The 72,089-nt window shown below is 47.9% G+C and overlaps 1 protein-coding gene, 3 long non-coding RNA genes and 1 pseudogene across 4 annotated transcripts; 2 read left to right on the top strand and 3 right to left on the bottom strand.

Annotated features, from left to right (window-relative positions):
• Positions 1-1,975: 1,975 nt before the first annotated feature.
• Positions 1,976-7,488, bottom strand: LOC141042283 (uncharacterized). The gene is made up of 3 exons (XR_012204345.1): positions 7,127-7,488; positions 5,537-5,611; positions 1,976-2,293 (listed from the first exon to the last, which is right to left on the bottom strand). It is a non-coding gene; the product is annotated as an uncharacterized lncRNA (long non-coding RNA).
• Positions 7,489-22,191: 14,703 nt separating this feature from the next.
• On the bottom strand, positions 22,192-24,440 carry LOC141042733 (protein FAR-RED IMPAIRED RESPONSE 1-like). Its single transcript, XM_073511613.1, has 5 exons — positions 24,372-24,440; positions 23,820-23,934; positions 23,278-23,738; positions 23,094-23,183; positions 22,192-22,812 (listed from the first exon to the last, which is right to left on the bottom strand). The coding sequence occupies exons 1-5, from the start codon at positions 24,438-24,440 to the stop codon at positions 22,192-22,194; spliced, it is 1,356 nt and encodes a 451-aa protein (XP_073367714.1).
• Positions 24,441-25,902: 1,462 nt separating this feature from the next.
• On the bottom strand, positions 25,903-26,924 carry LOC120975373 (uncharacterized). Its single transcript, XR_012180928.1, has 3 exons — positions 26,420-26,924; positions 26,256-26,331; positions 25,903-26,166 (listed from the first exon to the last, which is right to left on the bottom strand). It is a non-coding gene; the product is annotated as an uncharacterized lncRNA (long non-coding RNA).
• Positions 26,925-30,310: 3,386 nt separating this feature from the next.
• On the top strand, positions 30,311-31,609 carry LOC141020934 (uncharacterized). Its single transcript, XR_012180927.1, has 2 exons — positions 30,311-31,011; positions 31,089-31,609. It is a non-coding gene; the product is annotated as an uncharacterized lncRNA (long non-coding RNA).
• Positions 31,610-32,105: 496 nt separating this feature from the next.
• LOC109757133 (UDP-glycosyltransferase 73C4-like) lies at positions 32,106-71,375 on the top strand (annotated as a pseudogene).
• Positions 71,376-72,089: the final 714 nt, after the last annotated feature.

Here is a 72,089-nt window from a genome sequence, read left to right as displayed (position 1 = left end):
TTTTTTTCATAGGGTGAACATTTTTTGAAATACACAGTGAACAAAATGTAATATATTATGAATTTTTGTATGGTGAACTTTTTTTAATATACACAGTAAACCTTTTACGAATACACACTGAACAATTTTAAATTGCATGCGGAACATTTCTAAAATAAAAAAACTAGTAAAAAACCAGAAAAAAAATCATGTATTCAAAAAATGTACAGGGTTTTAATAATGTTCGTGATTTCAAAAAAATGTTTGCAAATTCAAAAAATGTTCACAAAAGTCAAAATAAATGTTTATGTATTCATGCTCTTCGACGAACAAAACGCACAAGCCCACCGTTGATTCACAAGCAAAGATGAGTTGCGAGTTGAGGATGGACTTGCAACTGGCGCAACTACAATTACAAGCCCAGTTGCGAGCCGATTACGGAATTGCAGTTGGAACAAATACAAACTACAAAAAGCTCAGTTGCTAGTCGAGGGTAGACTTGCAACTGGGGCTATTACAAAATACAAAAAATTCCAGTTACGAGTCGAGGTTGGAGTTACAACTGTGGAAACTACAACTACAAAAAAAGCGCCCTAGTTGCGAGTCGAGGTTGGACTTGCATTTGTGCCAACGACAACTAAAAGAAAAGCCCCCGGTTGCCAGCCGAGCATGGACCTGAAATTGGAACAACTACAACTACAAAACAACAATTGTGGGCCGAGGTTGGGTTTGCAACCGACACAAAATTATTGGACCCCCAATTTCGAAGTGGGGGGGTGGACTCGCAACTTGGATAAGAACACAAGCGCCCTTAGTTGCGATTAAATGGTAGGCTTGCAACTGGGCCCCTGAGAAACACACCCTTAGTTGTGAGTTGATGGTTGAGTTGCAACTAGGGACCACGACAAGAACACACACGCCCTTAGTTGCGAGTTGATGGGTGACTTGCAACTGGGGACCACGGTGAAAGAACACACACGCCCTTAGTTGCGGGTTGATGGTTGACATGCAACTAGGGACCACAACAACCAAAACACGCCCTTAGTTGCAAGTCGATGGTTGATATGCAACTGGGGCCGTACAACAAACACACACACCCTTAGTTGCGAGTCGATGTCTGACCTGCAACTCGGGCCCGTACAACAAACACACATGCCCTTAGTTGTGAATCGATGGATGACTCACAACTGGGGACCACGACAAAGAACACACACACACCCTTAGTTGTGAGTTGATAGTTGACATGCAACTGGGAGCCCCAACAAACATGCCCTTAGTTGTGAGTCGATAGTTGAGTTGCAACTGGGGACCACAACAAGAAAACACATGCCCATAGTTGCAAGTTGATGGTTGACATGCAACTAGGGACCACAACAACCAAAACACGCCCTTAGTTGCGAGTCGATGGTTGATATGCAACTGGGGCCTGTACAACAAACAAACACACCCTAATTTGCGAGTAGATGGATGACTTGCAACTCGGGCCCGTACAACAAACACACACGCCCTTAGTTACAAGTCGATGGATGACTTGCAACTGGGGACCACGACAAAGAACACACACACCCTTAGTTGCGAGTTGATGGTTGACATGCATCTGGGAGCCCCGACAAACACGCCCTTAGTTGCGACTCGATAGTTGTGTTGCAACGAGGGACCACGACAAGAAAACACATGCCCTTAGTTGCGAGTTGATGGTTGACATGCAACTGGGGACCATGACAAAACAAAACACGGCCTTAGTTGCGAGTTGATGGGTGGCTTGCAACTGGGGGCCCTGACAAAACAACACACCCTTAGTTGCGAGTAGATGGTTGACAAACAAACATGCCCCGACAAACACTCTTCCCTCCCCCTAGTTGTGCGTCGATGGTTGGCATGCAACCGGTATCGGACCCGACAAACACTCTCCCCGCCCCCTGTGACGCCCCCGATTCAATCGTACACTAATCATACATGCCAATGTGTACGATCAAGATCAAGGACTCACGGGAAGATATCACAACACAACTCTAGACACAAATTAAAATAATACAAGCTTTATATTACAAGCCAGGGGCCTCGAGGGCTCGAATACATAAGCTCGAATACACAAGAGTAAGCGGAAGTAACAATATCTGAGTACAGACATAGGTTAGACAAGTCTGCCTTAAGAAGGCTAGCACAAAAGCAACATCGATCGAAAAGGCAAGGCCTCCTTCATGGGAGCCTCCTAACTACTCGTCGTCGTTGGCGGCCTCCACGTAGTAGTAGGCACCCTCAGTGTAGTAGCAGTCGTCGTCGAAGGTGGCGTCTGGATCCCGGGCTCCACCGTCTGGTTGCGACATCCGAGAAGAAAGGAAAAGGGGGAAAAAGGGATAGCAAAGCAAGCGTGAGTACTCATCCAAAGTACTCGCAAGCAAGGGTCTACACTACATATGCATCGGTGTCAATGAAATGGGTAGTATATGTGGACTGAACTGCAGAATGCCAGAAGAGAAGGGGAAAGCCTAGCCTATCGAAGACTAGCATCTTCAAGCAGCTCCAAGCATCTTGCAGCATCAGAAGAGATAAGAGTAGCATAAAGTAAACACTACTGGAATCAGGGATTTTGCCGTCTGCCAGTTCTTTGCCGTCTACTAGCAGATGGCAAAGAAGGTCTTTGCCATCAACCATCAAAAAGCAGACGGCAAACAACTGACAGACGGCAAAATCGGTCTTTGCCATCTGTCAGTTCTTTGCCGTCAGCTGGCTGACGGCAAAGAGAGAGGTGGCCTCCAGTAACGAGCTGATTAGAAAAACTTAACGCCCCCCTCTTTGCCGTCTGCTAGCAGACGACAAAGATAAAGAAAAGCGGACGACAAAGCCTCGGCGGACGGCAAAGAAGAAGCACACCACGCGGATAGACCACACGGATCGATGACTTGGCGAAATCCTAGACGCACGTCCCACCCACTCACAGCCGTCGGACGCATGCCCCCACTGACCCATGATGCACGCGCGCCCACGCACAGCCCCATCGACGCATAGCCCCACCCACGATTCCCCTCTCCTTCTGCCAGAGTAGTAGCACACCGCCGGTCATCGCTCTCCTCTCTCCTGCTAGTCCCACCTCTCTCCTACTCCCCCGAGCAGCCGCATGCCGCGGGCCAACGCACGCCGCGCGCGCCTGCCTGTCCGGCGCTCCCGAGCAGCCGCAGGTTCAGCCCAACGCACGCTCGTCCCCGAGCAGCCGCACGGGGCGGCCACCGCCCGCGTGCCTGTCCATCCGTCGCCGCGTCAGCGCCCTCCCGCCCCTCCGTCCGGCCGACGCTGCGCCCCTCGACCGCCTGTCCATCGTGGCCAACAGCCTCGCCGTGTGCATCTCCGTCGTCGTCGCCGCGTGAAGCTCTGCCACCTCGCCAGTGCCACGTGAAGTTCTGCCACCTTGCCAGCGCCACGTGAAGCTCACCTGAGCCCGTCCGCACCGCGAGCTCCATGCGCACTCGAGCTCCTCACCCGCCGGCCGTGCGCCCCGCCTCGCGAGCTCCGCCGGTCGCGCACCTCCCATCCCCGACCTCCCTCGCGTGCACCCCCTCGCCCCCGCGCCGGAGCAAGTCAGCTCCCGAGCGCGGCTGAGCAGGGTCAGACAGTGGCGCAGCGAGAAGCGCCGGGCGGCGGCGCAGCCATAGTCGGGCTGGACGACGGGGCGGGCAGAGCACTGCAGTGGAGAGCAAGGACTCGATTGCCTTTCAGTTTTAATTTTTAGGGCCTTTTGTGTTAATTTCCAGGACTATGTTGTAACTTTAGTTTTCTCGGGGTCCTGTTTGAACTTTGTACTCCACTAATGTTGAACAAAAGGCACTAAGGCACGGCCTGTCCTTTCCCTGTTAAAAAGAAAGATAGAGAAGTGCACTTGCATGCGTTGACCGCAGCACTCGGGAGCATTGTTGTTGTGTTTTTTAAATATTATCCCTTTTGTTTGCTGTCTGTGACTCACGAGGCGGACGGCAAAGGCTACGCTGTTAGTCCGTTCGTCTGCTTTCTTTGCCGTCTGCTGCTGATGGCAAAGGTCCCTTTGCCGTCAGCCGCCAAAAGCAGACGGCAAAGTAGCTGTTTACCGTAGCCTACTTTGCCGGAGCCTTTTGCCGTCCACGGCTGACGGCAAAGGCCTTTGCCGTCCGCCGTTCATGCCTTTGCCGTCCGCCGTGGCAGACGGCAAAATAGCTGATTTCTGTAGTGAAAGTAGTAGTAGTGTTATCAACCTCGGACAGAGATCCTTTCTCGACTCCGTGCGAGAAAGTAATCCCAGGGCCATACTATCTAGTTATCACCTCAAGTATCCAATTCTAGTTGTATCGATCGGGATACAACTCCAAGTGTCCGTTACCGTAGGACAGGCTATGGATAGATGTTTTCTTCCCTGCAGGGGTGCACCAACTTACCCACCATGCTCGATTAACTCTGACCGGACACACTTTCCCGGGTCATGCCCGGCCTCGGCCAAACGATACGCCGCAACCCGACCTAGGCTTAATAGAGAGGTCAGCACGCCGGACTAAACCTATGCCCCCGGGGGTCATGGGCCATCGCCTCGGGAACTCCTGCACGTTGCGTACGCGGCCGGTGAGCAGGCCTAGCTACCTCCTTAAAAAAGGCAGGTGCTTACCAGTCCAACCCGGCGCGCGCCGCTCAGTCGCATGACGTCTATTAAGCTTCGGCTAATGCATACGACGCAGAACGCCCATACTATGCCCACGTGATGGTTAGTGCTATCAAGCCAGAGGCCTCTCGGATCAAATATCCAAATCGTAGTGGATTAGGAGCACGCGGTAACGAGTAGAGACTCACGATCGATGTGACCCCCTCGCCCCATCTCTAGGACTTGCGGCAAGGGCTAAGAATGCCCGGCCACGCCTCATAAGTATCTCGCGGGCACCTTCCAGGTCAACCCGACTCCACATCACTCGCAATCAAGCTCGCGCGGGTACCCCTCAGGGCCGACCCGTCTTTAGTAACATGGTTCAGTGTAAAGTCATAGTAACCATAGTAACTGTGTGTCTAACACCAAGGGGAACCCTGAGGAACCACCCTCGGTGGATTCCACTCGATGTAATCATCAAGGTGAACGTAAGAGGAACCACCCTCGAGGTTCACACTTGAGGGGTTGCACGACAGAGTCGTATCGGAAGTGGTTAAGGAGGAAATCACCCTCGATGACCACGACCGAATAGCTACACTACAAAGATCCCATCAGGAGTGATGTATGAGGTTCCACCCTCGGCACTCGATGGTAACTCTGTAGAGTCGAGCAACAAAAGGGGCGTGATGTGATGTGAGGTGTCGGGCTCTGGTCGTCGATCACGTTGATCGAGTCGTCGATGATGAAGCAGGGGCAACAAGGACAAGGTGGGGTCACTGATGGATCACTAACCAACATATACTAAGCAGTTTAGGATAAGCATGTAAGGTAACAATAAGCAGGTTACAAAAGCAGGCTATGCATCAGAATAGGAGCAAACAATAACAGTAGCAAAATCTAATGCAAGCATGAGAAAATGGAATGGGCGATATCGGGATGATCAAAGGGGGGGCTTGCCTGGAAGCTCTGCCGAAAAGGAAGAAGTGTCGTTGTCCACGTAGTCGATCACAGGGGCGGCATCGGTCTCGGGGTCTACCGAAGAAAAGAGGGGGAAGAAACAATAAATATAAAGAAAACATAGCATCACAAAGCAAGACATGGCAATTCGCGGTGCTAGGGGTGACCTAACGCAGTACTACACGTTGCAGACAGAGAGGGAAAACATCCGGAGGGGTTTTCCACGGCGTTCGGCGTTTTTCGGACAAATGAAAAGAGGGGGACGGTTCCATGTTCAGCATGCTAGAGGCATGTGACAGATATGCGGATAGCATATTCGGATTCGTTCGATTTTTCTGAGCAACTTATATATAAAAATTATTTTCATCTGAGCTACGGTTTATTTTATATGATTTATCAAACTTTTTAGTAATTTTCTAGAATATCATTATTTCGAAAATAAATGAATAAATTGCTACGGGTACACTGAAGTGTACCCAGCTGTTTGCATCAGGGGCTGACAGGTGGGGTCCTGTTGACTGCCAGCCAGCAGTCAACTGAGACTGTTTGACTAGTCAAAGGGACCAGGGGACCCGCATGTCATTGACTGGGTTATCCCAGTCAGCAGTTTGACTGGTCAATGGGGCCAGTGGGACCCATGTGTCATAGGTACACATTTTAACAGGGTTTTATTACTTTAGTTAACTAGATGGGGTCCACCACCCAGTGTCTAACAGTTAAAATATCTAGGTAATTATATTAATAGACCTATCAAATTAACAGGGGGGTTAGGGGGACTAACTAAAATGCTAGTGGCCGGGCCCCAGCGGCAGAGGCACCAGCCAGCCACGGCTGGGCTCGCGCACACCGTCCCTTCAGAGGAGCGCCGGCGACGGCCAGGCCGTAGCCCGCCTGGGGGGGAGCAGGGCGCGGCCCTGGTTGCGGCGGCCCTAGCGGCGCGGCGAGAGGGCGGCAGCGCAGCGCGGCCGTAGCAGCAGCAGCTCGGCAGCGGGAGGGTTGTGCGGGCGGCGAGCGGTCTGGGAGGCAGCGGGCGAGCTGGGCGCTGGCGGCGGGCGGCGCGCAGAGAGAGGCAGAGGCGGGGCGATGCGGGAGTGGGTCACGCGCAGGGCGCGGGGGCAGGGGCTGCAGCGAGCGGAGGCGAGGCGGCCGACAGTGGGATGCGGCAGCAGTAGAGCAACGCAGGCGGCGCGAGGAACAACAGGAGGAGGCGCGGGCACAAGCGATGGAAGGGGAGCGCGGGTTAGGTTCAGCATGCGCGTGCACAACCCCGAGCAGCAGAAACTGCAGACCGAGCAGTGGTAGGCACGCAGGGCACGGCCGGAGTTTAGACGTACGCATGCGTCGACGACGAGCTTCAGGAGCGGCGGCGATGCACGGGAAGGTATCTACGGGGTCCAGTTCGAGCAACGGCTCGAACCATTCGAACGAGGGCACCCCACCGCGTTCGTAGGTGGCACGGGCGCGAGCTAGAACGGCGGGAAGTGACCGAGACGACGACGTCCAACGGCGGTGGCGGCTCAACCGCGACGGAAACGAGCCAACGAGGCACGAGGAGGAACGAGAGGGGGTCGAGGAGGACCATGAGCTCACCTAGGGTCGCATGGGGTCCCGTTGGCAGCTTAGTAGCAGCAGACGTAAGTGGATTCGGGAGGGAACTCCGACGACCGAAGCGGGAAGAAGCGGTCGATCCCGGCGCTGTGGCGATCTCCTGCTCGAGCTACTCCTCGGAGTCGATGAAGACGAAGCAGACGCAGTGCCAGGCGAGGGCCTGAACCGATGAGGTCGACGATGGCCACACGGACGGAGGAGGCCATGGCAACGATGACACGGGTGGGTGCGCGAGAGAGCGAAGCGGCGCGAAGGGAGGGGAAGTGGGGAGGCGCTAGGGTTTGTAGGGGTCTGGCTAGGCCTTATCCGGTAGGGGGGCCGTGGGATGGCCGGCACGCGTCCATCCGCGGCCATGGCGGCCGAATGCGCGCCACGGCCTCCTGTGAACAAGAAGGAAGGATAAGGCACTGCTGGGCTGGGCCGATTGTGCACTGTGCACATAGAGCCCAGTCCAACAGGTAAGTTTGTCCATTTTCATTTCTCTTTTTTTAATCATTTTGTCTCAGTTTTCTATTTAGTTCACATAGCAAATGAATTTTTCTTGGACTCAAAAATTGCAAATAATTACCATGCAATATTCTGGAGCGTCCCACAAAGTTTGGGGACATTTGGAATTGTATAAGTATTTGTTTATTTTGAAAAGGCTGTTTTCATATACTGCTGGACCACCTTATAATTTCCTAGGGGTTAATTGGTGAGTCAAATGATGTTGATTTCAACATGAGAAATGATCAGGAGACTTTTTAGAATAATGTAAACATTTTTGTTTTACTGCTCAAAGAAATAATTTATTCAACTTATTTTAAATTTGAAAAGGATTTGATTTTTTGGACAAGTGGCAAGCTGCATAGTAATCACGATGACATGGCCACCATTAGGGGGAGATTACTGTAGCATGATCCTCGGGGTGTTACACCCCCCTAGTTGTGAGTCGATGGCTAACTTGCAACTCGGGCCTGTACAACAAACACACACGCCCTTAATTGTGAGTCAATGTTGATATGCAACTAGGGGCTCCGACAAGAACACACACACACACACCCTGAGTTGCGAGTCAATGGATGACTTGCAACTGGGGGCCCTGACAAGCACGCGCTTAGTTGTGAATCGATGGTTGACATGGAACTGGGGACCACGATAAGAACACACACGCCCTTAGTTGCGAGTCTATGGTAGGCTTGCAACTAGGGGCCTTGACAAACACACCCTTAGTTGCGAGTTGATGGTTGAGTTGCAACTCAGGACCATGACAAGAACACACACACCCTTAGTTGCGAGTTGATGGTGGACATGCAACTGGGGAGCACGACAAACAAAACACACCCTTAGTTGCGAGTTGATGGTTCGCTTGCAACTAGGGGCCCCGACAAAACAAACACACCCTTAGTTGCGAGTCGATGGTCGACAAACAAACACGCCCCAACAAACACTCTCACCTTCCCCTAGTTGTGCGTCGATGGTTGGCATGCAACCGGGGTCGGCCTCGACAGACACTCTCCCTCCCCCCAAGTTGTGAGTCGATGGTTGACATGCAACTGGGCCCCGTACAAGCACACTCCCCCCTTAGTTGCAAGTTGATGGTTGACATGCAATTGGGGTACCCGACAAACACACTTCCCTCCCCCTAGTTGCGAGCCGATGGTCTACTTGCAACCGGGGTCGGGCCCCGACAAACACTCTTGCCATCCCTAGTTGCGAGTCGATGGTTGACTTGCAACCGGGGGCGGCCCCGACAAACACTGTCGCATCCCCTAGTTGCGAGTTGATGATTAACTTGCAACCGACGTCGGCCCCGACAAACACTCCCCCTAGTTGCAAGTCGATTGTTGACTTGCAACCGGGTCAGCCTCGATAAACACTCTCCCCTCCCCCTAGTTGTGTGTCGATGGTTGACATGCAACTGGGGGCTCGACAAACACACAGACCCCCTCCTCCCCAGTTGCGAGTTGGTGGTTTACTTGCAACTGGTTCCTTTACAAACATGCTTCGCTCCCCTAGTTGCGAGTCGATGGTTGACATGCAGCTCGGAGTCGTACAAAGATACACTTGTCCCTCCCCCCGTAGTTGCGAGTTGCTGGTTGACTTGTGACTTGGATAAGATCAAGGGCCCAGCTATGCATCGATGGTTTTCTTCCAAACTGTGATAAAAAAAAGTGTGGGCCGAGTTATGAATCGATCCTTGACTTGCAACTGGGACAAAATAATGCCAGCCCCTAATTGTCGGTGGATGGTGTACTTGTAACTAACGCAAAAAGTCGGGTCGTTGCAAGTTGAGGATGGACTTGCAACTAATGAAAAAAAAAGAATTGGGCCCAGTTATGATGCAAAAAAATACCGAGCCTAGTTAAAAATCGAGGGTGAACTTGCAACTGGGATGAAAGCAAACTATGAGCTCAATAGCGAGTCAAGGTTTGGCTTGTAACTGCAATACAAAAAAATAGATGCTCCGATGGCGAGTCGAGGGTGGGCTTGTAACTCGGACAACTACGAGCCCAGTTTGCAAATCAAGGGTACGGTGAACTTTCAACTAGAACAACTATGAAACTACGAGCCCCGTTGCAAGTCAAGGGTTATAAGAACAATAAGGAGTTCTGACATTTCTCCCCATTGATCTGAATTCTACACATTTATACCCTTTATCTAGACAAAAAAACTTGCAATTGCTCCCTTATATAAAACAGGCTCTCGTCTGGGAATCGGGATGGACTCTACAAATTCTTTACCAGGCTATAAAACATGCACAACGAAAACAAACAAAAACAAACGCACCCCCCATGACTATATATATGGGGCCATGTGAAAAGAAACGCGAGAACAGACGACACAAAAACAATCATGACAAAGAGGACGCGCAACAAAGTAGAACAAGCTGACACAAGCGTGAATGAACAAGTTTGTACAAACATTAAAGTAAACAAATCAGAAGGTTACAGACTTAGATGAGACATCACTAACTCTTATCCCGAGGAGATTTAGCAAATCCAAAACAAAAAAAATCTAGTCATGATGTCCTCTAGCTACACAGTCGAACAAAAATAACCACAAACAGGAAATAAAAAGACGCGTGGCCGTCCACAAAAAATCTACAATGCACAAAATAAACCCCAATACACAAAGGGCGATGCTAGGCGCCGGTGCACCGGCCGGACGCTTCGGCCGGTCCAGCCCTAGCCGTCAGATCGGCTCATTCCGATCCGTTGGATCCTTATCCAACCAAGGCGTCGTCTTCCTCTCGCGAGCGCGGACGGGGAAAGGAACCCCGTCTCGCCGCCCGTCTTCGCCGGCCGCCCCACGCTCCGGCACTCAGCTCGCCCCACCCGCTCGCCGCCCCGGCCGCCGGTTGGAGCTGACCGCTCGCCGCCTCGGCCGCCCATCGGAGCGCCATGGATGCAGCTCCGCGACTCAACTCGTCCAAGTCCGCTCGCCGCCCCGGCCGCCCGTCGGGGCCGCCCCGCGCTCCGGGACTCAGCTCGCCCCGACCGTTCGCTGCCCCCGCTGCTCGTCGGAGTGCCATGGATGCAGCTCCGCCTCACCGATAATTGGTTCCAGCAAAAAACAGAGATGCCCCGTGGTAGCATTTTCCCGTGTCAGTCGTAGCAAATGAAGACAACGGTTGCAGCAAAAAAAATCCATCAGCGTCGCCATTGTAGCAAACATGTTAATCGGATGTAGCAAAACACATCGCCAATGGTAGCAAAAAACGAGGTTGTTGCAACAAAAAATGTTCGTCCTCGTCGTCGCCGGTCACACCTCAGTCGCAAAAAAGTACCATGGCCGCATGAATGGATGTACCAAAACACACAGACGGTAGTAGCAAAAAATTGACACGATTGTAGCTTTTCTCCTCTACGGTGGAAGCTTTTCTGTAAACGATTGAAACTTTTTTCGTTTTGAGCAGCGCCTGGGTGAAAAATTCATCTCTCGTTTGGTTGAAGCTTTTTTCATCGAAGGTTGTAGCATTTTCTGTAGACGGTTGTAGCTTTCCTCGATGGCACTGAACGCTTGCAACTTTCTGTATATCCGATGTAGCAAAACTCGGCGCCGGTTGTAGCTGAGTGGTGTGCCGGTTGTAGCAAAATGTGATACAGGTTGTAGCATGTAACAAAAAAGCGCGATGTCTAGTGTTTGCTCGCGATGACGATGAAGCCGTTTTGCTGCAACAGTAGTAGATTTTTGCTACCACCGGCGATTGAATTTGCTACAACCGGTTCTAACAAAAAATCATCGTGGGGTGTAGTCTGCCATGGCTGGGGAGGCTCGAGCGCTGCAAGGTCTGGCGAGGGGCGGCCGGGGCGGATTCCAGGGAGAGGCAGAGGGGCGGATTCTGGGAAGAGGCAGAGGGGTAGTAGTCCGGCGAGGGGCGGCCGCAGGCGGACGAGATCCGGCGAGGGGCGGCCGCACGCGAACGACATCCGGTAAGGGGTGGCCGCACGCGGACGACAAGGCGCTCTTCTCTGGCGGCAGCGGTCGAAGGAGCCCGCTGGTCGTCTGGCCCGCGCGTGGTGCCTGCCGGCTCTGGTGCCCTCCTGTACGTGCGCTGCGCGAGGAAGAGGGAGACCGGCCGAATCGTTCCGCCGGTGCCCCGGCCCCAAACGTTTCCCATACACAAAATATTAAAGCAGCTCACTAAGGAAAGTCCTATCGGGCCTCAATGCTTCACGAGGGACAACAAAAGACGCACGGGCGAATGGGCTGACAAGTAGATACCAAACGCACGGGTCTCGCTCGAAAAAACGACAAGATCAATTTTTTGACGACATTTAAAGTGAACAGATGGCAGAATGAAAAAAGGTTCTTGAATTTAGGAAAGACAAGTAAAAAAAAAGGGAAAGTCAAACAAAAAATGAAAAGAAATGAAATAAATGGAAAATAGAAAATATAAATAAATAACATCCTTCACTAGAACATGAAAAACAAATAAGCAAACGCCCCCCAACTGTTCGGCTCTCCAATTTATACAATGCAGGCCAAAATAAGAATAAACAAATTTAAACGGCTAATCATGCAGCGAAAATTGCCCAACGAAAGATGCATGCACGAAAGGGCAGACGCGCATGACAAAACAACCCACAATTAAGATTTGTACAACATTTAAGACAAACATATCGAACGATCGGAAACTTATATAAGATATTGCCAAATGTCATGTCGATGAGAATTAGCAAATCCCATTAAATAAAGTCCATGAATTTAAAAAAAATTAGTAAAGAAGGAAAAACAAAAAACAAAAATCTAATCGAGAAAAGTATATTTTTCCTCGCGAGAACAAACTCCAATTCACGAGCAAAAAAAAAGTCCGATTCTAAAGTGCAGTGGCTTGAAATGAAAAAGGGGAATCGTAGTCCATAGCCCACATGACCCACACCAGCGAGCGCTCGACACGGAGTCAACGGGCACAACGCGAACGGGATGCAAAGGCACACCAGCACGCGTGCGAGACACAACAACGACAAAAAAAAACAGATTTGCATGAATCTTGCAGCCTCTAATCATGTGGTGGACAACTTAGATGTGACATAGCTAAAAAACATCTAGATATGAATTAGTCAATCTGAATTTTGAAATCCGTCTATGTTACATCTAGACGTGAGATAATATCTCACATCTAAGTATGATGTCATGTATTTTGTAATCCTCCCTGCTGGACTTTCTTGTTGTTTGTTTGTTTTTTAGCCTTTTTTGCTTTTGTTTGCTGTCACATTGAACACACGCGGGCTGCCTGGCCAGCGCTAGCTAGCTCGGCTCCCTCGCTGGCCTTGACTTGATTGATACTGTACAAGTCTGCATGCAATGAGAAGCAGCCCTATTGTTGATAATGCCCGTATCCTTCAGGTTTTTTGCAAACTGCCCTCTAGCTTGTCCGTAGGTTGACGTCTTTTAGGTCAATTTACCCCATCCGCAAAACATGAAAAAAGTTTGTGATTTTTTTTAAGAATTTGAAATAAAAATAGTGGTAGCTTAAAAAGTGTTCATCAATTCAAAAAATGTTCATCAATTCAAAAAAGGTCACAAATTAGAAATATATATTCGCGATATAAAAGATGTTCAAGAATTTGAAAAATGTTCGCTAACTTCAAAAGTTTTCACCAATTCAATACGTATTGGTGAACTAAAATGATGTTAGTGAATTTGTTAAATTTTCATGATTTTCTAAAAATATTCATGAATAAAAGAAATGTTCACCAATTAAAAAAAAGGTCAGGAATTTTAAAAACGTATAATGGTCGAACCTAGTTGCGAGTTGATGCTTGAAATTGGGTCAAGAAAATGTCTGAGGCTAGTTGCGAGTTAAGGATGGACTTGTAACTGGGGCAAATCCGAGTTGCATGTCAATGATGGACTTTTAACTGGTACGGAAAATTGATTATAGCCCAGTTGCGAGTCAAGAGTGGACTTGTAAGTGGGACAACTACACAAAACAACAATACCAGTTGCAAGTCGAGGATGGACTTGTAGCTGGGACAACTACACAAAACTACGCTAGGAGTTGCGAGTCGTGTGAACTTGCAACTAGGACAACAACAAATCTATGTGCCTAGTTGCGAGTCGAAGGTGGACTTGCAACTGGGACAACTACGAAACTACGAGCCCAGTTGCGAGTCAAGGGAGGACTTGCAACTGGGGATGAAAACAAACTATGGGTTTAGTTGTAGGCTTAGTTGTGAGGGCAAACTTGTAACAAGGACAACTACACAAAAACTACGATACTATTTGCGAGTCAAGGGTGGAATCGCAACTGGACAACAAGAAAATACGAGTTCAGTTGCGAGTTGAGCCAGCTGGCCAACCTACTGTGAGCGAATAGTGAGCGACCGCTAAGCTTAGTGATTGTATCAGCGCCCCCGGGGTCCTTATTGTAGGTATTAGTGAGCCTTCTTGTTTTATTAGCGACATGCGACTGGGACAAAGGGTCGAGTCATGCAACTGCAAGTCCATCCTTGGTTGCATGTCGAAGGTGGACATGCAATTGTGTAGGGTTCGGGCAAGTTGCATCTAGGGTGAAAACAAAACAACACCCTCCCGAGTTTCAAGTCGAGGGTGGACTTGCAATTGGGCCGACAGGAACCCCTGGTTTCAGGTCAAGGGTCTAATGGCAACAACTATGAAAGAAGAACAAAAAACAACACCCCCCCCTGAGTTGCGAGTCGAGGGTGGACTTGCAACAAGGGCAACTACAAAACAACACCCTCCCGAGTTGTGAGTACATGGTTGACTTGCAACTAGGGCGATTACAACTACATCGCTCGAGTTGCAAGTCGTGGGTGGACTTGCAATTGGAGTGAAAACAAACAACACCCTCCCCGAGTTGCGAGTACATGGTTGACTTGCAACTGGGGCGATTACAAACTACATCTCTCGAGTTGCAAGTCGAGGGTGGACTTGCAACTGGGGTGAAAACAAAACAACACCCTCCTGAGTTGCAGACGAGGGTAGACTTGCAACTGGGCCGACATAAATCCCTAGTTGCAGGTCGAAGGTCTAATTGCAACTACTATGAAACAAGAACAAAAAACAACACCTCCCCCCCCAGTTGCTAGTCGAGGGTGGACTTGCAACTAGGGCAACTACAAAACTACACCCTCCCGAGTTGCGAGTACACGGTTGACTTGCAACTGGGGCGATTACAAACTACATCCCTCGAGTTGCAAGTCAGGGGTGGACTTGCAACTGGGGTGAAAACAAACAACAAAAAACACCCTCCCGAGTTGCGAGTACATGGTTGACTTGTAACTGGAGTGATTACAAACTACATCCCTCGAGTTGCAAGTCAGGGGTGGACTTGCAACTGGGGTGAAAACAAAACAACACCCTCCCGAGTTGCGAGACGGGGGTGGACTTGCAACTGGGCCGACGGAAACCCCTAGTTGCATGTCGAGGGTCTAATTGCAACTACTATGAGACAAGAACAAAAAACAACAACCCCCTAGTTGTGAGTCGAGGGTGGACTTGCAACTAGGGAAACTATAGAACTACATCCTCCCGAGTTGCGAGTACATGGTTGACTTGCAACTAGGGCGATTACAAACTACATCCCTCGAGTTACAAGTCGGGGTGGACTTGTAACAAGGGTGAAAACAAACAAGAAACAACACCCTCCCGAGTTGCGAGTACATGGTTGACTTGCAACTGGGGCGATTACAAAGTACATACCTCGAGTTGCAAGTCAGGGGTGTACTTGCAACTGGGGTGAAAACAAAACAACACCCTCCGTAGGATCGAAAGTATGTCTAGAGGGGGGGGGGGTGATTAGACTACTTGACCAAATAAAAATCTAGCCTTTTCCCAATTTTAGTTCTTGGCAGATTTTAGCAACTTAGCACAAGTCAAGCAATCAACTTACACATGCAATTCTAAGAGTGTAGCAGCGGAAAGTAAAACAATTGCATATGAAGGTAAAGGGAGGAGTTTGAGGGAGCAAACGCAATGTTGACACGGAGATTTTTTATCCGTGGCTCCGATAGGTGGTGCTATCGTACATCCACGTTGATGGAGACTTCAACCCATGAAGGGTAACGGTTGCGCGAGTCCACGGAGGGCTCCACCCACGAAGGGTCCACGAAGAAGCAACCTTGTCTATCCCACCATGGCCGTCGCCCACGAAGGACTTGCCTCACTCGGGTAGATCTTCACGAAGTAGGCGATCTCCTTGCCCTTACAAATTCCTTGGTTCAACTCCACAATCTTGACGGAGGCTCCCAAGTGACACCTAGCCAATCTAGGAGACACCACTCTCCAAGAGGTAACAAAATGGTGTGTTGATGATGAACTCCTTGCTCTTGTGCTTCAAATGATAGTCTCCCCAACACTCAACTCTCTCTCATAGGATTGGATTTGGTGGAAAGATGATTTGAGTGGAAAGCAACTTGGGGAAGGCTAGAGATCAAGATTTATGTGGTTGGAATGGAATATCTTGACCTCAACACAAGTGTAGGTGGTTCTCTCTCAGAAAATGTATGTTGGAAGTGTAGGCATGTTCTGATGGCTCTCTCCACGAATGAAGAGTGGGTGGAGGGGTATATATAGTCTCCACACAAAATCTAACCGTTACACACAATTTACCAAACTCGGTGGGACCGAATCATGAAACTCGGTCGGACCGATTTGGTTCATAATGTGACCGTTAGGCATTTCGGTGGGACCGACACGTCAACTCGGTAAGACCAATTTCGTTAGGGTTAGGGCATAACGTAGTCTCGGTGAGACCGATTACACAAACTAGGTGAGACCGATTTTGGTAATAGTCAAACAGAGAGTTGGTCAGGCAAACTCGGTGGGACCGATTCACTCATCTCGGTTGGACTGAAACGTTACGAAAGGGAAACAGAGAGTTTCCATTGCAATCTCGGTGGGACCGATCGCTCATCTCGGTTTGACCGAAACGTTACGAAGGGAAACAGAGAGATTACAACCCCATCTCGGTGAGACCGAAAAGACTAGGGTTTCTGGCAGTGGCTATGTCAACTGAACTCGGTGGCGCCGGATAGAAAGTTTCGGTGGGGCCGAGTTTGACTTTTGGTTTGGGACATATGTGGATGTGAGAAAGTAGTTGAGGGTTTTGGAGCATATCACTAAGCACTTTGAGCAAGAAACTCATTAAGCAACACCTCACCCCCTCTTGATAGTATTGGCTTTTCCTATGGACTCAATGTGATCTTGGATCACTTAAAATGAAAAATTTAGAGTCCTAAGCTTTGAGCTTGAGCCAATCCTTTGTCCTTAGCATTTTGAGGGGTCCACTTTTCTCATCCATGCCATGCCAATCATTGAGCTTTCCTAAAATTTTTATCTTGAAATAGCATTAGCTCAATGAGCTATATGTTGTTAGGAATTACCAAAACCACCTAGGGATAGTTGCACTTTCACCCTCCCGAGTTGTGAGTCGAGGGTGGACTTGCAACTGGGCTGACAGAAACTCCTAGTTGCATGTCGAGGGTCTAATTGCAACTACTATAAAACAAGAACAAAAAACAACACCCCCCCCCCCCCGAGTTGCGAGTTGATGGTGGACTTGCAACTAGGGCAACTACAAAACTACACCCTCCCGTAAGTCGGGGGTGGACTTGTAACGGACAACAACATACTACAAGCTCAGTTGCGAGTCGAGAGTGGACTCGCAACTAAGATGAAAAACAAAATAGAGGCCCAGTTGCGAGTTGAGGATGGACTTGCAACTAGAACAACAACAAATATGGGCCTAACCTGCAAAAAAAACTATGGGCCTAGTTAGAGTCGGGGGTGAACCTACAACTTTGACAACAACAAAAGTATGAACCTAGTTGCGAGTCGATGATGGACCTGCAATTAGGACACCTATGAAACAGTGCACCCAGTTGCGAGTAAATGGTCGGCCTGCAACTGGGATGAAACAAACTATGGACCCAGTTACGAGTCAAAGGTGGACTTGCAACTGGAGTGTAAAAATAAAAGACATGTCTAGTTGCGAGTCGAGGGTGGGCTTGCAATAGGGAGAACTATGAGGCCAGTTGCGAGTCGAAGGTGGACTTGCAACTGAGACAACTACGAAACTACGAACCCAGTTGCGAGTCAAGGGTCGACATGCAACTGGGATCAAACAAACTACAATCCCAGTTCCGAGTCAAGGCTGAACTTGCAACTAAGATGAAAGACAAACACAGCTAAGTTGGGAGTCAAGGGTGGGCTTCCAAGGAGGATAAAACAAACTGTCGGCCTAGCTAGTTGCGAATCAATGGTGGACTTGTAACTGGGACAACTGTACAAAATTATGATATGAGTTGTGAGTCAACGGTGAGTTTGTAACTGGGACAACTACAAACTGTGAGCTTAATTGCGAGTCAAGGGTAGACTTGCAACTGGGATAAAAAAACAAACCACATGCCCAATTACGAGTCAATGGTGAGCTTGCAACTGGGACAACTACCCAAAACTACGATACGAGTTGTGAGTAGAGGGTGTATTTGCAACTATAAAAATTACAAACTATGAGCCGAGTGACGAGCAAAAGATGGACTTGCAACCAGGATGAAAAACAAAATATCGACCCAGTTATGAGTCTGCAGGTAGACTTGCTGTTGGAAATATGCCCTAGAGGCAATAATAAATGGTTATTATTATATTTCTTTTTTCATGGTAATTGTCTATTATTCATGCTATAATTGTATTGTCCGGAAATCGTAATACATGTGTGAATACATAGACCACAACGTGTCCCTAGTAAGCCTCTAGTTGACTAGCTCGTTGATCAACAGATAGTCATGGTTTCCTGACTATGGACATAGGATGTCATTGATAACGGGATCACATCATTAGGAGAATGATGTGATGGACAAGACCCAATCCTAAGCATAGCATAAAAGATCGTGTAGTTTCGTTTGCTAGAGCTTTTCCAATGACAAGTATCTTTTCCTTAGACCATGAGATCGTGCAACTCCCGGATACCGTAGGAGTGCTTTGGGTGTGCCAAACGTCACAACGTAACTGGGTGACTATAAAGGTGCACTACGGGTATCTCCGAAAGTGTCTGTTGGGTTGGCACGGATCGAGACTGGGATTTATCACTCCGTGTGACGGAGAGGTATCTCTGGGCCCACTCGGTAATGCATCATCATAATGAGCTCAATGTGACTAAGGCGTTAGTCACGGGATCATGCATTGCGGTACGAGTAAAGAGACTTGCCGGTAACGAGATTGAACAAGGTATTGGGATACCGACGATCGAATCTCGGGCAAGTAGCATACCGATTGACAAAGGGAATTGCGTACGGGATTGATTGAATCCTCGACACCGTGGTTCATCCGATGAGATCATCGTGGAACATGTGGGATCCAACATGGGTATCCAGATCCCGCTGTTGGTTATTGACCGGAGAGGCGTCTCGGTCATGTCTGCATGTCTCCCGAACCCGTAGGGTCTACACACTTAAGGTTCGGTGACGCTAGGGTTGTAGAGATATGTGTATGCGGAAACCCGAAAGTTGTTCGGAGTCCCGGATGAGATCCCGGACGTCACGAGAGGTTCCGGAATGGTCCGGAGGTGAAGAATTATATATAGGAAGTCAAGTTTCGGCCACCGGAAAAGTTTCGGGGGTTACCGGTATTGTACCGGGACCACCGGAAGGGTCCCGGGGGTCCACCGGGTGGGGCCACCTATCCCGGAGGGCCCCGTGGGCTGAAGTGGGAAGGGAACCAGCCCCTAGTGGGCTGGGCGCCCCCCCCCCCCCATGGGCCTCCCCCCATGCGCCTAGGGTTGGGAACCCTAGGGTGGGGGGCTTCCCACTTGCCTTGGGGGGCAAGGCAACCCCTTCCCCCCCTTTGGCCGCCCCCCCCCTTGAGATCCCATCTCCAGGGCCGGCGCCCCCCCAGGGGGCCTATATAAAGGGGGGGGGAGGGAGGGCAGCAACCTATAGCCATGGGCGCCTCCCTCTCCCCCTGCTACACCTCTCCGTCTCGCAGAAGCTCGGCGAAGCCTTGCCGAGACCCACTACATCCACCACCACGCCGTCGTGCTGCTGGATCTCCATCAACCTCTCCTTCCCCCTTGCTGGATCAAGAAGGAGGAGACGTCGCTGCATTGTACGTGTGTTGAACGCGGAGGTGCCGTCCGTTCGGCACTCGGTCATCGGTGATTTGGATCACGGCGAGTACGACTCCGTCATCCACGTTCATTGGAACGCTTCCGCTCGCGATCTACAAGGGTACGTAGATGCACTCCTTTCCCCTCGTTGCTAGTACACTCCATAGATGCATCTTGGTGAGCGTAGGAAAATTTTAAAATTATGCTACGATTCCCAACACTTGCAACCGGGACAAGCGCATAACCTACCTCTTTAACTTCTACGACATTGCCAAATGACATGGGCACACAAGAACGCGTGCAGAAAAATGCCCAATAAAAAACATATGTACAAAACGGACGGGACGACAAACGAACAAAAGGGAACAACGCGGTAGAGGAATACATCGGCCGACATGCAAGATCCAAAATTTGCACTAAATTACAACAGCAAGATCCGATGGACAACAAACTCAGATGAAACATTGCTAATTTTATCTTGATAAAGCTTAGAAGAAATGGGAGACAATGTGAAAATGAACAGAGAAGGTAACAGGCGCGATATACCTTTGCTTTTCTTGTCTCTTCTAATTCTACGCTGTGGCCTAGAAACAACGTATCGAAATGGCTTGTCAGCACGACACGATAATGGGCTGAAAGTGTGAAGCCAAACTGACCAACAAAAGGATGCGCGACAAACAAAACATCGACCAACAAGGCGGGGATAGCGCTTGCATAAAAATTACAAAAACTAAATCAACCGGTAAAAAAACTTAGATGAGACATCATCAAAAATCATCTAGATGTGATTTTGCAATTTAGTATAAAATTTTCGACTGGACAAATGGAGGACAAAAAGCCACAACGCGCACCAGATTGAACAAATTATATGAACCGTACAACAATTAATCATGTGGAGAGAATTAACAAATAGTCGATCTGATTTGTACAAAAAAATCAAAAAATTATACAGTTTTCTTTTAGAAAATCACGAACAACTAACATTTTTTTGAGGTGGTCGAACAACTCACATGGACGTGAAATGATCGGGGCACAAGGAAAAAAACCTGGCCCAAACACTAACACAGGGAACACAGGCCAACAAACAACGACTAAGGACATAATGGGCCCAAGAAACGCAATAGCGATGTGAGCACACCGGAGACGGCAACTGCGCGAGCACATTTCCCTCAAAAGAAAAAAAATAACTACGTGAGCACATAATGGACGCGGCAAACTACAGGAATCAACGGCTCGTATGAAAAAAAAAGACTGTGGATTGAACGATGAGGGACTTAGATGTGAGACACCAACAAAAATCACGAGTTTTTGAAAAAGGCGAAAACAAAAATAAAAACTAAAAAAGTCAAAAAAAAGGGTTGGAAGCTCAAACCAAACAATTGGCAAGTAGGAAACTATACAAGGACATAGAACGACTAGACAAACTTTCCTCCCAGAAAAAAAAAACTATTCTCGTTTTCCCTGGCTGAAAGCCCATAAAGAACAAAAATGGGAGACCCACAAAAAACAAAAACGCCCACAGCGGGCGGGCGGGACAAGAGGCCACAGCTGCCATGTGCGGTGTCTAATCTTTTCCATATATATATATATATATATATATATATATATATATATATATATATATATATATATATATATATATATATATATATATAGGACGCCAGTTTGGGGCACCTAGGTGCCCAGGCACCTTGTCTAGATGCCGTCAGATCTGTTATTGGGTATAACCCGTTAACAAATAGGTGTTTATTTTTGCGTTTTATTGTCCATCGGTAAGAAATTAGTTTACATATGTCTATTTGTAATTCATACCCCCAATGATGCATGCGAATTGAATACCCTGCCAAGAAATTTGCATGGCGTGGCTTGTGCAATAGTGGTTTATCATTTTGGAAAAAACGAACCGAAATTATCCATTTTTTTGGAAAGGGTATAACATGGAAAGGGTATCATCTTCCGAAAATGTGGCTGTCATCAATGGTCAGTCAATTTTTGCAAAATTAAACCGAACTGATTTCCCGTCAGATACCTTCCAAAAATTTTGCGGGACGTGTGTAATATGGAAATGGTATAACTAGGAATTGAAATACCTTCCAAATATGCGCCTCTAATTAATGTACATTTTTTTTGAAATAATGAAACCGAAATGATACTCAGTCGGAATTAGAAATAAGTCGGAGGTAAGACTATCAGACTATTGAACTGGGTATTAAACTTGTATCGACAAACATGAGCAAGGTATGGCAACAGACAACACGATGATACTCAGTCAGAACACAAGTTTGCCATGCAACCTGGGTTTTAAACTCATTTAACAGTTGGCAGTGAGGACGACAGTAGAATAACACGACCATTGCTTAGTGTTATGCAACAAACAAAATGAATGGGAAATCATAAATATCTTGGCACTGTTATTATTAAGGACGAACAGTACATGCTTCAATAAAATGAAGGAAATTTTGTAAGAAAACTATTACACTTGTACTGAAACGTATCAAGTATGTAAAGGAGGATCGCCACATGTAGAGGTGTTGTGGCCAGGAAGCTGGCACTTCTTGCAGACTTTATTAATCTTTGACTTTGTCAAATTCTCTGGGTTTTGAGGACAACCAGTTCTGTAGTGTCCTTTCTCTTGGCAGAATGAACATTTCCGTTTTGTACGTACACCACCTTCGGCAGCAGATTTGAGCCTTGCTGTCCTTGGACGTCCTCGCTTCTTGCGTCGGTTTGGTGGAAGCACATCGTCATGAAGTTGAGCTTCCAAGATGTCCTCGTCTTCCATTTCATTGGCACACTCATCATCTGATTCCGCAGATAAATGTGTAGATGTTGTGTGGACTTGAAGTATAGCCGTAGCATCTTCTTGGGTTGGCATCAAACGGATCTCCTGTAAAGCTTCAGTAATTTTCCTCATTGCAACATGGTACGCATCAACTGATGCATCACCTTTGGACGATAGGTCCATGCAAGCTTCGAATAACAGGGTATGCCGGTGAGTCCTCGAAGCAGCAGCATGCATGTTGAATCTGCTTTTATTTCCTTCTCGGGCATTGCTCGTCCATCTTTTCTTGATGTATTTGTCTGGAAGATTCCGGCACCCAATATGCATCATAACCTGACACAAAAATGAATAATATAATTTGACTCTAATTTCCTTGGGAAAAGAAGACTAGTACTGAAAGGGTCCATTGTGCATACCCTGATTATGTGTGAGCATAATATGCCCATGTGTTCAAATAACCTACAAATACATCTGTACTCCTCTTCATCTTTCTTTACATGAACTGGAAACTCCAACTTACTCCAGTTTTCCCTCGTATCACATTCCATGTGAACTGTTATGTATGTGCCATCATCTCTGATTTCTTGGACAAAGTAAGACGCACTCATGTATACCTGGTCGCTGAACTTCGCAAACATGGTGTCTGTGTAAACTTTAGCAGCTTTCCTCTCTATTGGTGATCCACATCTCGGCTGCCTTGCATCCTGCGAATATGAGAAGTGGCAACGGCATGAGGTATGGTAATGAATCTCATTTAGAAAAAGGAAAAGGTATATTTGTATTATAATATAAATATACCTTCGAAGTGTCGAACTCAAGTTTGTCCTCAGCCGCAATCCTATCAGCAATAAACTTATCGTATTGTTTAACGAAGTTATGCATGGTTGATGATGGTGAAACGTAGGCTTTGAGCACATGATTCATGCACTCGCTGCGTTGCGTTGTTGTCATCTTTGCGAAGAAAAAATCTTTGAAGTATGGTGGTGCCCAGCGATCACGTTTATCCCACACATCTTGTAGCCAGGTGTTGCTATGGAGATCATACTCAGCAATAAGTGAGTTCCAAGCACCTTCAAACTCATCTATGGTCCTTGTATGATTAAGAACTCTATGGAACTTGTCCTTGAAATCAGATGTCTTGCTGTAAAGATTAGGACCAATATGTTCTTTGGCTTTGTAAAAAATGTGCCATTTACACCACCTATGGATTGTGTTAGGGAGTACAGCTTTGATGGCAAGTTCCATGGCCCTGTTCTGGTCTGTATTATTTGTACAAAATAATTAGAATGTTTTAAGAAAAGAAAATGGAAAAGTGCTGTAAGGGTATGTGGAGAGTAAACCTGTGAGAATTCCAACTGGATGCTTATCTTCGACAGCTTTAAGAAAAGTACTAAACAACCACTTGAAGGCATCCTCTGATTCTTCTATAACCAGTCCGCAACCAAAGATGACAGTCTGGAAGTGATTGTTTACACCCACAAAAAGACCAAAAGGCATACCGTATATATTTGTTTGGTAGGTAGTATCAAATGTGACCACGTCACCAAAGTGCTTGTAACTATCCCTAGACCAAGCATGCGACCAGAAAACATTTTTTATCTTTCCATTCTTTCCAACATCGACAGCATAAAAGAAATCTTTGCTTGATTTTTGCATTTCTAAAAATAGTCGTAATGTCTTCTTGATGTCATCTGTACTTTCTTCAATTCGGATTGATTGTTTAACACTTTGAAAATACGTCCTAGTGAAAGGCAGCATCGATGCTCCTCCGGCAATCCCGGCTATATATCCATACATTTGAGTTGTGGTGCTGTTGTTTTCCATCATATCTTTCATAATGCGCTTGGTGCCCTCACCGATTTTGTTATGTGATTTCCAGTTGCGGGTCATACCTGTGCTGGTTGTAAGGGGGTGATTGTGTTCTTGCCGGAGTTCTGTGATGATCCACTTATGTTCTTCATGTCTGTGTATGCGCATCACGGCACCGCAACCTCTCTTCACAGATTTTTGAACCCCCTTAGATGGCTTGCCCTGAGAAAGGAAATACAAGACAACAGAAAAATTGAATGATCCCACAATCATGAATTATTTTAGTTTGAGCGATAAACGATAAGTAGTACATACCGCGCATGAGCATACAAATTCGATGTAAGTAGTGTCACCAGCAACATTTTTGACTTGTTTACGAATTCTTATACCAAACCCGTTTCTCAACGCGTACATGTTATAAAACTGGAAGGCATCCGTGTCTTCATGGAATACCTGGCCTAAAAAAGGATCCATAATCGTTGCATCGCAATATTCTGGTGGAATAGTAACCAGCGCAGTTCCGGAGTCATCACTAATTATAAAATATATAATGAGTCAGCACTGAGTACAAGTTTCTAGAACAAAAATGACTAATATGTCTATTACGTAGGGAAGATGAGTATAGTAGTATCAGAAATGACCTGCCACTGGTAGTCCTGCCTTGATTAGAACAATCCAGTGAAGGACATCCTTCCGTGCCACCAGCGACATCTCCTTCAGAAGGAGTGGTCATTAGGTTTGCGCTTCAGACTATGGTGTTTCGTTGTGAAATGGTGTGTTTGGGAAGGAGGGGTTCTCCTTTTAAATACCCATACGTGAGATAGGAGACTCCACTAGCCATGATCAGTAACTGATTCGGGTTATTAACTCTTAGTTATGGTGTGATTCATTGCCTAGCTAATTACTAGGAATTAGCGATTTGTTGCATTCACTAGTAGTGGTACAACGTACAAGGCAGTGCACAAGCACTTGCTCTGCTTCCATTTTTACGGACGATTTTAGATTGCTTCTTAATTGCAAGACACCTAGTTAAAGAATCGTCGCTGAATCTATATTAAAATTGATGTTTGCTATGATACTTTGCCTGACATTTTATGTTAAAAATTGAACTGACTACTGTGACCACTATAGAAGGTGTCGATATTGGTTATGTACAATGACAATGAATGTACGATGGCAGTGTGAGTACTCATTTTTTATAATTTGAAGAGACGTTGGTGTGGATGTTGGTTACTCGAGCAGAATAATGTAAAATAGTAGTCAGTAAGGTGGTCGCCGCTTTCATGGATCCGTCAACTCAACACTGGATCAGTTGCTACCATTTGAGCCCGCCATGATCAATGTGGCACCATTTTGCTTTGATATTTTTTGACGGCTGTGTATTAGAAGAGAAGGTTTAGTGTATGTATGGAACTGAAGGTAATATTCGTTTTTGATCTCATTGGAGTATGGGAAACCCAAATGAGTTGAAGTATAAATCCAGAACATAGGAGAAAATTGTAGTCTAATTTGTATGAAGCATCGTGTATGAATTTTAACTGTCGGCGCTAAAAAGTACAATCCCAGGACAGGTCCGTGGGAATATGAACCGACAACATGATACCCAAGGGAACGTATGAAGAGATTGAACATAAAATGAAGCAAATTGTCGTATTTATTACATAGAATGGTCAATACTTTTTCCGAAAGTGAAAACAAGTTCGATATAATTATGTAAATGATGAAATAAAGGTAATAAGAGAGTCTTCATTTCTTCACGACTACTCCATCCTCGTATTGCCTCACAAGTTGTTTGACGAAATCTAGAAGTGCCGCTATATTATCTCTGATGGTAAGAATGTCCAGTAGAATGTTGGCCCTAACCTTGTCAATGCAAGCCTGGGTTGACGATAAGAAGTAAGTAAGGCAACACATGGATGACAGTTTTTTTATTGAAAATGTCTTAAGAAAAATTATGGATGGCTTACTGAATTGAGCTCTTTGGCGACGTCTGTCCCCTTCCAATTCTTCATGAACTCCAAAGTATAAACACCACTCTCAACCCTGCACAATTAGATGTAACCGGTAGTAATTAAAACAGTAAAATCTTGAATTATCATGAGACGTAAGGTTAGGCAGAGGAGATTCTTACTCAAACCGGTGTGTAGGCACAACAGGTTCCTTATAAGCCCATGTAGTTACATCTTCTTTCCAGTCACTGAAGAACAGGGACAAGCATTGTTGCATGGCAGAAGCCAACATAGGTACAATCCAAGTATGCCTACTGTATTGCCTAACATCCTCGCTCTTTTCAGGCTTACTAGAGTCAAGGATGTAAATAACTCTTCGATGCAAGTCGAATGTATAACAAGACCAGTGTTTAATATCGCATAGGGAAACATGAATCTGCAGTGACCATATACCCGTCCGTTAGACAAAGCACACTAATGTAGCTTAGCAAAATTTGTACTCTTACATTTTCACACTTGGAGACGTTGTACTTGAGGTGCGGACCAGTGAACTGTTGTCGAAACAATTCCGGGTTCCAACAGTCTCCACCAGCTATTGCATGAACCTGCAAAAGTCTTATGTAAATAAAAGTTTGGGTAATAAATTCATATATGCGGAGCAGGATAACAAGATAACTAACCCCAAAATCAGGCTCAATAAAGTGGCGCTTTCCATAAGCGTCAGTTTCCCCATACATCTCAAGATCCAGTTGAATGAGCCTTCTAGTGTAAAGACTCACGGTTGGATACTCAACTCTGTCATTGCCTTCAATGAAATTATGGATGTCTGTCCCCGTTAGTTTGATCACGGTTGGCTTGACATGAGCTACCCAAGTAGAGCTAGATGTAGGGGATAATTAGTAAACATTGCGAGCTTCAGAGGTTTTGGGTATGGACCAAAAAATATGAAGTTGAAATACCTGGATACATCTTCAGTCTGATAGTTCTTAATCCAGTTAACTAATACATTCATCACGTGTTCTAGACAAGAATGTACAGCGGCCGCGTCACCAAATGGAGAGTTAATAGAATACTTGAAACGCTGACGCTGAGGTTTGTTATGGGTAGAAAGACTGAAGTCCAAGAGTTTGGGTTCAGGGTACTCTCGTTTTATGCCACACACATGCTTTAGTTCTCCTTGGCTGTTCTCAACGTACATGTCTTGTAGAATAATGCAGCTAGATGCTGCTATCTCACGTGACATAGAACGTGGTGAGATAGGATGACGACAGTCCGCAGAATCTGTATGCAGTAAAAGTAATTAAGAAATGTAAATGAGAAAGGAATGAAAATGTATGTAAGTAATACCTTTCTTTGATTCTTGTACTGGTGTTAGGTCAATGCCGAGATCAAAGGAGGGTGGCTCTATATCGCACAATGATTGACGTGGGTATGTTTTGTTCAGGTTCAAGCTCGTCTCTTGCTCACTCTTAACCGACCGATTTAAATCGAGTGATCCATTTGAACCTGGTGTACCCATTGATGTTGATGTTTTGGCATGCAGATTATTTGCTGTCGGTATGTTGGTCGTAAATTGCATCTGAGCTAGAGCTGAAATGAAATAGATTAACCATTACTTATTAAAATTGCTATCAGTGGATGAAAGTTTAGGAAATACCAGAGGGATGCTGCAGCTGAACATGAGAAGTTTGACGAAATACATTGGCGCAGGAATCTATATTTCCATCTGACAAATTGTCCCTAATCAGGAATGCTTGCTGAACTATCTGTAAACATATATACACAACATGTTGGATTGCAGACAGTATGCTAAACGAATATAACTAGAGAATTATGAAAATACCTTGCTATTATCAGGATTGATCTCTGATGGGACAGCGCCACTTTCAGCTCGAAAAGCCGACATCATACCCATTGTATGTCTGCTGTAACAGACTTCACTTCTTGGACGTAGCTGAGAGAAAAATAATGCATGTAAGGACATAAAAAATGAAGATAAATATGTAAAAATAGGTCCTAATTCATTACGATACGCACACTATAATGTAACAATGAGATTGTTTTCTACCTTCATCATCCCAAACTGGGTTGGCTTGTACTGATTCTTCTCTTTGAGGTCCATACTCATTCGTACTTTTATTGCATGTTTATCATACGCCATAATTCGTGGGAAGCAATCATGCTTGAGACTTAGCGGACCCAATTCCAGGTTGTCCAAGTAGAATATCTGAATGTAGAATGTAAGTATTAACTGGAATTACATGCAAGCTGTTTGTACAGAGTAGAATATCTGAATGTAGAATGTAAATACCTGCAGAAATATGACACATCCATTTATATAGGTGGCTTTTGTTTCATCAGTGAGCTTGTTGGCCAATGCCTGCGCTGCTGCTATAATGTCATTAACGACATACCTTGCCCAGTTCCAATTATGTATGTCATCCAAATTCTTGAGCGCCATAAAATACCTCGGACATATATTGTCCAACAAAGTTTGTGGCGCAAGGAATTTGGTCATCACAAGTAGAATGAATGCAGTCTTGAAGGCAGCAACTTCATCATCCGACATTGGTGCTTCATGTTTCTTGCTTAGAATATCAGTTAGTACAGTTCTCGTGATTTTTTTAAACTCCGGGACGTTCAGTCGGATGCATATTATATTTTTGATGTGATTAATTTCTTCCATGGAAGGAATTCGCAACTCCTTTCCCGTGAATGGGATACCCAGAACTTTGTGAACATCACCATCAGTGAAGTAGAGAAGAGATCCATCACCCATTCTAATTGCTATATCTTCAGTGGATACCCTAGATAGAAGGTTGTGACTAAATTCACGAGAGTTTGTGATTTCTGGTAGTTTCAAAATTCCATCAAACTTCATCTCCCTGACTAAGCGTTTCTTTTCATCGTTAAAATCGTTCACGATGGACGAAATTGAAATGGGTGTGCATCTAGAAATCGACGCTACATATTTTACGGGAAGTGATGACGACCTGACCGGTGGCTCCATGAAGTCGTCATCGTGGTCTGCAGCTGCAGCCATATTGCCACGACCAACCCCAAGAATTTTCTTTCTTCTTGCGGTAGCACACCTCTGTAACCTAGGCATGAATATACCTATAAATGGAAAAGAAATATGTAAATTGCTATAGCTGTGATGGAGAAAAACGACCACAGTCGGCGACCACGAAGGTGACACTGGCTACCATGGCCAAGCTAAACGAAGGGGGGACGTCACCTGGGTATGCTCGTCTGAAGATTAACGATGGACCGATGATGATCTGGGTATGCTTTTGGGGAAGACTGACAAAGGAGAGGTCAAATCAGCCGGGTGTGCGCATGTAGGAAATGAATCAGGGAGAGTGGATCACGTATAGGTATGTAATGCATGCCGGATGCTTTGATTTCCTCCCGCTTTAATTCCTCGGCCAAATTATGGCAGTGCATGAGCCCCTTTTTTTGGTAAGCAATCAAATTAGAGTGCAACTTTTATTCTTGGAAACGGCCGAATTAAATAGCATCAGAATAATGCGAAACATTATGATATGTACTAATTTATCCGCATGCAATATTTTTGAAAGGTGTGAATCATGACTGGCTAATTTTTAATATTATGGAAAGCAATCAAATTAGAGTGCAACTTTTATTTTTGGAAACGGTCGAATTAAATAGCATCAGAATAATGCGAAACATTATGATAGGTATTAATTTATCCGCATGCAATATTTTTGAAAACCCGTCCAAATTCGTGTGCTTGCCAATGTATTTAATGATTTTAACGGGTTGTGGGTTGGGCAGTTGTAAACCCGATATATCTCGATAGGATGATGAGTTGATCTAACGGCTGATGCCCTAGGTGCCCAAGCACCTAGGTGCCCCAGTTAATTTACCTATATATATATATATATATATTATTTTATATAATAAAGCACGGATTGACTTTGTTGAGTTCACCGTCATCTTTCTTTTTTGAGTTGGCTTTGCCTAAGAAAATATGTTTCTGTCCAGGATTAACAAAGAAACGTTTCCTCCTGCCGTCCGTACGACACCCGTCTCCAAAGTCCAAACCAAACACAAGTCCTCCTTCCCCCGCCGTCTTTTATGCCAACGAATCCTACCCTCCTCTTGAAACAGGCCCGCACAAATCCTTCCTCCCACGCATGTTCGCTGCCGCTGCCGCTGCCGCCAGCACCGGCCACCTCGCCCCAGGCACGGGACAGATCTAGGAATCAGGAGGGGATGGACAGAGTATAGCGAACAGGCCGACGGGGATGTGCTCTCTCCTCCCGCTACCAAGGCCCGTGGGCAGGGCGCTCGACCTCTAGACGACGCCGGCGATAATCAAGGACGGATGTGCATCCTGGCATCTCAACTCAAGATGCGGCCCGCCCAGCCCCTCCACCGGCTCAAGATCCGGGGCCCTCTGCGCTGCTCCTCGACGCCCCACCCACATAGAGCGCTAAATCTAGCAAAACAGCCCCGCCGCGTTGCCGCTCCCATCTCCCTGCATCTTCCCGAGATGGTCCGGTTGGGCACTGCCCCATCGACCAAGCGTGTGCTGTCCACAGAAGCCGGCTCCTCCACCCAAGCCTTCCTCCGCAAGGTCGTCTGAACCGATCGTGATAATCATGCATGTTTTCCCCACTAATTTAATTCGAATTCAGTTGTCCGTCTCCATCTCCAAACGGAGTAGAGCCGTCCAGCACACAACGTGATTTGCAGATCCAAGGAGGAGGGTGAGGAAGCCGCCGGCGGATAGGTTGAACATTGCAGGGTACGAGCATGCTAGCCGCCCGTCTCGACGTTATAGGATCTGATAATCTTCTTCTTTTGGTTTTCTTATGTCCGCAGCGGCACTATGGTGGATTGGAATCATGCCATGAAGTAGAAGAAGAGGAGGTCTGTTCGCCATCAAGCCAACCTTTCACTGCTGCACCACCTCTTGCAACAGTTCCCGGCCCCCGCTGCCTCTTCCGCACACGTCGGTCTATCCCCTTGAATCAGCGTACCTGCTTTGTTTTCTTAAGAAAAAGACTGATTCATCTACAACTTGGATCAGAGCAAATTATTTGTCTATGAACCGGAGAAGAGGATCCAGCGATGGATGCTTTCAGATTTGGCTTCGACCCAAACTGGCCGCAGGCTTTCAAGTCTTGGGGCTCGGCTCGGTAGATCGAGATCGAGAGAGGAGTGACCTGGGAGAGCAGTCAGACGGCACGACAGTGATGTCTAGGTGACACAAGTGTGATGGCGGCTGGGCATTGTTCGCATTGACCCGAAGGCAAGCGATCGCTCAGCTGTTAAATCACCGTTTGTCTCAGCACCATTATATTTTTGTGACTTTCTCTGTTTGTCTCATGATTTTGATCCATTCATAACTAGTAGTAGTACACTTTATCTTCCGTTTCATGTGCTTTATTTATGGGTGGAAGGGTTTGGATGACCGATAAATGGTAGCCGCGGGCCTGCTCCCTATTCAGGTCAATGGACTCACCAATACACACGAAGTGAATCTGGGACAACCGAGGAGAGAAAACAGAGTAACCTCTTTCAGTCCACACCGAGTTAACTGAACAAGAGAGAACAGAGGAGAGAAGAGGCAACGAATGCCAAACTTCCATTCTACTTCTCCTGCAACAAATGATGGTTTATATATTTATATTACATGGAAATAACCGGCTCTTAACAGAACTCTCTACAATCTTGTTGAGCTGGCCCCTCCCTCCATGCTTTGCCATTGCTATTGTCTCCCTACATCGCCGTCTACGTCTCTGACCGTGCGCCAATACATGGAGACCCAGTCCTTCGAGCACACACTAGCCCTGACCTGCGCGTCCCGTCGTTGCCCGGGCTCCATGCCTCGCAGCCATGGAGGTCATATCCTCAAAGCGCCGGCCCGACCCCAACCTGCGTGGACACTGCTCAAAATATCATCTTAGCGACTGGTCTAATAAAGCAATGATCATTGGCTCTCTCTGGTGAAAATTTCCCTTTGATCAGCTAAAACACGAGTCAAACGACTGCTAGCAGTCTATCATAATATTATCTTCTCTAAACTCATATGCCTTCCATGTATAGTATGCCGATGATATATGTCAATGGTAGCAACCGTGAACTTGTACAATTTTCAATGTGCGTTTTATTTAGATTCATGACCTCTGAACATAATCGTAACTTGTATTTTGATGATGCTCAGCTCCATTACCATTTGTCGGAAAACTTCAAATCAATGATGGGGAATACAATTTTCTATGATAGTTGGGACTAATCCGTTTTCTTCTGATGTGCAATTCAAGTTGATGCCATAGTTCGGTAGCTCGAATTGAAGTAGTGTTCATTTGTTAAGGAGATGAAACCTTAGCTCTTACACTAGCTCACGTACACATCAAAACATTAAGTGGTAAATAGCTTACATACACCAGTCAATTATGCATTGTACCTTCAGATTCTGAGATAAAGAGAATCTCTAGCTATATATCTATGTCTTTACGCGCGAAGCACGAAATCATGGGTGGGCGAAGCACCAGGATGTCTGTCAATGACTATGCCATCGGGAAGAAGCCCAGCTCTCTTGACTCGCCGGTCCTAACGTAGAGAAGCAAGACACACCACCTTGCTAAGGACGCCCGCCTCACACCAATGTGGGCAAACATACCCTCCTAGGCAGAATTGGGATGCCCGCTTCACTCCGATGCGTGCTCGAGTGGTCCCTAGGCCAATCGCTGGGTGGAGGAGGAGTATGAGGCTGAGGGCGATATCGGCGCCTGGTCGGTGGCTTGACCTTCTCAAATGCATTTGGCATCCTGTACGCCACGCCCTCACCGAGGCTGCTGCACCTTGCCACCGTGTTGGGCCTTCATGGTGATGGTGGACAGCCGGACTTCCTGGTGGGGTTGAGGCGGATCCGATATTAGGCAATGAGACACACGTTGCACGTGGATGTACGTGATGTAGGGCATGAACCCGAACACACTAAGGAAGTAAAACACATATAGTTCCTGTCTTTTTCCTTTTCACTGCTTTGACAACATTATTTTTTGAGAACTGACAACATTTTACCATGGTATCACCTGATGCAACGCACGAGCAATTTTCCTAGTAAAACAAAAAAGCCCACAACAGGCAGGCGGGACCTACACAGGACACGGGCTGCCGCGCGCGACGCCAGCGACTGCGAGCGAGCCGAACAAGCTGCGTGGATCTTTCTTCTCAAAAGAAAAAAGCTGCATGAATCTTAAACGGAAAATAAAATCCGACAGCCCTAGACTTAGATATTAAAGCGGCTCACTAAGGAAAGTCCTATCGGGCCTCAATGCTTCACGAGGGACAACAAAAGACGCACGGGCGAATGGGCTGACAAGTAGATACCAAACGCACGGGTCTCGCTCGAAAAAACGACAAGATCAATTTTTTGATGACATTTAAAGTGAACAGATGGCAGAATGAAAAAAGGTTCTTGAATTTAGGAAAGACAAGTAAAAGAAAAAAAAAGGGAAAGTCAAATGAAAAATAAAAAGAAATGAAATAAATGGAAAATAGAAAATATAAATAAATAACATCCTTCACTAGAACATGAAAAACAAATAAGCAAACAGCCCCCCAACTGTTCGGCTCTCCAATTTATACAACGCAGGCCAAAATAAGAATAAACAAATTTAAACGGCTAATCACGCAGCGAAAATTGCCCAAGGAAAGATGCATGCACGAAAGGGCAGACGCGCGGGACAAAACAACCCACAATCAAGATTTGTACAACATTTAAGACAAACAGATCGAACGATCAGAAACTTATATAAGACATTGCCAGATGTCATGTCGATGAGAATTAGCAAATCCCATTAAATAAAGTCCATGAATTTAAAACATATTAGTAAAGAAGGAAAAAAAATCTAATCGAGAAAAGTATATTTTTCCTCGCGAGAACAAACTCCAATTCACGAGCAAAAAAAAAACTCCGATTCTAAAGTGCAGTGGCTTGAAATGAAAAGGGGAATCGTAGCCCATAGCCCACATGACCCACACCACCGAGCGCTGACACAGAGTCAACGGGCACAGCGCGAACGAGATGCAAAGGCACACTAGCACGCGCGCGAGACACAACAACGACAAAAAAAAAAAGAAACAGATTTGCACGAATCTTGCAGCCTCTAATCCTATGGTGGACAACTTAGATGTAACATAGCTAAAAAACATCTAGATGTGAATTAGTCAATCTGAATTTTGAAATCCGTCTATGTTACATCTAGATGTGAGATAATATCTCACATCTAAGTATGATGTCATGTATTTTGTAATCCTCCCTGCTGGACTTTCTTGTTGTTTGTTTGTTTTTTTAGCCTTTTTCGCTTTTGTTTTCTGTACAAGTCTAGATATGACGTAGTTATGTCACATCTCATCTGATCTCCATTATGTTTGTGGTCTATTTTTTTGTTCCAATTTTTTTTCTTGTTGCTGCCTTGTTTGTGGGAGGTTAGATGTGACATCCTTGAAAAACATCTGAAGATGAATTAGACAAACTGTTTGTTTTTACCTCGAAACCGTAGAACAACATGTACAAAAAGAAAGCAAAAAAGGCTTTCTCTTAAAGCCTAAACAACATCAGTTTTTTCCAACGTGAGGAAAACAATGAGCAAGGAGACTAGTCTACAGGGCAGAGTTGATCCGTTGCTCTAAGATTCCAATAATGGAGAAAGTCGCTCCAGAAATGGACTTCTCTTCCCTAGATTGATTGATGCCAACATTTTACCTGCAGAAGCTTGACCATATCAAGTGATCTTTGAATCGTACATGCGTCCAGAGATGGACACGAGAATTCCGTTGAATCTTCATGCACAAATAATGATTCAGGCAAGACACGCACATCATTGGCACAATCACTCAATTGGCTATGGATTGACAAGCAAGTAGAGTAGAACCATATGTTGCAAGATCAGCATCTCGAGCAGCCAAAAGTCAGGATACCGAATGCGGCACGAAGCAACTAGGGTTAATCTTTGGCTCGAACATGCCGTCCAAGAAAGTTCTACGGCTGTCACAGTTACATTGAATCTTCCATATGGGAATAATCCAGGCAAGCCAAGCTGCATCACTGGCAAAATTCAACTCGCTATGAACATCGAGTGTGGCAGGCAGTCACGGGGGTTGATCTGAGCCATCCATTTCTCAATCCGACCGCTCGGACACCGCCTTTCCCACGGTTCAGAACCGAAGAAGCTTCATCCACCAGATCATGACCGACGTGTCAGCATGTGCGGCTGTCATCGGGTGCTATAGTACACTACAGTTGCCATTGCATTGCTTCCAACAGATTGTGGTATATTCAAGGTGCCACTTCCGCTGCCACAGCCAATGCTGGCCATGACCCCCGCCCGCAGTGGCGATGGTCGGGTGACATCGCAAGGGAGCTCAGCATCCCGAGGCTCGCCTTTATTGGATTTTGTGGCTTCTCGTCCCTGGTCAGGTACAACCATGAGAGGCAAATTTTTAGTCGTTAATTTTGTATTGTACGTATGTTTGCTGCCATAGTTAAGTGCTTTGCTTCAACTGTAAGGGGAAATTAGTGTAAAATGCTTCCAGAGAGAAAAGAAAGTGAACATATAAAAGGCTACATTCGAAAGGAAAAAAGCTACTAGTACTACTCTATGTAACAAAAGATGTAATTTGCACTGCATAAGGAATTACACATGACAAATGTTTTCATGGGCAATTTTTAGGCATGTTGCAAACTTGCGGTTGGTTGATGTTTGTCGAAGAAGTATGCACCTCTATGTGTTTTAAACAACTAAAACCATATTGCAGGCACATCACTTTTCAGACCAATGTATTTGATCATGTCAAAGATGAAAATGAGCTCATCACGATCACGGGGTTCCCTACATCACTAGAGTTGACGAAGACTAAATCCCCTGGAGGCCTTTCCATTCCGGGTGCGGACCAAATCCATGGAATGATCCTTGAAGAGGTGCTGAGATGCGATGGTGAGGTCATTAACAGCTTTCAGGAGCTTGAGGCATTGTACATCGAATCGTTTGAGCAGATGACAGGAAAGAAGGCCCGGACAAGTGGGCCAATGTGTCTCTGCCACCGAAACAACAACACAGTGGCCGCAAGAGGAATCAAGACATCAACGGATGAGGCACATTAATTGCTTGCAATGCCTTGATTCAATGAAGCCAGGCTCAGTGGTCTTTGTCAGCTTTGGCAGCCTTGCTTGCACTACACCTAAACAGTTTGTTGAGCTGGGACTGGGACTTGAAGCCTCGCTGAAACTGTTTATTTGGGTGATTAAAGCAGGAGGTAAGCTTCCAGAAGTCGAGGAATGACTCGCGGATGGGTTCGAGGAGTGCGTCAAAGACAGAGGTCTGATCATAAGGGGCTGGGCGCCACAAGTGCTGATCCTGTGGCACCAAGCCATTGGAGGATTTGTGGCGCACTGTGGGTGGAACTCAACAATAGAGGGCATTTTTGCAACTGTGCCCATGATCACATGGCCACACTTTGCGGAGTAGTTTGTGAATGAGAAGCTGGTGGTGGATGTGCTGAAAAACGGGGAGGAGGTTGGAGTGCAAGGAGTTACACAGTGGGGAAGTGAAAACCAAGAGGTTATGGTTACAAGAGATGTCCTGGAGACGGTGAAGGAAATATGCCCTAGAGGCAATAATAAAGTTATTATTTATTTCCTTATATCATGATAAATGTTTATTATTCATGCTAGAATTGTATTAACCGGAAACTTAGTACATGTGTGAATACATAGACAAACATAGTGTCACTAGTATGCCTCTACTTGACTAGCTCGTTAATCGAAGATGGTTGAGTTTCCTAGCCATGGACATGAGTTGTCATTTGATTAACGGGATCACATCATTAGGAGAATGATGTGATTGACTTGACCCATTCCGTTAGCTTAGCACTTGATCGTTTAGTATTCTGCTATTGCTTTCTTCATGACTTATACATGTTCCTATACTATGAGATTATGCAACTCCCGTTTACCGGAGGAACACTTTGTGTGCTACCAAACGTCACAACGTAACTGGGTGATTATAAAGGTGCTCTACAGGTGTCTCCAAAGGTACTTGTTGGGTTGGCGTATTTCGAGATTAGGATTTGTCACTCCGATTGTCGGAGAGGTATCTCTGGGCCCACTCGGTAATGCACATCACTATAAGCCTTGCAAGCATTGCAACTAATGAGTTAGTTGCGGGATGATGTATTACGGAACGAGTAAAGAGACTTGCCGGTAACGAGATTGAACTAGGTATTGAGATACCGACGATCAAATCTCGGCAAGTAACATACCAATGACAAAGGGAACAACGTATGTTGTTATGTGGTTTGGCCGATAAAGATCTTTGTAGAATATGTGGGAGCCAATATGAGCATCCAGGTTCCGCTATTGGTTATTGACCGGAGACATGTCTCGGTCATGTCTACATAGTTCTCGAACCCGTAGGGTCCGCACGCTTAACGTTCGATGACGGTTATATTATGAGTTTATGTGTTTTGATGTACCGAAGAAAGTTCGGAGTCCCGGATGTGATCACGGACATGACGAGGAGTCTCAAAATGTTCGAGACATGAAGATTGATATATTGGACGACTATATTCGGACACCGGAATGGTTCCGGGGGGTTATCGGATATATACCGGAGTACCGGGGGGTTACCGGAACCCCCCGGGGGTTATTGGGCCTCATGGGCCCAAGTGGTGGAAGAGGAGAGGCGGGCAAGAGGTGGCGCGCGGCCCCCCTTGCCCCAATCCGAATTGGGAAAGGGAAGGGGGCGGCGGCCCGCCTTCTCCTTCCTTCTCTCCACCTCCTCCTTCCCCCTTCTCCTAGTTGGAATAGGAAAGGGGGGCAAAACCTACTTGGAGTAGGATTTCCCCCCCTTGGGCGCGCCTCCTCCCCTTGGCCAGCCCCCTCTTCCTCCCCCCCTTTATATACGGAGGAGGGGGCACCCCATAGACACAACAATTGATCTCTTGATCTCTTAGCCGTGTGCGGTGCCCCCCTCCACCATAATCCACCTCGATAATATCGTAGCGGAGCTTAGGCGAAGCCCTGCGTTGGTAGAACATCATCATCGTCACCACGCCGTCGTGCTGACGGAACTCTCCCTCAAAGCTCGGCTGGATCGGAGTTTGAGGGACGTCATCGAGTTGAACGTGTGCAGAACTCGGAGGTGCCATGCGTTCGGTACTTGATCGGTCGGATCGTGAAGACGTACGACTACATCAACTGCGTTGTGCTAATGCTTCCGCTTTCGGTCTACAAGGGTACGTGGACACACTCTCCCCTCTCATTGCTATGCATCACCATGATCTTGCGTGTGCGTAGGAAATTTTTGAAATTACTACGTTCCCCAACAGTGGCATCAGAGTCAGGTTTTATGCGTAGATGTTATATGCACGAGTAGAACACAAGTGAGTTGTGGGCGATACAAGTCATATTGCTTACCAGCATGTCATACTTTGGTTCGGCGGTATTGTTGGATGAAGCGGCCCGGACCGACATTACGCGTACGCTTACGTGAGACTGGTTCTACCGACGTGCTTTGCACACACGTGGCTGGCGGGTGTCAGTTTCTCCAACTTTAGTTGAACCGAGTGTGGCTACGCCCGCTCCTTGAGAAGGTTAAAACAGCACTAACTTGACGAACTATCATTGTGGTTTTGATGCGTAGGTAAGAACGGTTCTTGCTCAGCCCATAGCAGCCACGTAAAACTTGCAACAACAAAGTAGAGGACGTCTAACTTGTTTTTACAGGGCATGTTGTGATGTGATATGGTCAAGACATGATGCTATATTTTATTGTATGAGATGATCATGTTTTGTAACCGAGTTATCGGCAACTGGCAGGAGCCATATGGTTGTCGCTTTATTGTATGCAATGCAATCGCCCTGTAATGCTTTACTTTATCACTAAACAGTAGCGATAGTCGTAGAAGCATAAGTTGGCGAGACGACAACGATGCTACGATGGAGATCAAGGTGTCGCGCCGGTGACGATGGTGGTCATGACGGTGCTTCGGAGATGGAGATCACAAGCACAAGATGATGATGGCCATATCATATCACTTATATTGATTGCATGTGGTGTTTATCTTTTATGCATCTTATCTTTCTTTGATTGACGGTAGCATTATAAGATGATCTCTCACTAAATTTCAAGGTATAAGTGTTCTCCCTAAGTATGCACCGTTGCGAAAGTTCTTCGTGCTGAGACACCACGTGATGATCGGGTGTGATAGGCTCTACGTTCAAATACAATGGGTGCAAAACAGTTGCACACGCGGAATACCCAGGTTAAACTTGGCGAGCCTAGCATATGCAGATATGGCCTCGGAACACTGAGACGAAAGGTCGGGCGTGAATCATATAGTAGATATGATCAACATAGTGATGTTCACCATTGAAACTAATCCATCTCACGTGATGATCGGACATGGTTTAGTTGATTTGGATCACGTGATCACCTAGATGATTAGAGGGATGTCTATCTAAGTGGGAGTTCTTAAGTAATATGATTAATTGAACTTTAATTTATCATGAACTTAGTCCTGTTCGTATTAGCATATCTATGTTGTAGATCAATAGCTCAAGTTTAGCTCCTCTGTTTTATTTTGATATGTTCCTAGAGAAAACTAAGTTGAAAGATGTTAGTAGCAATGATGCGGATTGGATCCGTGATCTGAGGATTTTCCTCATTGCTGCACAGAAGAATTATGTCCTTGATGCACCGCTAGGTGAAAGAACTATTGCAGGAGCAGATGCAGATGTTATGAACGTTTTGGCAAAGCTCGGTATGATGACTACTTGATAGTTTAAGTGCACCATGTTTTACGGCTTAGAACCGGGACTTCAAAAATGTTTTGAACGCCACGGAGCATATAAGATGTTCCAAGAGTTGAAATTGGTATTTCATACTCATGCCCGTGTCGAGAGGTATGAGACCTCTGACATTACTTTGCCTACAAGATGGAGGAGAATAACTCAACCAGTGAGCATGTGCTCAGATTGTCTGAGTACTACAATCACTTGAACCAAGTGGGAGTTAATCTTCCAGATAAGATAGTGATTGACAGATTTCTCTAGTCACTATCACCAAGTTACTAGAACTTCGTGATGAACTATATTATGCAAGGGATAACGGAAACGATTCCCAAGCTCTTCGTGATGCTGAAATCGACGAAGGTAGAAATCAAGAAAAAACATCAAGTTTTGATGGTTGACAAGACCACTAGTTTCAAGAAAAGGGCAAAGGGAAGAAGGGGAACTTCAAGAAGAACGGCAAGCAAGTTGCTGCTCAAGTGAAGAAGCCCAAGTCTGGACCTAAGCCTGAGACTAAGTGCTTCTACTGCAAAGGGACTGGTCACTGGAAGCGGAACTGCCCCAAGTATTTGGCGGATAAGAAGGATGGCAAAGTGAACAAAGGTATATTTGATATACATGTTATTGATGTGTACTTCACTAGTGTTTATAGCAACCCCGCGGTATTTGATACTAGTTCAGTTGCTAAAGAGTAGTAACTCGAAACGGGAGTTGCATAATGAACAGAAACTAGTTAAGGATGAAGTGACGATGTGTATTGGAAGTGGTTCCAAGATTGATATGATCATCATCGCACACTCCCTATACTTTCAGGATTAGTGTTGAACCTAAATAAGTGTTATTTGGTGTTTGCGTTGAGCATGAATATGATTTGATCATGTTTATTGCAATACGGTTATTCATTTAAGTTAGAGAATAATTGTTGTTCTGTTTACATGAATAAAACCTTATATGGTTACACACCCAATGAAAATGGTTCGTTGGATCTCGATCGTAGTGATACACATATTCATAATATTGAAGCCAAAAGATGCAAAGTTAATAATGATAGTGCAACTTATTTGTGGCACTGCCGTTTAGGTCATATTGGTGTAAAGCGCATGAAGAAACTCCATGCTGATGGGCTTTTGGAATCACTTGATTACGAATCACTTGATGCTTGCGAACCATGCCTCTTGGGCAAGATGACTAAAACGCTGTTCTCCGGAACAATGGAGCGAGCAACAGATTTGTTGGAAATCATACATACTGATATATGTGGTCCGATGAATATTGAGGCTCGCGGCAGGTATCGTTATTTTCTGACCTTCACAGATGATTTGAGCAGTGATACGTCTCCAACGTATCTATAATTTATGAAGTATTCATGCTATTATATTATCCATCTTGGATGTTTTATGGGCTTTACTATGCACTTTTATATTACTTTTGGGACCAACCTATTGACCCAGAGCCCAGTGCCAGTTTCTGTTTTTTTCCCTTGTTTCAGTGTTTCGCAGAAAAGGAATATCAAACGGAGTTCAAACGGAATGAAACCTTCGGAAAAGTTATTTTTGGAAAGAAAGCAATACAGGAGACTTGGAGTGCACGTCAGGGGATCAACGAGGAGAGCACGAGGCAGGGGGCGCGCCCTCCACCCTCGTGGGCCCCTCGTGGCTCCCCTTACCGACTTCTTTCACATATATATTCCCATATACCCTAAAACCTTCGGGGAACAGAATAGAGCGAGAGTTCCGCCGCCGCAAGCCTCTGTAGCCACCAAAAACCAATCGGGACCCTGTTCCGGCACCCTGCCGGAGGCGGGTTCCATCAACGGTGGCCATCTTCATCATCCCAGCGCTCTCCATGACGAGGAGGGAGTAGTTCACCCTCGGGGCTGAGGGTATGTACCAGTAGCTATGTGTTTGATCTCTCATGTTCTTGATTTGGCACGATCTTGATGTATCGCGAACTTTGCTATTATAGTTGGACCTTATGATGTTTCTCCCTCTCTACTCTCTTGTAATGGGTTGAGTTTTCCCTTTGAAGTTATCTTATCGGATTGAGTCTTGAGAACACTTGATGTATGTCTTGCGTGGGATAACCGTGGTGACAATGGGTTATTCTATTGATTCACTTGATGTATGTTTTGGTGATCAACTTGCGGGTTCCGCCCATGAACCTATGCATAGGGGTTGGCACATATTTTCGTCTTGACTCTCCGGTAGAAACTTTGGGGCACTCTTTGAGGTTCTATGTGTTGGTTGAATAGATGAATCTGAGATTGTGTGCTGCATATCGTATAATCATACCCACGGATACTTGAGGTGACATTGGAGTATCTAGATGACATTAGGGTTTTGGTTGATGTGTGTCTTAAGGTGTTATTTTACTACGAACTCTAGGGCTGTTTGTGACACTTATAGGAATAGCCCAATGGATTGATCGGAAAGAATAACTTTGAGGTGGTTTCGTACCCTGCCATAATCTCTTCGTTTGTTCTCCGCTATTAGTGACTTTGGATTGACTCTTTGTTGCATGTTGAGGGATAGTTATATGATCCAATTATGTTATTATTGTTGAGAGAACTTACACTAGTGAAAGTATGAACCCTAGGCCTTGTTTCCTAGCATTGCAATACCGTTCGTGCTCACTTTTATTATTAGTTACCTTGCTGTTTTTATATTTTCAGATTACAAAAACCTATATCTACCATCTATATTGCACTTGTATCACCATCTCTTCGCCGAACTAGTGCACCTATACAATTTACCATTGTATTGGGTGTGTTGTGGACACAAGAGACTCTTTGTTATTTGGTTGCAGGGTTGTTTGAGAGAGACCATCTTCATCCTACGCCTCCCACGGATTGATAAACCTTAGGTCATCCACTTGAGGGAAATTTGCTACTGTCCTACAAACCTCTGCACTTGGAGGCCCAACAACGTCTACGAGAAGAAGGTTGTGTAGTAGACATCAAGCAGTTTCTGGCGCCGTTGCCGGGGAGGTGAGTGCTTGAAGGTATATCTTTAGATCTTGCAATCGAATCTTTTTGTTTCTTGTTTTAGCACTAGTTTAGTTTATAAAATAAAACTACAAAAAAATGGAATTAAGTTTGTCTCATATGCTGCATCTTTTTAATGTCTTTCGTGAAAATGATGGGAAGGAAAATTGTGCTCAAGTACTAGAAGAAGAATTACATAAAATGCTTGGCATAAAATATGTGAATGATGAGCATGATTGCAATGTTGTTAGTATGAATTCTTTGAATACCCATGATGCTAATGATATGCAAAGCCACAAGCTTGGGATGCTATGTTTGATGAAGATGATATGGTTAGTCCCCCAAGTTTTGATGCGCAAATTTATTATGATGAAAGCATGCCTCCTATTTATGATGATTATTGTGATGACACGTATGCTCTAAAGAATAAAGATAACCATGAAACTTGTCATTATGATTTAATTTTCAATTGGATTATGCTTCACATGATAATTATTTTGTTGAGTTTGCTCCCACTACTATTCCGAATGAGAAGAATTTTGCTTATGTGAAGAGTAATAAATTTTCTATGCTTGTGGGTCATGAAAAGAATGCTTTAGGTGCTGGTTATATTGTTGAATTCATTCATGATGCTACTGAAAATTGTTATGAGGGAGGAATTTATGCTTGTAGGAATTGCAATAATATCAAGTTTCCTCTCTATGTGCTTAAAGTTTTGAAGTTATGCTTGTTTTGCCTTCCTATGCTAGTTGATTATTGTTCCCATAAGTTGTTTGCTCACAAAATCCCTATGCATAGGAAGTGGGTTAGACTTAAATGTGCTAGTCATATTCTTCATGATGCTCTCTTTATGTTTCAATTCTTATCTTTTATGTGAGCATCATTGAAATCATCATGCCTAGCTAGGGGCGTTAAACGTTAGCGCTTGTTGGGAGGCAACCCAATTTTATTTTAGTTTCTTGATTTTTGGTTCTGTTTAAGAATTAAACCATCTAGCTTCTGTTTAGATGTGGTTTTGTGTTTTAATTAGTGTTTGTGCCAAGTAGAACCTTTGGGAAGACTTGGGTGAAGTCTTTATGATCATGCTGTAAAAAACAGAAACTTTAGCGCTCACGAGATTAGCTAAAACTTTTTACTGGAGAGTGCTATTTAGTTGATTCTTTTTGAAGATGATTACTAGACAAATCCCTCAGGTCCACCAATTTATTTTAGAATTTTTGGAGTTCCAGAAGTATACGTTTAATACAGATTACTACAGACTGTTCTGTTTTTGACATATTCTGTTTTTCCTGTGTTGTTTGCTTATTTTGATGAATCTATGGCTAGTAAAATAGTTTATAAACCATAGATAAGTTGGAATACAGTAGGTTTAACACCAATATAAATAAAGAATGAGTTCATTACAGTACCTTGAAGTGGTGTTTTGTTTTCTTTCGCTAACGGAGCTCACGAGATTTTCTGTTAAATTTTGTGTTGTGAAGTTTTCAAGTTTTGGGTAAAGATTCGATGGACTATGGAATAAGGAGTGGCAAGAGCCAAAGCTTGGGGATGCCCAAGGAACCCCAAGGTAATATTCAATGACAACCAAGAGCCTAAGCTTGGGGATGCCCCAGATGGCATCCCCTCTTTCGTCTTCGTTCATCGGTAACTTTACTTGGAGCTATATTTTTATTCACCACATGATATGTGTTTTGCTTGGAGCGCCATTTTATTTTCTTTAGCTTTGCTTGCTGTTTGAATAAAATACCAAGATCTGAAATTCTTAAATGAGAAAGAATCTTCACATAGCTACATAATTATTTAACTACTCATTGATCTTCACTTATATCTTTTTGGAGTAGTTTGTCATTTACTCGTGTGCTTCACTTATATCCTATGAGTAAATGGCTGAATGATTTGAATGTCATAAATCTGAAATTATATATGCTTCTTATGATTATCCCATGGGGAGTAATGCCTTCACATATAATAAGTAGAGGTGGTAATTTTTTTGAAGGTTAGCAAACATTGATTGGTCACTTGAACAATTCATGAAAGAATATTGAAGGAAGAGAGATTTCACATATAAATATACTATCTTGGACATCTTCTATGATTGTGAGCCCCATTAATTATTTTCAAACCTGAGCAAATTAGTTGAAGTTGGACAAGGAAGACAACATAATGAGTTATGCTTGGGTATATTTGTATAGAAGTTATATTGTTATGGATCCTCTAACATGTGGTGCTTGCTATTTAGAATCCTTTGCTAGCCAAAATATCTGTACTAAGCAGGAATACTGCTTGTGGATCCAAATTCCTTGAACCAAGTTTCTTCCATGAGTGTCCACCATATCTACCTATATGCGGTATTTACCTGTCGTTCCAAGTAAATTTGCATGTGCCAAACTCTAAACCTTCAAATAATAATCTGTTTTGTATGCCCGAATCGCTCATGTAGCGACTAGGGGCTAGCAGTATCTTCCATGCTAGGTGGGTTATTCTCATGATGAGTGGACTCCGCTCATCATTCACGAGAAAATGGCTGGTAACTGGGATGCCCAATCCTATGATCAAAAGATCAAAAACAAATTCGCAAATAATTTATACAAAACTCCCCCAGGATTGTTGAAAGTTGGACGGCACCCGTTGTTTCGGACAAGCCGTGGAGTGTGATCGTTGGTGGAGGGGGAGTAAAATCTTTACCTTTCTGCGTGGGAACCGCCTATGATGTATCTAGTATGGAAGATATTGAGAACTCTTGGTCGTTATGTTGACAATGAAAGCATACCTCTCAAAATTATTTTCATCTCTGTTTTTGCTCCGAGCTCTGGCACCTCTGCAAATCCCTGCTTCCCTCTGCGAAGGGCCTATCTTTTACTTTTATGCAAGAGTCAGTAGTATTCCTTCTCATTCCAACCTACTCTTTAGTTGGCAAGCATCATGTGATGGAAAGATCTAAGCATATATGGCTATTCAAATATATTTGAGCATGAATTATTATTGTTGACATTACCCTTGAGGTAAAAGGTTGGGAGGCGAAACATTAAGCCCCTATCTTTCTCTGTGTTCGATGAATGCTCTTTGTTCTAAAAATATGCTTTGAGTGGTAGCAATCATGGAAGACTAAACGATAGTTGAGTATGTGAAGTTTGCTGAATCAAAGCTCTGACATAGACTCTTCCTGAAAATAAGATGAATTGCAATTGTTTGATGACTGAGAACATAGTTTGTTAGTTTTCAAGAAAGTTTATGATCTATACTTTAACATGTGAATAGTTTGTTACTTGATCATGAAAAGTTCTATGAGTTGAGCTACTGTTATGACATATAATGATGCTAGAAAAGATGATTGAAATTATCATTGATCAAACTTGTGCACCTGCTAGCATTCACACTTCATAAATTCTTTCTTTTATCATTTACCTACTCGAGGACGAGCAGGAATTAAGCTTGGGGATGCTGATACGTCTCCAACGTATCTATAATTTATGAAGTATTCATGCTATTATATTATCCATTGATGTCTACTACGCAACCTTCTTCTTGTAGACGTTGTTGGGCCTCCAAGTGCAGAGGTTTGTAGGACAGTAGCAAATTTCCCTCAAGTGGATGACCTAAGGTTTATCAATCCGTGGGAGGCGGAGGATGAAGATGGTCTCTCTCAAGCAACCCTGCAACCAAATCACAAAGAGTCTCCTGTGTCCCCAACACACCCAATACAATGGTAAATTGTATAGGTGCACTAGTTCGGCGAAGAGATGGTGATACAAGTGCAATATGGATGGTAGATATAGGTTTTTGTAATCTGAAAATATAAAAACAGCAAGGTAACTAATAATAAAAGTGAGCACAAACGGTATTGCAATGCTAGGAAACAAGGCCTAAGGTTCATACTTTCACCAGTGTCGGGGGGATGGACCCTGGGCAGGCAACGGAACCCGGATCCTCTTCAAAAAACAACGGGGCTGGCACGGCCACTCAATATCGGCACGCGCTTGGCCGGCTCGCTCGACCCGGCCAAGCCCCGCAAGCCGGCCAGACTAGCTGACCCGACAAGACACGTCGACTCGGCCTCAACAACTAGCGCAAGACAGCCGAACCCGGCACGGCCAAAGCCTCCTCAACAAGCCAGTGCCACCCATGGCGTGCTACGCAATCCAGCCGCGGGTCAACTCCCGTCCCATCCAGGTCGTATGATGGGGACGAGACTTCAATCAACGATGACCGAGGCAACAGTGCCCCGCCCATGCCTCTGGTCAGCAGGAACGTGGCAACAGTGCCCCTCACCTACCCGCTGACCAGGGCCAGCGTGGTTATAGTGCCCCCGCCCTCACCGCTGACGACAGCAAGCGGCAACCTGACGGAGAGCACTGTACGCGACTCAACTCGGCCACGCCCTGACGATCGATAAGACGGCGCACAGTCCCCCTAGGCTTGCGGGGCCCGCACCTAGGGGAACCCGGCGAACAACAAGCCCTCAGCGGGACCCAGCCCGGGTCCTCAGACACCGACAATAGGGACCCACCGACTTGTAACATTACCATTGTACCCCCGGGGGGTTGGACTATAAAACCCCCGGGAGCCCACGATCATTCGAGGAGCGAGCAGGAGGACTAGCCACAAAACAGCAACGTCGGGGAGAAGGAGCAGCCCAAGCCTTGGCCAGCTTCCTTCCTCCTCCATACAGCTCAAGGAGCAACATTGTACTATCGATCATCCAACTACACTCGGCAGGACTAGGGGTATTATCTCTCCGGAGATCCCCGAACCTGGGTATGTCCGGCGTCCCGCGCCCAATCATGTCAACCTCGCCTCTGGAGTCCACCAGCGCCCTCGAGCCTCCTCCTCTCTTTATCCATCCCTTGGCATCTGCCGTGCGCCCACCACGACAGTTGGCGCCCACCGTGGGGCAGCTCGAGGAGTTGGCCGGGAGCATGCTTCAGACGGGGCCCTTCTCCTACGCCGACGAGTCCGTCGCGCTGGCGGACGACGTCGTCGGCGCGCTTGTCGCCTCCTTCGCCGTGCTGCGCATCTTCGATGCGTTCGCGGGCGATGAGTACCCCAGCGAGGTGCTCATCTACTCCGAGTCTCCCCTCTCCCTCGGCGGCGGCGTTTCCGCCGGGGCAATGGACGTCCATGTGGAGGTCTTCGTCACCGGCGACGGCGCCTCCTCCTCGTCGAGCAAGACGAGGAAGGCTGCCGAAGCCAGGGCCGCAGCGGATCGGATCGAGCCGTCCGATCCGTTGCGCGCCGCGATGCAGAGCCTCCGCATCCCCATCGGCACCGACGTCGACGCCACCAACATCGCTGAGGCCCGAACCCAGCTCGAGGAAAGGCGCCAGCAGATGCTGGACCTATCTGAGACGCTCGCCGCCACTCAGCGTCGCCTGGACGCCGCTCAACTGGAGCGCGCCGCCGCCTACGGATTCACGCCCGCCGCGGCCGAGCCAAGCCGGGTCGCCGATGTGCGTGCCCGGGGAGGAGCGATCGGCCGGGCCCTCGGCGCCGTCCCAACCGTCTACGAGACCCAACGAAGGACATGCGCGCTGCCCAGGCGGCTGCAGCCGGCCTGGACCAGCTCCCGGGTGAGGAGCTGAAAGAGCGCATCGGGCGGATGCGTGAACTCCTCCACGCCGCCAACACCCAGCAGGACCGCCTCAACCAGCTAGCCAAGCCGGCGGAATCTGGCTCCGCCCGCCTTGGCGGGCCCGACGAACTTCTGCACACCGCTTCCTCGCCACGCGGCGAGGCGCACTCTGGCCGAGCCCGGACTCGGCGCCACCTGGCCGTTACAGCCGCCGGCGGATTGGGCGACGAGCCCGTCCTAGAGATCCAGCGCGGACCCGGCCAGCATGGCCGGGCTCCAACCGACCCGGCCCCCCGTGGCCTGGCCGCAAGTCGACTCGGCCTGCGCGCCATCGACGACGCCGACGCTCGCCACCGCCTCGATCAGCTCGCTCGCTCCCTGGAGGTGGAGGAGAGCGGCGCTATCGGGTCAGCGTGCTTCGGCCCGTGCATCCGGGAGGAGCCCTTCCCCAAAGGATTCATGCTCCCCCGCGACACCCCCAAGTACAACGGGACGGTGAAGCGAGAAGACTGGCTCACCGACTACACCACGGCCATTGGCATCACCAGTGCCAATCGTCGTCTCACCGTGCGCTACGCACCGCTCATGCTCCAAGGGTCGGCCCACACGTGGTTGAACAGCCCGCCGATGGGCAGCATCAACACGTGGGTGGACTTCGAGGAAGCCTTCGTCCGCAAGTTCATGAGGACTTACAAGCGACCCGGCCGCCCTAGCCAGCTCGCCATGTGCGTGCAAGGTCCAACGGAGACCGGTCGCGAGTACCTCGCACGCTAGACCGAGCTCCGGAACAGCTGCGAGGGCGTCCATGAAGTCCACGCGATCCAGTACTTCGTCAGCGGATGCCGAGACGGCACCCTCCTCAAGCACAAGCTCTTACGCTCCGAGCCGGCCACCATGGCCACGCTCATGGTGACGGCGGACAAGTACGCCAACGCCAACTCCACCATGAAGATCCAGGTGGCGCTGGATGAAGCCGGCAAGGCGAAGCCGGTTCCCCCTCCGAAGCCGGCCGGCGAAAGCAGCCGGCAGCAGCATCACCAGAACAACAAGCGCAAGGCCGACCAGCCGGCGCCGCGTCACGACAACTGGCTCGTCACGGCCACCGAGCCCGCGGCGGACCCGATGGCGAAACGTCGGCAAACCGGCAAGATGGCATGGCAACCCGCCATGAGCTTCGAGCAGATGCTCGACGCCCCCTGCAAGCACCACAGCGGCGCAAGACCCTCCAGGCACACGCTTCGGCAGTGCGCCATCACCAAGCGCATCATGAGGGGCGACGTCCCGCCCCCTCCGGCTCCAGCTCTAGGCGCGGGACAGCCGCTCCTGCCTCCACCGCCGCCTCCAGCTGGCGGCGCGATGCGCGACGACGCCTACTCGGACCAGAGCGCGGCCTACGTTGTCTTCACCAGCCTCGGCGACGACAAGCGCAGCGAGCGCCTCCTTCGGCAGGAGGTGAACACCGTCGTCCCGGCCAAGCAAGAGTTTATGCATTGGTCGGATCGCCCGATCACCTGGACACGGGAGGATCACCCGGCAGACATGCCGAGCCCGGGTGGTTACGCCCTCGTCCTCAACCCCACCATCGCCGCGCGGCGCACATGCAAGTTCTCCCGAGTCCTCATCGACGGCGGCAGCAGCATCAACATCCTCTACCGTGACACGATGACCAAGCTCGGCCTCAAGGCCGAGGACCTGGAGCCAACCCGAACGATCTTCCACGACATCGTGCCCGGCCTCTCCTGCTGCCCCATTGGCCGGGTCCGGCTAGATGTCCTGTTCGGCGACAACAGCCACTTCCGGCGTGAACCGATCTGGTTCGAGGTGGTGGACCTGTCCAGCGCATATCACGCGTTGCTGGGCCGGCCCGCGCTCGCCAAGTTCATGGCGGTTCCCCACTACGTGTACCTGAAGATGAAGATGCCGGGTCCCAGGGGCCTCATCACCATCACCGGCGATTACCGCAAGTCCCTGGAGTGCGCCCGAGACGGCGCCAAGTTGGCCGAGTCGCTGGTCATTGCCGAGGAGCGGTGCCAGCTCGACCGGATCGTCGCCCTGGCAGGCGAGGCCTCCGCCGCGTCGATCCCGACCCCGGACCCGGCCGACGAGGCCGCCTTCAAGCCCTCCAAGGAGACCAAGAAAGTGAAGCTCAACCTAGAAGACCCCAGCTGCAGCAAGTACGTTCTCATAGGCGCCCGCCTCGACAGCAAATAGGAAGGCGAGCTCGTCGACTTCCTCCGTGAGAATCGGGATATCTTCGCATGGACCCCCAAGGACATGCCGGGTATCCCGAGGAAGTACGCCGAGCACAAACTTCACGTCCGCAAGGACGCCAAGCCTGTCCGTCAACCCCTACGATGATTTTCCAAAGAGAAGAGAAGAACAATTGGTGAAGAGGTCGCCAAGCTTTTGGCGGCCGGCTTCATAATGGAAGTGTTTCACCCCGAGTGGCTGGCCAATCCAGTCCTCGTCCTGAAGAAGAACAAGACCTGGCGCATGTGTATCGATTACACCAGCCTCAACAAGGCCTGTCCCAAGGATCCGTTCGCCCTCCCATGGATCGACCAAGTCATCGACTCGACCGCCGGGTGTGAGCTCTTGTCCTTCCTGGACGCTTACTCTAGCTACCACCAGATCAAGCTGGACCCGTCCGACGCCCTGAAGATGTCCTTCATCACGCCCTTTGGGGCGTATTGCTACATCACCATGTCGTTCGGCTTGAAGAATGCCGGCGCCACCTTCCAGCGCTGCATGCAGAAATGCCTGCTGCCGCAACTCGGCCGCAATATCCACGTATACGTGGACGACATCGTGGTGAAGACCAAGTAGCACCTCACGCTCCTCGACGATTTGAAGGAAACCTTCGCCAACCTCCACGAATACAAGGTCAAGCTTAACCCAGAAAAATGCGTCTTCGGCGTCCCGGCCGGAAAGCTACTCGGCTTCCTCGTCTCGGAATGCGGCATTGAGGCGACCCCGGAGAAGATCAAGGCCATCGAGCGCATGCGCAAGCCGGCTCGGCTGCGCGATGTCCAGAAGTTCACCGGATGCTTGGTCTCGGTCAGCCGGTTTCTAAGCCGGCTGGGCGAGAGGGCGCTACCCCTGTACCAGCTGATGAAGAATACGAGCCCGTTCGAATGGAACGGCAAGGCAGACAAGGCCTTTCAAGACCTCAAGCGCATGCTCTCCACCGCACCAGTCCTGGCCGCGCCGACCAACAAGGAGCCGCTGTTGCTCTACATAGCCGCGACCTCGCGGGCTGTCAGCACGGTGCTGGTGGTCGAGCGACCAGAGAAGGGCAAGATCCAAGCCGTCCAGCGCCCAGTCTACTACCTGAGCGAGGTGCTCTTCATCTCTAAGCAGAACTACCCGCACTACCAGAAGATGTGTTACGGCATGTACTTCACCGCCAAGAAGCTGAAGCAGTATTTCCAAGAGCACGTCGTCACCGTGGTCAGCACGGCGCCTATCGGAGAAATCATCGGGTGCCGGGATGCCTCTGGCCGGGTTGCCAAGTGGGCGATCCAGCTAGCCGGCCACACCATCCTCTACGAGTCCCGCACCGCAATCAAGTCTCAAGCCCTGGCCGACTTCCTCGTCGACTGGACCGAGACCCAGTACTTGCCGCCGCCTCCCGACTCGACGCATTGGCGCATGCACTTCGATGGGTCCAAGACGCGACTCGACTTGGGGGCCGGCATCGTACTGTCGTCCCCGAAGGGCGACCGGCTCCGCTACACGCTCCAGATCCACTTCGCCGCCTCCAACAACGTCACCGAGTACGAAGCCCTTGTGCACGGCCTCCGGCTTGCCAAGGAACTCGGCATCCGGCGCATCCTGTGCTACGGCAACTCGGACCTGGTGGTGCAGCAATGCTCCGGCGAATGGGACGCCTACGACTCCAACATGGCAAGCTACCGCTTCCTCGTCCAGAAGCTGTCCGGATCCTTCGAGGGTTGCGAGTTCCTCCACGTCCCGCGCGCGGAGAACAAAGCAGTCGACACGCTCGCCAAGATCGCCTCGTCACGACAAGCCATCCCGTCCGGCGTCTCCCTCGAGCACCTGCGCAAGCCGTCCGTCAAGCCATCGTCGGACTTCGAGTCCATCCACGTTCCAGACGACCCGGTCGCACCTCAACCCGGCCCGGGGACTGCTGAACCCGGCCCAGGGGCTGCTCAGCTCGACCCGGCCACCATCGTCCCGGACCCGGCCGTCGCCATCCCCGACCCGGGGGCTGCCGACTCGGAACCCACCCTGGTGGCCGTCTTTGTCGTGGTTACGGCTCCATCTTGGGCCCTCCCAATATCAGAATTTTTGGAGAACGGGGTTCTCCCCATGGACGAGACCGAAGCTCGGCAAGTGCAGCGCCGGGCGTCTGCCTACAGCATCATCAACAACGAGCTCGTCAAGCGCAGCTCCACCAGCGTGTTCCAGCGCTACGTCGAGCAGGAACGGGGCATCGACATCCTCCTCGACATACATCAGGGCGAGTGTGGGCACCACGCCGCATCACGATCCCTGGTGGCCAAGGCGTTCCGCCACGGTTTCTACTGGCCCACGGGCCTCCAAGATGCCGAGTCGCTCGTCCTCAAGTGTGAGGGATGCCAGCGCTTCAGCAAACGCAGCCACCAGCCGGCGTCAGCACTCCGCACCATACCGATCGCCTGGCCCTTCGCGATCTGGGGACTCGACATGGTGGGACCCTTCAAAACTGCTCGAGGCGGCATGACGCACTTGCTGGTGGCAGTGGAAAAATTCACCAAGTGGATCGAGGCAAGACCAATCAAGAAACTGGACGGGCCAACAGCCGTCCGGTTCATCAAGGACATAGCGGTGCGCTATGGCATGCCGAACAGCATCATCACCGACAACGACACCAACTTTGCCAAGGGCGCGCTCGAGCAATACTGCTCCGTCTCCGGCATCCGCCTCGACCTGGCCTCCGTTGCGCATCCGCAGTCCAACGGGCAGGTCGAGTGGGCCAATGGACTCATCCTGTCCGGCGTCAAGCCACGACTCGCCGAGCCGCACATCCGCTCACCCGGCAGCTGGCTTGACGAGTTGCCAGCCGTTCTCTGGAGTCTACGCACCACGCCGAATCGGTCGACCGGGTTCACCCCGTTCTTCCTCGTCTACGGAGCCGAAGCCGTCATCCCGACCAACGTCGAGTTCGACTCGCCGCGCGTCGCGATGTACACCGAAGCCGAAGCCAGAGAAGCCCGCGAAGATGGCGTCGACCTGCTCGAAGAAGCACGCCTCCTAGCGCTCAGTCGCTCGGCCATCTACCAGCAAGGCCTGAGGCACTACCACAATAAGAAGATCAAGCCCCTCGCGTTCCGCAAGGGCGACCTCGTCCTCCGACTCGTCCAAGAGCAGGCAGGCCAGCACAAGCTGTCCCCTCCATGGGAGGGCCCATTCATCGTGAGCAGGGCCTTGCGCGACCGCAATGCCTACTACCTCATCGACGCACGCAAGTCAAGGAAGCGCAAGAAGGACACCGCCGGTGAAGAAACGACCCGGCCGTGGAACGCGGAACTCCTCCGCTCGTTCTACGGTTAGCCGCACGAGCGTATGTATCATCGCCTTTTGTAAATGCATGAAACTATGGGGTCCCCGAACGAGACTCGGGGGCTGCCTTTTGTCGACCAATTTATTGTGTCCCTATTTTCTTGCATCACTATACCACTGAACCCAGCCACCGGTCCGACTCGCTCGACCTGGGGGCTCGGGGGCTGGCCGGCTCGGTCGCCACCTCGCCGCCTTACTTGGTGATTCCTGATGAAGTTAGGATGCCGCGGTCCCCCACTTTGCCCTAAAGCCACAGATCCAGCTTTCGCTGTCGGTTGGCAAGCACAACGGGCCAAAGCTCCTTTACGCTTCATACACTAAGTCAAAGGCTGTCGGGTCGATCAACCCGGCCCACCATTCATCAAATGAACAGCCGCACGACCGGCTGCTCGCCAACCGGCTTTGCCGGATTGCCGCCAGCCTGCCCAGTGGGTGTTTCGCTCGCGCTCAACGTTTCGAGGGACCCAAGTCCTGCGCGCTCCTCTCAAAGAACCGAACTCCTTGTCACGGACCGGAGCCTCGGCTGTCTGACTCACGGGGGGAGGTTTGAGAAAGGAAAAGCGCATGAAATCGGTCCAAAAAACGGAAGGCAAAAAGCAAAAGCACCCACGACATCCACACAAGTATTTAAGAAAAGGCCCACGGCCCGAGTTCATTACACCCTAAAACCCCCAGTGGGTGGATGGACCTGCTATTTAACAGATTTTACACAAAGTGTCTCAGGCATCTCCAGCGCCATGTCGTGACATCGACGGCTCTCCCCTGGTGGCCCCCGGGTCCAGCGAGGTGTCGGTGTCCTCCTCAGCACCCGCGTCGCGGTAGACACCCGTCTCCTCCGAGCTCCCCTCCGGATTGTGGAGGAGCAAGCCGTAGTCGTCGCCGTCCACGGCCCTGCCGTCTTCCGTCCGCTCCGGATGGAACTCGCCGTGGAAGGCGAACTCGGCGATGTAGCTGGCCCGGGAGGTGATCCGGCCGGCTTGCTCCTGCAAGAGCTGCTCCGAACCGGCCCGCTGGCCCATCAACGCGTCCAGCTGCAGGTCCGGATGCCAGGACAGCGCGAACCGGAGCGCCATCTCAGCACCGGCACGAGCAGCGGAGATGCGCCACTCGCCAAGCCGGTCCGGCCCCATCTCCAACCAACTCGCCATGCGCGAGAAGCTGCTCGGTTGGACGAAGTCCGGCCATAGGGCCGCCGTCATTGCGGTGCTGGCCTGGGACAGCCGCCCCAACTGCGTTCCTAGGACCTGCAGCCGGGCCTCAGCGGCGGCGATGATCTCCGGGAAGGTCCAGGCCACCCGCGGACCCGTCCCGGACCCAACGACGCCGGCCGGGTCGCGCTGATAGTGGACAGCTTCCTCCGCCAGCCGCTGCGTCTCTGGGAAGGCCCCTGCCGCAAAGGAAGAAGCGAGTTAGAAGAAGAACAACAAGGAAGAAAGGCCAGATCCCGACCCGGCAAACGACAAGAAAAAGCACTTACTGGAGAAGGACTCTTCCAGGTGCTGCGCCTCAAGCAACGTACCACGCCGCTCCCACTCGATGGCGCGGTCGCGCTCCTCGAGCGCCTTCTCCAGATCGGCCGCCTTGGCAAGGGCCGCCTTCAGCTCGGCGTCCTTGTCTTCGGCCGCCTTCTCAGCCGCCTCGCGGCGACGGGCCTCGTCCTGACAGGCCCCCTCAGCCGTGGTGACCTGCCCCCGCAGGCGATCCACCTCGGCCTGGAGCCGGCCCTTGTCGTCGGCCAGCTGGCCGCGCTGCTGGTCCGCCTCCACCAGGGCCTGCTGCGCCTCTGCCACCTTGGCGGCTTTCGCCTTAAGGAGCTCCACCTCGGCCTCGAGGCGGCTCTTGTGACCCGCTGCTCATGCAGCCGGTTGGCCTCCTCGAGAGACCGCCGAGCCGCGGCTGCCTCCGCCCTCGCCTGCGCCGCCTCGACGCCAAGACGGCCGGTGTCGGCAATGAGCCAGTCGTAGTGATGACCGGCCCGGAGTAGACGAGTCCGCCAGGACAGCACCTCAGCTGCGAAAAAGAAGGACTCAGCAGAAGAAAAAAGCAAGACTTAAGATTTGGCACAACTGTTACACAGTTGGCCCGAATCTCGGGGGCTACACCCAGTGGGTGCGCTAGCGCGCCCCCACTAGAAAAGAGCACAAGAATACCCGCGGTGACGCGGAGCTCCTCCTCCTTGGCGGCAAGCTGCTCCACGAGCTCCCGATGCTTGCCCAGGAGACGATTGTAGGCGGCGGCCCGGAAGGCGTCGAGATGCTGAAGAAAGCAGAAATCAGAACAAGGCCAACACTCTAAAGATTCGACCCAAATACTACGTAGTTGGCCCGAACCTCGGGGGCTACACCCAGTGGGTGCGCTGGCGCGCCCCCACAAAGAAGAAATTACAAGAAGACTTACCAGAACGGTGCGCTCCAGGTCGCGCGTCCGCTCCACCTCGGCCTGGGCGAAGGCCTCGAGCCGTTCCGTCCGGCCTCGCAGGCGGCGACTGACGGCGTCCAGCGCCGCCTCCTCCTGGGTCTGAGGCCCGAAGACAACGGCGCCCCCGCTCCGCGCCGGCTGCGGCACGGCTGCTCGGCGCCCTCCCTACCGGGGCACCAAGGCGTACTCCCCGCTGACCACTCGCGATGCGGCCAGCACCTCCTCCGACACCCCTCCCAGCGCCGACGACGACCTGGACGCCAGGACGCCCTGCGTCGCCGTCTCTGGCCCAGCTGCCAGGGTGGCCTCCGGCACCGCCGCCCGCGGTGCCTCCTCCAAAACCGGCGGCGCCTCCGACACCGCCGCCCGCAGCGTCTCTTCCAAAACAACGCCGCCTCCACCATCAGTCCCCGCTCGCTCGACCACGTCGGCCCGCGGCGGGGTGTCATCCGCCACCTCCACGACCTCCCGGTCGGGGATCACCACCTCAGCCCGGCCTCCGCTCCCTCACCGACGACGGCTTAAAGACCGTCGCCGCCACCACCGTGCCCTCCGGCATCTCGCGCCAGGCCGGCTCCGCGCCGGGTCGCGCCCATGCCACCGCCGCGTCGGTCCAAGCACGGACCGACGCCGCCTCCAGCTCCGCCTCGGCCCGGTTCCTGTCCCGCCAGGCCAAGGCTTCGGCATCGTTCGGATCCAGGCCGAGGTCCGAGTCGGCCCGTCCCTCCACCTCGGCCTGGTCGGCGAGGTCGGACCGGCTCCTGCGAAACGCGACCCCTTCGGCGATCACGGCTTCCGCCGCCGCCCTCGCCAGCGCGATTGGCGACCTGGAGAAGAAGACAGAATGAGCAGAAAAGAAACAAGACTAGCTCAAGAAAAAAATCTGAGCGCAAACGAGAGATGAAGCTTACCCCGCCAAGACCGGGACCGGGGTTGGCCTCCCATGCCTACCGCCGGGCTTCCTCTTGGCCGGCCTCCCAGCCCCGGCCGGGTCCGCCATGCGCTTCGGGGCCCGGGGTCACGGTGCGACGCTGTCTTTCCCATGCGGGCGTCTCGGCGCACCCCGTGCGAGGACCCGGCTCCGCTCGCGTCGCCGCCTCCCCCGCCCAACGCCACTACACCGACAACTGGCGTCAGCACCGACCGTTCCGTGCCGCGGTCAGCAATTCAAGAGACATGAAGAAAAACACGAGACTTACCCGCGCGACGCCCAGCGCCGGCGTCGGACTCGGCCTCCTCCTCCCCGCCATGAGCCGCGGGCTCCTCTGGCGCCACCGGCTCCACCTGCGATGGGGCCCGAGCGTAAGGATGCCGAATCGCGTTCAGAAGTACCCCCCGCGTCGCGTCAGGACGGATGAGAAGGTGCGCGGCAGCAAAGTAAGAAGACCAGACACTCACCTGCGGCGCCGGGTTCACCTTGCCGAACCGCCAGTCCTCCCCAAGGTTGGCCTTGGAGATGTCATTCACGCCGCGGGCGACCTGCTCCGCGGACAGCCGCGTTGACCCCATGCGGTTGGGGTCTTGAAGGCCGACCATTTCACCGATGAGGCAGGAGCGCCCCTGAAGCGGAAGGACCCGACGCATGATGAACGCGGCGAGGAGGTCGGTGCCGGTGAGCCCCTCCTGCGTCCTCATCACCGTCACCCGCTCGCAGAGATTGACGATCTCCTGCGACGGGCGCCTGGGCGAGTAGCCCCAGTTCGTCTTCGCCCGCGGCGGTGCGATGGCGAAGGCCAGAAGGTTGATGCGATCCGCACCAAGGTTGCGGACGTAGAAGAAGGAGTTCTGCCACTTCTTGGCAGAATCCTCCAGCGGGATCTTGGGGAAATCCGCCCCCGACCGCTTCGAGATGACAGCGGCGCCGCAATCGGCGAACTCCCCGGCCGACGGGCCCTGTTGCTTCAAGGAGAAGAAGCGCGCCCAGAGGTCGATCATAGGCTCGGCCTCAACAACTAGCGCAAGACAGCCGAACCTGGCACGGCCAAAGCCTCCTCAACAAGCCAGAGCCACCCATGGCGTGCTACGCAATCCAGTCGCGGGTCAACTCCCGTCCAATCCAGGCCGTATGATGGGGACGAGACTTCAATCAACGATGAACGAGGCAACAGTGCCCCGCCCATGCCTCTGGTCAGCAGGAACGTGGCAACAGTGCCCCTCACCTACCCACTGACCAGGGCCGGCGTGGCTACAGTGCCCCCGCCCTCACCGCTGACGACAGCAAGCGGCAACCTGACAGAGAGCACTGTACGTGACTCAACTCGGCCACGCCCTGACGATCGACAAGACGGCGCACAGTCCCCCTAGGCTTGCGGGGCCCGCACCTAGGGGAACCCGGCGAACCACAAGCCCTCAGCGGGACCCAGCCCTAGTCCCCGGACACCGACAATACAGACCCACCGACTTGTAACATTACCATTGTACCCCCAAGGGGTTGGACTATAAAACCCCTGGGAGCCCACGATCATTCGAGGAGCGAGCGGGAGGACTAGCCACAAAACAGCAACACCGGGGAGAAGGAGCAGTCCAAGCCTTGGCCAGCTTCCTTCCTCCTCCATACAGCTCCAGGAGCAACATTGTACTATCGATCATCCAACTACACTCGGCAGGACTAGGGGTATTATCTCTCCGGAGAGCCCCGAACCTGGGTATGTCCGGCGTCCCGCGCCCGCTCATGCCAACCTCGCCTCTAGAGTCCACCTGCGCCCTCGAGCCTCCTCCTCTCTTTAGCCATCCCTTGGCATCTGCCATGCGCCCACCACGACAACCAGTGCAAGTTCTCTCAACAATAATAACATAATTGGATCATATAACTATCCCTCAACATGCAACAAAGAGTCACTCCAAAGTCACTAATAGCGGAGAACAAACGAAGAGATTATTGTAGGGTACGAAACCACCTCAAAGTTATTCTTTCCAATCAATCCATTGGGCTATTCCTATAAGTGTCACAAACAGCCCTAGAGTTCGTACTAGAATAACACCTTAAGACACATATCAACCAAAACCCTAATGTCACCTAGATACTCCAATGTCACCTCAAGTATCCATGGGTATGATTATACGATATGCATCACACAATCTCAGATTCATCTATTCAACCAACACATAGAACCTCAAAGAGTGCCCCAAAGTTTCTACCGGAGAATCAAGACGAAAACATGTGCCAACCCCTATGCATAAGTTCATGGGCGGAACCCGCAAGTTGATCACCAAAACATACATCAAGTGAATCACGTGATATCCCATTGTCACCATACATACGCACGGCAAGACATACATCAAGTGAATCACGTGATATCCCATTGTCACCATAGATACGCACGGCAAGACATACATCAAGTGTTCTCAAATCATTAAAGACTCAATCCGATAAGATTACTTCAAAGGGAAAACTCAATCCATTACAAGGGAGTAGAGGGGGAGAAGCAACATAAGATCCAACTATAATAGCAAAGCTCGCGATACATCAAGATCGTATCACCTCAAGAACACGAGAGAGAGAGAGAGATCAAACACATAGCTACTGGTACATACCCTCAGCCCCGAGGGTGAACTACTCCCTCCTCGTCATGGAGAGCGCCGGGATGATGAAGATGGCCACCGGTGAGGGTTCCCCCCCCCCTCCGGCAGGGTGCCGGAACAGGGTCCCAATTGGGTTTTGGTGGCTACAGAGGCTTGCGGCGGCGGAACTCCCGATCTATTCTGTTCCCCGATCGTTTTAGGTATATGGATATATACAGGCGGAAGAAATACGTCAGGGGAGCCACGAGGGGCCCATGAGGGTGGAGGGCGCGCCTAGGGGGGGTGGGCGCGCCCCCCTCCCTTGTTGCTTTCCTGACGTGCACTCCAAGTCTCCCGGGTTGCTTTCTTTCCAAAAATAACTTCTCCAGAAGGTTTCATTCCGTTTCGACTCCGTTTGATATTCCTTTTCTTCGAAACACTGAAACAAGGGAAAAACAGGAACTGGCACTGGGCTCTGGGTCAATAGGTTAGTCCCAAAAATAATATAAAAGTGCATAATAAAGCCCATAAACATCCAAAACAGATAATATAATAGCATGGAACAATCAAAAATTATAGATACGTTGGAGACGTATCAGCATCCCCAAGCTTAATTCCTGCTCATCCTCGAGTAGGTAAATGATAAAAAAAAAATTGATGTGGAATGCTACTTGGCATAATTTCAATGTAATTCTTCTTAATTGTGGTATGAATATTCAAATCCGAAAGATTCAAGATAAAAGTTCATATTGACATAAAAATAATAATACTTTAAGCATACTAACAAAGCAATTATGTCCTCTCAAAATAACATGGCCAAAGAAAGTTCATCCCTACAAAATCATATAGTTTAGTCATGCTCCATTTTCATCACACAAGAATGCTCTCATCATGCACAACCCCGATGACAAGCCAAGCAATTGTTTCATACTTTAGTAATCTCAAACTTTTTCAACCTTCATGCAATACATGAGCGTGAGCCATGGACATAGCACTTTGGGTGGAATAGAATATAATGATGGGGGTTATGTGGAGAAGACAAAAAAGAGAAGGTCTCACATCAACGAGGCTAATCAATGAGCTATGGAGATGCCCATCGATTGATGTTAATGCGAGGAGTAGGGATTGCCATGCAACGGATGCACTAGAGCTAAAAATATATGAAAGCTCAACAAAAGAAACTAAGTGGGTGTGCATCCAACTTGCTTGCTCACGAAGACCTAGGGCACTTGAGGAGGCCCATTGTTGGAATATACAAGCCAAGTTCTATAATGAAAAATTCCCACTAGTATATGAAAGTGACAACACAAGAGACTCTCTATTATGAACGTCATGGTGCTACTTTGAAGCACAAGTGTGGTAAAAGGATAGTAACATTGTCCCTTGTCTCTTTTTCTCTTTTTTTTTGGGCCTTCTCTTTTTTTATGGCCTTTCTCTCCTTTTTTTAATTCCTCACTTGGGACAATGCTCTAGAAAATGATGATCATCACACTTCTATTTATTTACAACTCAATGATTACAACTCGATACTAGAACAAAGTATGACTCTATATGAATGCCTCCGGCGGTGTACCGGGATATGCAATGAACCAAGAGTGACATGTATGAAAGAATTATGAACAGTGGCTTTGCCACAAATACTATGTCAACTACATGATCATGCAGAGCAATATGACAATGATGAATGTGTCATGATAAACGGAACGATGGAAAGTTGCATGGCAATATATCTCGGAATGGCTATGGAAATGCCATAATAGGTAGGTATGGTGGCTGTTTTGAGGAAGATATAAGGAGGTTTATGTGTGAAAGAGCGTATCATATCACGGGGTTTGGATGCACCGGCGAAGTTTGCACCAACTCTCAATGTGAGAAAGGGCAATGCACGGTACCGAAGAGGCTAGCAATGGTGGAAAGGTGAGAGTGCGTATAATCCATGGACTCAACATTAGTCATAAAGAACTCACATACTTATTGCAAAAATCTACAAGTCATCAAAAACCAAGCACTACGCGCATGCTCCTAGGGGGATAGATTGGTAGGAAAAGACCATCGCTCGTCCCCGACCGCCACTCATAAGGAGGACAATCAAAGAACACCTCATGTTTCAAATTTGTTACATAACGTTTACCATACGTGCATGCTATGGGACTTGCAAACTTCAACACAAGTATTTCTCAAATTCACAACTACTCAACTAGCACAACTTTAATATCACTACCTCCATGTCTCAAAACAATCATCAAGCATCAAACTTCTCTTAGTATTCAACACACTCATAAGAAAGTTTTTACTAGTCTTGAATACCTAGCATATTAGGATTAAGCAAATTACCATGCTGTTTAAGACTCTCAAAATAATATAAGTGAAGCATGAGAGTTCATCTATTTCTTCAAAATAAAACCACCATTGTGCTCTAAAAGATATAAGTGAAGCACTAGAGCAAACGACAGACTACCCCGAAAGATATAAGTGAAGATCAATGAGTAGTCGAATAATTATATAACTATGTGAAGACTCTCTAACATTTAAGAATTTCAGATCTTGGTATTTTATTCAAACAGCAAGCAAAACAAAAGAAAATAAAATGACGCTCCAAGCAAAACACATATCATGTGGTGAATAAAAATATAGCTCCAAGTAAAGTTACCGATGAACGAAGACGAAAGAGGGGATGCCATCCGGGGCATCCCCAAGCTTAGGCTCTTGGTTATCCTTGAATATTACCTTGGGGTGCCTTGGGCATCCCCAAGCTTAGGCTCTTGCCACTCCTTATTCCGTAGTCCATCGAATCTTTACCCAAAACTTGAAAACTTCACAACACAAAACTTAACAGAAAACTCGTAAGCTCCGTTAGCGAAAGAAAACAAAACACCACTTCAAGTTACTGTAATGAACTCATTCTTTATTTATATTGGTGTTAAACCTACTGTATTCCAACTTCTCTATGGTTTGTAAACTATTTTACTAGCCATAGATTCATCAAAATAAGCAAACAACACACGAGAAACAAAATCTGTCAAAAACAGAACAGTCTATAGTAATCTGTAACTAACGCAAACTTATGGAACTCCAAAAATTCTAAACTAAATTGGTGGACCTGAGGAATTTGTCTAGTAATCATCTTAAAAAAGAATAAACTAAATAGCACTCTCCAGTAAAAAGTTTTAGCTAATCTCGTGAGCGCTAAAGTTTTTGTTTTTTACAGCATGATCATAAAGACTTCACCCAAGTCTTCCCAAAGGTTCTACTTGGCACAAACACTAATTAAAACACAAAACCACATCTAAAAAGAAGCTAGATGGATTATTTATTACTAAACAGAACCAAAAAGAAAGAAACTAAAATAAATTGGGTTGCCTCCCAACAAGCACTAACGTTTAACGCCCCTAGCTAGGCATGATGATTTCAATGATGCTCACATAAAAGATAAGAATTGAAACATAAAGAGAGCATCATAAAGAATATGACTAGCACATTTAAGTCTAACCCACTTACTATGCATAGGGATTTTGTGAGCAAACAACTTATGGGAACAATAATCAACTAGCATAGGAAGGCAAAACAAGCATAACTTTAAAACTTTAAGCATATAGAGAGGAAACTTGATATTATTGCAATTCCTACAAGCATATATTCCTCCCTCATAATAATTTTCAGTAGCATCATGAATTAATTCAACAATATAACCAGCACCTAAAGCATTCTTTTCATGATCTACAAGTATAGAACTTTTACTACTATCCACATAAGCAAATTTCTTCTCATGAATAACAGTGGGAACAAACTTAATAAAATAACTATCATATGATTGAAAATTAGGATCAAGATGACAAGTTTCATGGTTATCATTATTATTTATAGCATACATGTCATCACAATAATCATCAAAGATAGGGGGCATGCTTTCATCATAGTAAATTTCCTCATCAAAACTTGGGGGACAAAAAATATCATCTTCATCAAACATAGCATCCCCAAGCTTGTAGCTTTGCATATTATTAGCATCATGGATATTCATAGAATTCATACTAACAACATTGCAATCATGCTCATCATTCAAATATTTAGTGCCAAACATTCTAATGCATTCTTCTTCTAGCACTTGAGCACAATTTTCCTTTCCATCATACTCACGAAAGATATTAAAAAGATGAAGCGTATGAGGCAAACTCAATTCCATTTTTTTGTAGTTTTCTTTTATAGACTAAACTAGTGATAAAACAAGAAACTAAAAGATTCGATTGCAAGATCTAAAGATATACCTTCAAGCACTAACCTCCCCGGCAACGGCGCCAGAAACTGCTTGATGTCTACTACGCAACCTTCTTCTTGTAGACGTTGTTGGGCCTCCAAGTGCAGAGGTTTGTAGGACAGTAGCAAATTTCCCTCAAGTGGACAACCTAAGGTTTATCAATCCGTGGGAAGCGTAGGATGAAGATGGTCTCTCTCAAGCAACCCTGCAACCAAATAACAAAGAGTCTCTTGTGTCCAGAACACACCCAATACAATGGTAAATTGTATAGGTGCACTAGTTCGGCGAAGAGATGGTGATACAAGTGCAATATGGATGGTAGATATAGGTTTTTGTAATCTGAAAATATAAAAACAGCAAGGTAACTAATAATAAAAGTGAGCACGAACGGTATTGCAATGCTAGGAAACAAGGCCTAGGGTTCATACTTTCACTAGTGCAAGTTCTCTCAACAATAATAACATAATTGGATCATATAACTATCCCTCAACATGCAACAAAGAGTCACTCCAAAGTCACTAATAGCGGAGAACAAACGAAGAGATTATGGTAGGGTACGAAACCACCTCAAAGTTATTCTTTCCGATCAATCCATTGGGCTATTCCTATAAGTGTCACAAACAGCCCTAGAGTTCGTACTAGAATAACACCTTAAGACACACATCAACCAAAACCCTAATGTCACCTAGATACTCCAATGTCACCTCAAGTATCAGTGGGTATGATTATACGATATGCATCACACAATCTCAGATTCATCTATTCTACCAACACATAGAACCTCAAAGAGTGCCCCAAACTTTCTACCGGAGAATCAAGACGAAAACGTGTGCCAACCCCTATGCATAAGTTCATGGGCGGAACCCGCAAGTTGATCACCAAAACATACATCAAGTGAATGAATAGAATAACCCATTGTCACCACGGTTATCCCACGCAAGACATACATCAAGTGTTCTCAAATCATTAAAGACTCAATCCGATAAGATTACTTCAAAGGGAAAACTCAATCCATTACAAGAGAGTAGAGGGGGAGAAACATCATAAGATCCAACTGCAATAGCAAAGCTCGCGATACATCAAGATCGTGCCAAATCAAGAACACGAGAGAGAGATCAAACACATAGCTACTGGTACATACCCTCGGCCCCGAGGGTGAACTACTCCCTCCTCGTCATGGAGAGCGCCGGGATGATGAAGATGGCCACCGGTGAGGGTCCCCCCCCCTCCGGCAGGGTGTCGGAATAGGGTCCCGATTGGGTTTTGGTGGCTACAGAGGCTTGCGGCGGCGGAACTCCCGATCTATTCTGTTCCCCGATCGTTTTAGGGTATATGGATATATATAGCCGGAAGAAATACGTCAGGGGAGCCACGAGGGGCCAACGAGGGTGGAGGGCGCCCCCCCCTGCCTCGTGCCTCCCTCGTTGCTTTCCTGACGTGCACTCCAAGTCTCCCGGGTTGCTTTCTTTCCAAAAATAACTTCTCCGGAAGGTTTCATTCCGTTTCGACTCCGTTTGATATTCCTTTTCTTCAAAACACTGAAACAAGGGAAAAAACAGGAACTGGCACTGGGCTCTGGGTCAATAGGTTAGTCCCAAAAATAATATAAAAGTGCATAATAAAGCCCATAAACATCCAAAACAGATAATATAATAGCATGGAACAATCAAAAATTATAGATACGTTGGAGACGTATCATCCATCTTGGATGTTTTATGGGCTTTAGTATGCACTTTTATATTACTTTTGGGACTGACCTATTGACCCAGAGCCCAGTGGCAGTTTCTATTTTTTCCCTTGTTTCAGTGTTTCGCAGAAAAGGAATATCAAACGGAGTCCAAACGGAATGAAACCTTCGAAAAAGTTATTTTTGGAAAGAAAGCAATACGGGAGACTTGGAGTGCACGTCAGGGGATCAACGAGGAGAGCATGAGGTAGGGGGCGCGCCCACCCCCTGGGCGCGCCCTCCACCCTCGTGGGCCCCTCGTGGCTCCCCTTACCGACTTCTTTCGCCGAACTAGTGCACCTATACAATTTACCATTGTATTGGGTGTGTTGGGGACACAAGAGACTCTTTGTTATTTGATTGCAGGGTTGTTTGAGAGAGACCATCTTCATCCTACGCCTCCCACGGATTGATAAACCTTAGGTCATCCACTTGAGGGAAATTTGCTACTGTCCTACAAACCTCTGCACTTGGAGGCCCAACAACGTCTACAAGAAGAAGGTTGTGTAGTAGACATCAAGCAGATATGGGTATATCTACTTGATGAAACATAAAGTCTGAAATATTTGAAAAGTTCATATAATTTCAGAGTGAAGTGGAAAATCATCGTAACAAGAAAATAAAGTTTCTACGATCTGATCGTGGAGGAGAATATTTGAGTTATGAGTTTGGTCTTCATTTGAAACAATGCGGAATAGTTTCGCAACTCACGCCACCTGGAACACCACAGCGTAATGGTGTGTCCGGACGTCATAACCATACTTTATTAGATATGGTGCGATCTATGATGTTTCTTACCAATCTACCACTATTGTTTTGGGGTTATACATTAGAGACAGCTGCATTCACGTTAAAAAGGGCACCATCTAAATCCATTGAGATGACACCTTATGAACTGTGGTTTGGCAAGAAACCAAAGTTGTTGTTTCTTAAAGTTTGGGGTTGCGATGCTTATGTGGAAAAGTTTCAACATGATAACTTTGAACCCAAACAGAGAAATGCGTCTTCATAGGATACCCAAAGGAGACTATTGGGTATATCTTCTATCACAGATCCGAAGGCAAATTCGTTGCTAAGAATGGATCCTTTCTACAGAACGAGTTTCTCTCGAAAGAAGTGAGTGGGAGGAAAGTAGAACTTGATGAGGTAACTGTACCTGCTCCCTTATCGGAAAGTAGTTCATCACAGAAACCGGTTCATGTGACACCTACACCAATTAGTGAGGAAGCTAATGATAATGATCATGAGACTTCCGATCAAGTTAATACCGAGCCTCGTAGGTCAACCAGAGTAAGATCCGCACCAGAGTGGTACGGTAATCCTGTTCTGGAGGTCATGTTACTTGACCATGACGAACCTACGAACTATGAGGAAGCGATGATGAGCCCTGATTCCGCAAAATGGCTTGAGGCCATGAAATCTGAGATGGGATCCATGTATGAGAACAAAGTATGGACTTTGATTAACTTGCCCGATGATTGGTGAGCCATTGAGATTAAATGGATCCTCAAGAGGAAGACGGACGCTGATAGTAGTGTAACTATCTACAAAGCTAGAATTGTCGCAAAAAGGTTTTCGACAAGTTCAAGGTGTTGACTACGATGAGACTTTTTCATTCGTATCTATGCTTAAGACTGTCCGAATCATGTTAGCAATTGCCGCATTTTATGATTATGAAATTTGGCAAATGGATGTCAAAACTGCTCCTGAATGGATTTCTAGAAGAAGAGTTGTATATGATGCAACCGGAAGGTTTTGTCGATCCAAAGGGAGCTAACAAAGTGTGCAAGCTCCAGCGATCCATTTATGGACTGGTGCAAGCCTCTCGGAGTTGGAATAAACGTTTTGATAGTGTGATCAAAGCATATAGTTTTATACAGACTTGCGATGAAGCATGTATTTACAAGAAAGTGAGTGGGAGCACTACAGCATTCCTGATAAGTATATGTGAATGACATATTGTTGATCGGAAATAATGTAAAATTATTCTGCAAAGCATAAAGGAGTGTCCGAAAGGAGTTTTTCAAAGAAAGACCTCGGTGAAGCTGCTTACATATTGAGCATCAAGATCTATAGAGATAGATCAACACGCTTGATAAGTTTTTTCAATGAGTACATACCTTGACAAGATTTTGAAGTAGTTCAAAATGGAACAGTCAAAGAAAGAGTTCTTGCCTGTGTTACAAGGTGTGAAATTGAGTAAGACTCAAAGCCCGACCACAGCAGAAGATAGAAAGAGAATGAAAGTCATTCCCTATGCCTCAGCCATAGGTTCTATAAAGTATGCCATGCTATATACCAGATCTATTGTATACCCTATACTAATTTTGGCAAGGGAGTACAATAGTGATCTAGGAGTAGATCACTGGACATCGGTCAAAATTATCCTTAGTGGAATAAGGATATGTTTCTCGATTATGGAGGTGACAAAAAGGTTCGTCGTAAAGGGTTACGTCGATGCAAGTTTTGACACTGATCCAGATGACTCTAAGTCTCAATCTGGATACATATTGAAAGTGGGAGCAATTAGCTAGAGTAGCTCCGTGCAGAGCATTGTTGACATAGAAATTTGCAAAATACATACGGATCTGAATGTGGCAGACCCATTGACTAAACTTCTCTCAGAAGCAAAACATGATCACACCTTAGTACTCTTTGGGTGTTAATCACATAGCGATGTGAACTAGATTATTGACTCTAGTAAACCCTTTGGGTGTTGGTCACATGACGATGTAAACTATGGGTGTTAATCACATGGTGATGTGAACTATTGGAGTTAAATCACATGGTGATGTGAACTAGATTATTGACTCTAGTGCAAGTGGGAGACTGAAGGAAATATGCCCTAGAGGCAATAATAAAGTTATTATTTATTTCCTTATATCATGATAAATGTTTATTATTCATGCTAGAATTGTATTAACCGGAAACTTAGTACATGTATGAATACATAAACAAACATAGTTTCACTAGTATGCCTCTACTTGACTAGCTCGTTAATCGAAGATGGTTGAGTTTCCTAGCCATGGACATGAGTTGTCATTTGATTAACGGGATCACATCATTAGGAGAATGATGTGATTGACTTGACCCATTCCGTTAGCTTAGCACTCGATCGTTTAGTATTCTGCTATTGCTTTCTTCATGACTTATACATGTTCCTATGACTATGAGATTATGCAACTCCCGTTTACCGGAGGAACACTTTGTGTGCTACCAAACGTCACAACGTAACTGGGTGATTATAAAGGTGCTCTACAGGTGTCTCCAAAGGTACTTGTTGGGTTGGCGTATTTCGAGATTAGGATTTGTCACTCCGATTGTCGGAGAGGTATCTCTGGGCCCACTCGGTAATGCACATCACTATAAGCCTTGCAAGCATTGCAACTAATGAGTTAGTTGCGGGATGATGTATTACGGAACGAGTAAAGAGACTTGCCGGTAACGAGATTGAACTAGGTATTGAGATACCGACGATCGAATCTCGGGCAAGTAACATACCGATGACAAAGGGAACAACGTATGTTGTTATGCGGTTTGACCGACAAAGATCTTCATAGAATATGTGGGAGCCAATATGAGCATCCAGGTTCCGCTATTGGTTATTGACCGGAGACATGTCTCGGTCATGTCTACATAGTTCTCGAACCCGTAGGGTCCGCACGCTTAAAGTTCGATGACGGTTATATTATGAGTTTATGTGTTTTGATGTACCGAAGAAAGTTCGGAGTCCCGGATGTGATCACGGACATGACGAGGAGTCTCCAAATGTTCGAGACATGAAGATTGATATATTGGACGACTATATTCGGACACCGGAATGGTTCCGGGGGTTATCGGATATATACCGGAGTACCGGGGGGTTACCGGAACCCCCCGGGGGTTATTGGGCCTCATGGGCCCAAGTGGTGGAAGAGGAGAGGCGGCCAGGAGGTGGCGCGCAGCCCCCCTTGCCCCAATCCGAATTGGGAAAGGGAAGGGGGCGGCGGCCCCCCTTCTCCTTCCTTCTCTCCACCTCCTCCTTCCCCCTTCTCCTAGTTGGAATAGGAAAGGGGGGCAAAACCTACTTGGAGTAGGATTGCCCCCCCTTGGGCGCGCCTCCTCCCCTTGGTCGGCCCCCTCTTCCTCCCCCCCTTTATATACGGAGGGGGGGACCCCATAGACACAACAATTGATCTCTTGATCTCTTAGCCGTGTGTGGTGCCCCCCTCCACCATAATCCACCTCGATAATATCGTAGCGGTGCTTAGGCGAAGCCCTGCGTCGGTAGAACATCATCATCGTCACCACGCCGTCGTGCTGACGGAACTCTCCCTCAAAGCTCGGCTGGATCGGAGTTCGAGGGACGTCATCGAGTTGAACGTGTGCAGAACTCGGAGGTGCCGTGCATTTGGTACTTGATCGGTCGGATCGTGAAGACGTTCGACTACATCAACCGCGTTGTGCTAACGCTTCCGCTTTCGGTCTACGAGGGTACGTGGACACACCCTCCCCTCTCGTTGCTATGCATCACCATGATCTTGCGTGTGCGTAGGAAATTTTTGAAATTACTACGTTCCCCAACAGACGGCAGTGAACACCCTAATGGATGAGGGCGAGGTTGCGGAGGAGTTGAGGGTGAGAGCAAAAGACTGTGCCATTAAGGCAAGGAGGGCTTTCGATGAGGAAGGTTCTTCATATAACAACACAAAGCTATTGATTCAAGAGATGGGAAACAAGACGGATGTACGTGGTTGATACAGATGGTTATAAGATCTCTTTTCCAGTGGGAACGTAAAGGGAAAGAGCCTATAGTACAAAAAAGTTGTCTTGCCCTGTTTATATGAAAAGTAGCTAAAGGGTCCAACTCAAGAGTAGTGAGGAAGATATATTGTTTTGAATGTACTGGTTAGTGCTCCTAGCTGCCAAAATCCATCCAAATATGCATTTTAGTCTTCTAAACTAATTTTTTGGATCAATGTATGTTTATCTTAGCAAGTGGAGGCACAAAGATGTGTGAATAACTTTAAATAAACCATGGTGTAATAAAAGCACATAAACAAAATGACCGTTTCATAAGAAGTGTCGAGACTACTGAACAATTATGCACAAGCATGGTCATGAATATTCAAAGTAGCTCGATGTGTTAAGTTCATAAAATTCAAATATTAACTAGGCTACGGGATCGAACATATGAAAGCTGTAAACTGGAGGAAATAGAACAAACCTGGTTTCACTACGCACCCAAGAGTAGAGCTTCGACAGATACTCTGCCACCCACATTTACTACAAAGCAATTGACAAAACATTATTGCACCATGACCAGTGGCAGAGCTTGACAGAAATTGTTGAGGGGGCAAAGCAGAGTTGAGGGGCCAAAAGGACAAATTCTGCTTAAACTTTGATAATACTCAATATTTTAGCTTAACAGGTAATGATATTTCACATAATTTCTCTAGGGTAGGTGTGGCATAGCCCCCCTTAGCCCTAGTGAAGCTCCGCCCATTTTGTGTTTTAGATTTGATATATCCATTTTAATTCTAACTAGGGATTGACATCACTTGGTAGACTGGGACAATTGGCAGCACCTTATTCGCTTGCATCTCCACCGTCGTGTTCTGCAGTTTTCTGGTGGATGACACAAAGAAGATGGTGAAGATGTATAGCTGCGATGAGTACGTGTGTGCAAAAGGCTAATTTTTCCCTCATCTAGGCCCTTCAAATAAAATTTCCTTCAGTTTTCTCCAAAGCTAGGGGAGGGGGGGGGGGGGGGGGGGGCAGCGCCCCCCACCCCCCGGCCTCAACATAGCTCCCTCGTTGCATGTGCATTGCGATACTGATGTACACAGCGCCCCCGCCCCCTAGCCTCAGCATAGCTTCGCTGTTGTGTGTGATGCGATACCGATGTACATGAACAGCATGAACGTTATTTTCGTCGTGGCCAAGTTCGTGTACAAGAAGCTGATACGCGTCAACATGGATATATCAAATCACAATTATAATTCTTGTTTGGATATTAGGCCAT

This window comes from Aegilops tauschii, chromosome 3 (genome assembly GCF_002575655.3).
Source record: "Aegilops tauschii subsp. strangulata cultivar AL8/78 chromosome 3, Aet v6.0, whole genome shotgun sequence".
In the NCBI taxonomy this organism is placed as follows: Eukaryota; Viridiplantae; Streptophyta; class Magnoliopsida; order Poales; family Poaceae; genus Aegilops; species Aegilops tauschii.
Note: the sequence above shows the minus strand (reverse complement) of the source record. Positions and strands in the feature narration are given on the sequence as shown.

Excerpts from the sequence above, each read along its gene's own strand:
- LOC141042733 (XM_073511613.1), bottom strand. The coding sequence starts at position 24,440 with ATGAAGAACATAAGTGGATCATCACAGAACTCCGGCAAGAACACAATC. Across the intron at positions 23,935-24,371 it reads CCCCCTTACAACCAGCACAG|ACTGTCATCTTTGGTTGCGG; the intron begins GTATGACCCGCA and ends AATCACTTCCAG. Across the intron at positions 23,184-23,277 it reads TTGAGTTCGACACTTCGAAG|GATGCAAGGCAGCCGAGATG; the intron begins GTATATTTATAT and ends TCATATTCGCAG.